Source organism: Cherax quadricarinatus, chromosome 3, assembly GCF_038502225.1.
Source record: "Cherax quadricarinatus isolate ZL_2023a chromosome 3, ASM3850222v1, whole genome shotgun sequence".
NCBI lineage: Eukaryota > Metazoa > Arthropoda > Malacostraca > Decapoda > Parastacidae > Cherax > Cherax quadricarinatus.
The window spans coordinates 12,390,823-12,458,141 of record NC_091294.1 but is presented as its reverse complement, the minus strand read 5'-3'; the positions used below and the strand labels follow the sequence as shown (position 1 = coordinate 12,458,141).

Sequence of the window (67,319 nt, the reverse complement as noted above, 5' to 3'; positions counted from 1 at the left end):
ATTATGAGAGTGTTTTGAATGTGATCAAAGGTGTTTTGAAGGTGTTCAAAGGTGTTTTGAAGGTGTTGAAGGGTGTTTTGAGTGTGTTCAAGGGTGTTTGAAGGTGTTGAAGGGTGTTTTGATTGAATTCAGCGGTGTTTTAGTAGTAATCAGTGGTGTAATTGGGAGTACTCAAATGGTGTTTTTGGAAGTGTTTCAGTGTTGATTGGAAATGTTCAAAGGTGTTTTTGAAAAGTGTTCAAGAGTGTTTTGAAGGTGTTCAAGGGTGTTTGAAGGTGTTGAAGGGTGTTTTGATTGAATTCAGCGGTGTTTTAGTAGTAATCAGTGGTGTAATTGGGAGTACTCAAATAGTGTTTTGGAAATGTTCATGGGTGTTGTGGGATGTGGGTGTTGTGGGTGTTGTTGTCGAACTAGAGATACCGAAAAAAAAATGTTATAAGTGGGTTGTTGTTGGGACTTTTTCTGATGTAGTGTGTCCCCTTATTAACTTTAATGAACTAAAAGGGTTAAAACGAGAAAAAAATGGGGGTGTGGGTGTTGTGACTTTCTGATGAAATTAGATAAAACGAGAAAAAATTGTGGGTGTTGTGGGTTGTGGGTGTTGTGGGGTGTGGGTGTTGATCTTAGTTTATGGTGATTTTGGTGGTGTTTTGAGTGTATTCAGTGGTGTTTTAGTATTCAGTGGTGTATTTGGGAGTACTCAAATGGTGTTTTTGGAAGTGTTTCAGTGTTGTTTGGAAATGTTCAAAGGTGTTCAAAGGTGTTTTGAGTGTGTTCAAATGTTGTTTTTTTTTGAAGGTGTTCAAAGGTGTTCAAAGGTGTTTTGAAGGTGTTGAAGGGTGTTTTGATTGAATTCAGCGGTGTTTTAGTAGTATTCAGTGGTGTAATTGGGAGTACTCAAATTGTGTTTTTTTTGGAAGTGTTTCAGTGTTGATTGGAAATGTTCAAAGGTGATTTTGAAGGTGTTCAAGAGTGTTTTGAAGGTGTTCAAGGGTGTTTGAAGGTGTTGAAGGGTGTTTTGATTGAATTCAGTGGTGTTTTAGTAGTAATCAGTGGTGTAATTGGGAGTACTCAAATAGTGTTTTGGAAATGTTCGTGGGTGTTGTGGGATGTGGGTGTTGTTGTCGAACTAGAGATACCGAAAAAAGATGTTATAAGTGGGTTGTTGTTGGGACTTTTTCTGATGTAGTGTGTCCCCTTATTAACTTTAATGAACTAAAAGGGTTAAAACGAGAAAAAAAATGGGGGGTGTGGGTGTTGTGACTTTCTGATGTACTGTGTCCCCTTATTAACTTTAATGAACTAAAAGGGTTAAAACGAGAAAAATTGTGGGTGTTGTGGGGTGTGTGTGTGCGTGTGTGTTAGGTGTCATAGAGTTTTTTTTTTTTTGTGAAAATCTTGGTTACAGTGATGACATTAGTTAAAACGAGTAAAATTTGTTGGTAATTGATGAGGGTAGTGTAGTCGAATTAGAGTTACCGAAAAAAGATGATATAAGTGGGTTGTGATGAAATTAGTTTAAAACGATATTCAAAGGTGTTTTGAAGGTGTTCAAGGGTGTTTATGTGAGTATTCAAATGATTATGAGAGTACTTTGGGGGTGTTCAAAGTAAAGTGTTTGAGTTAGTTTTTGTGACTTTTTTCTGATGTATTGTGTCCCCTTAATAACTTTAATGAACTAAAAGGGTAAAAACGAGAAAATGCCTAGTCTGGAGACTGAGGGGATGAGTTGTAATTTAATGAAATGTGTAAGTGCAGATAAATTAGAGATGTCAAATCTTATTTGGGAGTACTCAAATAGTGTTTTGGAAATGTTCAAAGGTGTTTTGAGTGTGTTCAAATGTTGTTTTTGAAGGTGTTCAAGGGTGTTTTGAAGGTGTTCAAGGGTGTTTTGAAGGTGTTCAAAGGTGTTTTGAGGTTATTCAAAGGTGTTTTGAGTGTGTTCAAATGATTATGAGAGTGCTTTGAAGGTGTTTTGAAGGTGTTCGAGGGTGTTTATGTGAGTATTCAAAGGTGTTTTTTGAAGGTGTACAAATGATTATGAGAGTACTTATGAAGGTGTTCAAATGATGTGCAAGAGTATTTATGAAGGTGTTCTGGGAGTATTCAGAGGTGATTTGGGGGTGTTCGAATGATGTTTTTTGGAGTATTTCAGTGTTGTTTGGAAATGTATAAAGGTATTTTTTGTGAGTATTCAAATGATTTATGAGAGTGTTTTGAAGATGTTCAAAGTAAAAGTGCGTATTTAACTTCGTAATATGTAAAATTGTGAGTAGTGAATTTAACGAAAGTGGATGTAAGCGATGTGGTGACTTTCTGATGCATGTGTCCCCTTATTAACTTTAATGAACTAAAAGGGTTAAAACGAGAAAAATTGGGGGTTATGAGTGAAAATTGTGAGGTGTTGGTTGGAGTGTGAGGGTTTGGGAGGGTGGGGAGGAGGTTACTTCGTGGGGAGTGACCAGAGATGAAAAATGTCTAGACTTGTGTTGTAAAGAAATTGTGGGTATTAGCGAAAAAAAAAATGTGAAATTATTTGGATTAACCTGGGTTAAGAGTGAAAATGTTTTCCCTATGATGTAGGTACTATATCCCCTTATTAACTTTAATGAACTAAAAGGGTCGTCATGATTCAGCCTGTGTGTGTGGGGGTCATCGCGTGACGTCACTGACCGTCGAGTAAACACATTAATGAGAGGAATACTGACGTCACACTTGTTTAGACCTGTAGTAAGAGAGAGCACCATGCCCCATAGGAGGAGTTCATTTGAATGCTTACCCCCAGAGGGGGGGGGGGAATCCAAAAAACCTTGATCCAAGGAATTGGAGAATTTCGAAACCCCCATAGGGGGGAATCCAAAAACTTGGTAATATTGAGAAATTTTTGGGATTGGGGGGTGGGGTGGAAGGAGGGACAATCCAAAAAACCTTGATCCAAGGAGATGGAGAATTTCGAAAACCCCATAGGGAGGATCCAAAAAACTTGATCTAAGGAGATGGAGTCATGGTATTATCGAGAAAATTTGGGGTGGGGGTGAAAGTGGGAGGGGCAATCAAAAAACTTGATCCAAGGAGATGGAGAATTTCGAAAACCCCATAGGGGGGAATCCAAAAACTTGGTATTATCGAGAAATTTTGGGGTGGGAGTGAAAGTGAGAGGGGTACCCAAAAATTTCATCCAAGGAGATAGAGAATTTCGAAAACCCCATAGGGGAGATCCAAAAACTTGTATTATCGAGAAATTTTTGGGGTTGGGGGGTGAAAGTGGGAGAGGGATCCGAGGAATTGGAGAATTTCGAAAACCCCATAGGGGAGATTCCAAAAACTTGATCCGAGGAATTGGAGAATTTTGAAAACCCCATAGGGGGGATCCAAAAAACTTGATCCAAGGAGATGGAGAATTTCGAAAACCCCCATAGGGGGGAATGCAAAAACTTGTAATATCGAGAAATTTTGGGATGGGGGTGAAAGTGAGAGGGGGAACCTTAAAAACTTGATCCGAGGAGATGGAGAGCACAAGAAAATGAAATTCAAAAAAAATTCGAAAAAGATCGGAAAAAAATTCGAGGCGCGGGGCGATCCGGACGCCGCTGCAGAAGGCGCAGCAGAAGGCGCGGGCGGGCGCGCGGGCGGGCGCGCGCGGGGGTCGCGAAGGGCGCGGCCGGGCGGCGGGCGGGCGCGCGGGCGTGCGCGCGGGCGGGCGCGCGGGCGGGGCGCGCGACGCGACGGCGGGGTCGCGAAGGGGGGGGGTCGTGGGCGGGGGTATTGGTTGGGGGGTCAAGGGTGAGGTAGTCTCGAGGGCGAGGTCATGGTCAAAACCGGAAGTAACACCTAGGTGTGAAAAAAGGTGACCCTCCAGCTGCTGGTCCTAGACCGGATACCTCGCTCAGTGGAAGGCCCAAACCGGAAGTCCTCGCTCTGTAGAAGGCCCAAACCGGAAGTTCCTCGCCCAGGGAAAGGCCCAACCGGAAGTTCCTCCCCCTGTAGAAAAGTATACTACTACTTATATATATTATATATATATATATATATAAATATATATATATATATATATATATATATATATATATATATATATATATATATATATATATATATATATATATATTCTTCTCTTTATAAAACTGGGATGCTTAAATGTGCGTGGATGTAGTGCGGATGACAAGAAACAGATGATTGCTGATATTATGAATGAAAAGAAGTTGGATGTCCTGTCCAGCAGGCATGCGTGAGCGTGTTTGATAGGAGTGAATGGAGACAAATGGTTTTTAATACTTGACGTGCTGTTGGAGTGTGAGCAAAGTAACATTTATGAAGGGATTCAGGGAAACCGGCAGGCCGGACTTGAGTCCTGGAGATTGGAAGTACAGTGCCTGCACTCTGAAGGAGGGGTGTTAATGTTGCAGTTTAAAAACTGTAGTGTAAAGCACCCTTCTGGCAAGACAGTGATGGAGTGAATGATGGTGAAAGTTTTTCTTTTTCGGGCCACCCTGCCTTGGTGGGAATCGGCCAGTGTGATAATAAATAAATAATAAATATATATATATATATACTATGCACTTTATTTTGCAAAATGGTACAAAGGTTACACTTATGGTTCAAGATTGTCAGCATAGTGTACAAAATACTAAAAGTTTAAGGGATACACAAAAGATACACAGGTGAGTTTGCAAACACTTAAATATCAAAATGTTCATCCAGCTCCTCAGAGCTGAAGACTCGAGACCCGGGATATAACAGGTCTTACTCTGAACTCCAGCACTGAGTTACTGGAACAGAAAACTAGTTGCCTGGGATCTCTACTTGCCTTGATGAGTCTTTTTTTTTTTAATTCCATTAGGAACATTGATGTACTCTTTCCCCATGAGCCAAGGGACTCTGAACCTCTGGGAACAAACATGTAATGATGAACAAGTTCAATGTACTTTCCAGACTTTTGGGACTCCCTGAAACTGGCAGCTGCTGTACTGGAGATGTATATCAGCCACTGTGGAAGCACAATTATAGTTCCACACCACCTGCTTGCCATCTTTCCAGATTTTCAAGACAATTCCATCTGAATGCTTAAGGCTGCCATCGGTTCTACATAATTGAGACAGCTCCCGTATTGCTATGACACCGGCTGTTGTAAAGCTTCCCCTAATGGGGCTGCGATCTTCTTCATGCCTTGATATCTTTCCCTTGGACCTACAGCAAACGAGAACATGGTACCCGAATTGCTCTGCCGATGTAATGCAGCAGATACACTTGTTTGTTTGGCGAGGATAGAGCAGCAAGGAGAAGAAAAAGACAAATACGATTAGGCTGAGGGTTGAAGCGAGTGGCTAGAAAGGAACTTGGGGGATTGCCAACAGAAAATTCCCTGCATGAGACGAGCTCTGACTTTCCCTGCATGAGACGAGCTCTGACCTTCCCTGCAGGAGACGAGCTCTGACCTTCCCTGCATGAGACGAGCTCTGACCTTCCCTGCATGAGATGAACTCTGCCCTTCCCTGCATGAGACGAGCTCTGCCCTTCCCTGCATGAGACGATCTCTGACCTTCCCTGCATGAGATGAGCTCTGACCTTCCCTGCATGAGACGATCTCTGACCTTCCCTGCATGAAACGAGCTCTGACCTTCCTTGTATGAGATGAGCTCTGACCTTCCCTGCATGAGACGAGCTCTGACCTTCCCTGCATGAGACGAGCTCTGACCTTCCCTGCATGAGATGAACTCTGCTCTTCCCTGCATGAGACGAGCTCTGCCCTTCCCTGCATGAGACGATCTCTTACCTTCCCTGCATGAGACGAGCTCTGACCTTCCCTGCATGAGACGATCTCTGACCTTCCCTGCATGAAACGAGCTCTGACCTTCCCTGCATGAGATGAGCTCTGACCTTCCCTGCATGAGACGAGCTCTGACCCTCCCTGCATGAGACGAGCTCTGACCTTCCTCGACACACTCTCTCAAGCATTGTCGAGGCTATATTCTCCATCACCAGGCTAACCCGCAGGCCACCTTCCTCACCTCACCTTCCTCACCTCACCTTCCTCACTTCACCTGCATCACCTAACCTGCCACGTATTTTCCTCCGTTATTTCCTGTTTTGTGGCTGACGAACGCTGTAGTGGAAAACTTGACGATGTTCTCAGTGACTTCCTGAAGTCTCCCAGTTCAGACTGACACTACTGAAGTCTCCCAGTTCAGACTGACACTACTGAAGTCTCCCAGCTCAAACTGACACTACTAAAGTCTCTCAGCTCAGTCTGACACTACTGAAGAATCCCAGCTCAGACTAACACTTCTGAAGTCTCCCAGCTCAGACTGACACTACTGAAGTCTCCCAGCTCAGACTGACACCACTGAAGTATCCCAGCTCAGACTAACACTTCTGAAGTCTCCCAACTCAGACTGACACTACTGAAGTCTCCCAGCTCAGACTGACACTACTGAAGTCTCCCAGCTCAGACTAACACTACTGAAGTCTCCCAGCTCAGACTGACACTACTGAAGTCTCCCAGCTCAGACTAACACTACTGAAGTCTACCAGCTCAGACTGACACTACTGAAGTATCCCAGCTTAGACTAACACTTCTGAAGTCTCCCAGCTCAGACTGACACTACTGAAGTCTCCCAGCTCAGACTGACACTACTGAAGTATCCCAGCTTAGACTAACACTTCTGAAGTCTCCCAGCTCAGACTGACACTACTGAAGTATCCCAGCTTAGACTAACACTTCTGAAGTCTCCCAGCTCAGACTGACACCACTGAAGTATCCCAGCTCAGACTGACACTACTGAAGTATCCCAGCTTAGACTAACACTTCTGAAGTCTCCCAGCTCAGACTGACACTACTGAAGTCTCCCAGCTCAGACTGACACTACTGAAGTATCCCAGCTTAGACTAACACTTCTGAAGTCTCCCAGCTCAGACTGACACTACTGAAGTCTCCCAGCTCAGACTAACACTACTGAAGTCTCCCAGCTCAGACTGACACTATTGAAGTCTCCCAGCTCAGACTGACACTACTGAAGTCTTACAGCTCAGACTGACACTACTGAAGTCTCCCAGCTCAGACTGACACTACTGAAGTATCCCAGCTCAGACTGACACTACTGAAGTCTCCCAGCTCAGACTGACACTACTGAAGTCTCCCAGCTCAGACCGACACTACTGAAGTATCTCAGCTCAGACTGACACTACTGTAGTCTCCCAGCTCAGACTGACACTACTGAAGTCTCCCAGCTCAGACTGACACTACTGAAGTCTCCCAGCTCAGACTGACACTACTGAAATCTCCCAGCTCAGACTGACACTACTGAAGTCTCCCAGCTGAGACTAACACTTCTGAAGTCTCCCAGCTCAGACTGACACTACTGAACTCTCCCAGCTCAGACCGACACTACTGAAGTCTCCCAGCTCAGACTAACACTTCTGAAGTCTCCCAGCTCAGACTGACACTACTGAAGTCTCCCAGCTCAGACTGACACTACTGAAGTCTCCCAGCTCAGACCGACATTACTGAAGTCTCCGAGCTCAGACTGACACTACTGAAGTCTCCCAGCTCAGACTGACATTACTGAAGTATCTCAGCTCAGACTGACACTACTGAAGTCTCCCAGCTCAGACTGACACTACTGAAGAATCTCAGCTCAGACTGACACTTCTGAAGTCTCCCAGCTCAGACTGACACTACTGAAGTCTCCCAGCTCAGACTGACACTACTGAAGTCTCCAAGATCAGACCGACACTACTGAAGTCTCCCAGCTCAGACTGACACTACTGAAGTCTCCCAGCTCAGACTGACACTACTGAAGTCTCCCAGCTCAGACTGACACTACTGAAGTCTCCAAGATCAGACCGACACTACTGAAGTCTCCCAGCTCAGACTGACACTACTGAAGTCTCCCAGCTCAGACTGACACTACTGAAGTATCTCAGTTCAGACTGACACTTCTGAAGTCTCCCAGCTCAGACTTACACTACTGAAGTATCCCAGCAAAGACTGACACTACTGAAGTCTACCAGCTCAGACTGACACTACTGAAGTCTCACAGCTCAGACTGACACTACTGAAGTCTCCAAGCTCAAACCGACACTACTGAAGTCTCCCAGCTCAGACTGACACAACTGAAGTCTCCCAGCTCAGACTGACACTACTGAAGTCTCCCAGCTCAGACCGACACTACTGAAGTCTCCCAGCTCAGACCGACACTACTGAAGTCTCCCAGCTCAGACTGACACTACTGAAGTCTCCCAGCTCAGGCTAACACTACTGAAGTATCTCAGCTCAGACTGACACTTCTGAAGTCTCCCAGCTCATACTGACACTACTGAAGTCTACCAGCTCAGACTGACACTACTGAAGTCTCACAGCTCAGACTGACACTACTGAAGTCTCCCAGCTCAGACTGACACTACTGAAGTCTCCCAGCTCAGACTGACACTACTGAAGTCTCCCAGCTCAGACTGATACTACTGAAGTCTCACAGCTCAGACTGACACTACTGAAGTCTCCCAGCTCAGACTGACACTACTGAAGTCTCCCAGCTCAGACTGACACTACTGAAGTCTCCCAGCTCAGACTGACATTACTGAAGTCTCCCAGCTCAGACTGACACTTCTGAAGACTCCCTGCTCAGACTTACACTACTGAAGTATCACAGCTCAAACTAACACTTCTGAAGTCTCTCAGCTCAGACTGACACTACTGAAGTATCACAGCTCAGACTGACACTTCTGAAGTCTCCCAGGTCAGACTGACACTTCTGAAGACTCCCAGCTCAGACTTACACTACTGAAGTATCCCAGCTCAAACTAACACTTCTGAAGTCTCTCAGCTCAGACTGACACTACTGAAGTCTCCCAGCTCTGACTGACACTACTGAAGTATCCCAGCTCAGGCTGACACTACTGAAGTCTCACAGCTCAGACTGACACTTGTGAAGTCTCCCAGCTCAGACTGACACTACTGAAGTCTCACAGCTCAGGCTGACACTACTGAAGTCTCACAGCTCAGACTGACACTTGTGAAGTCTCCCAGCTCAGACTGACACTACTGAAGTTTCTCAGATCAGACTGACACTACTGAAGTCTCCATCTCAGGCTGTCACTGCTCAAGTCTGTAGCTCAGGCTGTCATTGCTGACGTCTCCTAACTCAGGCTGACACTACTAAAGTCTCCAGCTCAGGCTGACACTACTGAAGTCTCCCAGCTATGGCTGCACTAGGTTTGAAGTCAATGGCTTCTCAAATATTTCAATATGTGTATTGTTAAATCTCGTCTCTGCCTCTTGGAATGTTCCACAGGAAATAAAATCTACCAAAATGAAGTCGTGTCTATTGGTACTTTATTTTCAGTTGTGGAATTTGATTTTATTCTAGGACTAATCTTGACATAATAAATATATAACCTCCTATGATAGATCATTAATGAATGGTGATCAACACCATCATCATCGGTGATGTCATCTTCACTGTCATTGCGTGTTAGGTAGGGTTCAGCGTGAACATCACAGTTCAAGGTTTCCTTAACACTAACTTATATCCGTACATGGCAGGTTCTTTGCTAAACATTTATGCTGTGGACTACACCCGTTCTTCCCACATGGACATCATATCAACTGCACAATGGAATCTGGTGGGCATGGCATTTCACAATGTGAACCATTTGTCCATCCTCTATGTTCCATCCATTATCAATGATGGAACTGTTGGTCTTAGGCTGGCATCTTGGTTCCAGATCATGATCTGGTTTTCGACTCTCTTTCCTTTAAGATATACAAGCACTTCTTGTAGATGGTAACATTTCCCAGCTCGGCTGTGTCTTAAAAGAAACACACCAGAGCTACTTGGCAAGTTTACTTATGCTGGTTCTCGGCTAATAGATTTTGCAAATGAAAGCCTCATGTTTAACCAGCACAAGTTCTGGAATTTGTTCTTGTGTTCCTGGTGATTTAATTAAAAAAAAGCGTACTAAAATGCAGGTAATGCAGAAACCTTCAAGAATCGTAGTGATAGGAATATCCTTCCAACTGAAATAACGTCTTTAGAAGTAGGCGGAAGAGGAGAGGAGGAAGTGTGGGAAACCTTCTTAGAGCAAGAATGAAAACATCTGTGTTCTGTGTAAAATTATAGACTTTGTAGCTCTTTACGTGGCATTGATGGCATAAAAATGATCTTCACGTCTGTTTCTTCTTGTGTATTGCGAAGATAATCGTAAAAACAATGTGAGACAGCTATTTTGGTATGCCACGCCACTGCAAATTCTTTATTTTGGTAATTTGTTATGCTGAAGTATTTTTGAGCTAGATGCTAGGTAACTAATTAATTACAGTGTTGGTACAGTATCCTGAAGCCTCTTGCCTTGTCAAACTTTTGTGTGAGTTTTCTTTGTATGTGTCAAATACTAAGTGCATTTCATTATACCTTTCAGTACTTCCTCATATTTATTTTGCTGGATATTTCCACTAGATCTTAGCATGTTTCAATTATTTTACTTATCCAGAGTTTGTAGCTCTGTCATGACATCAACTTATACAATAGAAAAGATCCTTTGAAGTGGAGTATATCTGTTGTTGGATTTGTTTATTTGCTGTTTGGTCTGCTGCTTTACTTTTATGCTGGAAAGTTGAAAGTGAACATAGAAAAGATTAAGGTGATGAGGGCTTCAAATGATTTAGATAAAGAAAAATTGGATATCAAATTGGGGAGGAGTATGGAAGAAGTGAATGTTTTCAGATACTTGGGAGTTGACGTGTCGGCGGATGGATTTATGAAGGATGAGGTTAATCATAGAATTGATGAGGGAAAAAAGGTGAGTGGTGCGTTGAGGTATATGTGGAGTCAAAAAACGTTATCTATGGAGGCAAAGAAGGGAATGTATGAAAGTATAGTAGTACCAACACTCTTATATGGGTGTGAAGCTTGGGTTGTGAATGCAGCAGCGAGGAGACGGTTGGAGGCAGTGGAGATGTTCTGTCTAAGGGCAATGTGTGGTGTGAATATTATGCAGAAAATTCGGAGTGTGGAAGTTAGGAGAAGGTGTGGAGTTAATAAAAGTATTAGTCAGAGAGCTGAAGAGGGGTTGTTGAGGTGGTTTGGTCATTTAGAGAGAATGGATCAAAGTAGAATGACATGGAGAGCATTTAAATCTGTAGGGGAAGGAAGGCGGGGTAGGGGTCGTCCTCGAAAAGGTTGGAAGGAAGGGGTAAGGGAGGTTTTGTGGGCGAGGGGCTTGGACTTCCAGCAGGCGTGCATGAGCGCGTTCGATAGGAGTGAATGGAGACGAATGTTATTTGGGGCCTGACGATCTGTTGGAGTGTGAGCAGGGTAATATTTAGTGAAGGGATTCAGGGAAACCGGTTATTTTTATATAGCCGGACTTGAGTCCTGGAAATGGGAAGTACAATGCCTGCACTTTATAGGAGGGGTTTGGGATATTGGCAGTTTGGAGGGATATGTTGTGTATCTTCATACGTATATACTTTTAAACTGTTGTGTTCTGGGCACCTCTGCAAAAACAGTGATTATGTGTGAGTGAGGTGAAAGTGTTGAATGATGATGAAAGTATTTTCTTTTTGGGGATTTTCTTTCATTTTGGGTCACCCTGCCTCAGTGGGAGGCGGCCGACTTGTTAAAAAAAAAAATCATTAAACGGTGGTCGTAGTAAATCAGAGAACCGTAGTGTTGTCTCACGTAAATCAGAAAATTCATAAAACCTAGTGTTGTCTTACGTAAATCTACTTGACGATGTGATCCGTCAACAAACAGTAGTCGGGGTGATAGTGATCCTTCTGTTGTTAACTCTAAATTTAGCAGTACTGTCCATATCCGACAGGATCCCGAGAATTCATGGTTCAAGATTCAGATTATTATTATTATAATCAAAAAGAAGCGCTAAGCCACAAGGGCTACACAGCTAAGATTCAGAGATGAATGTGTGTGGAAGTGATCACCGTGTGATCTTGTATACTCACTAGCGTTCACATGTATTGATACATCATGACGTGCAGTTTCTATAATTGTAAAATAAGACAATGCACGTATAGGATATATTCAGTTTTTTCCGTTCAAATACATGAAAGATCTCCACCACTGAATGTCATTCTTCAAGTCTTTAATAATTATTATCCCTGTATCTACGATTATTTATTTATTTGTTTATTTATTTATTATTATTATTATTATTATTATTATTATTATTATTATTATTATTATTATTATTATTATTATTATTATTATTATTATTATAAGATCCTTTACTTGGATCCGACCTAATTATTCATTTATACTAATAAACAGATCACTTCAGTATGAGTGTAACGTAAAACCTAACTTATTATGTAGATACACAGAAACCTATGCAGGTCTCTAGCAGCTTGGCTGGCAAAGCAACAGTATGTATCTGTTAGTTGACGGAGGTTCGAGCCTTCGCAAGTCTGAGTTGAATGACCCACAACAAACGTAATGAAGGAAACTATTAAAGTTGGTTGACTGGTCTTCAGATTTATTGTCTACAACTTTGTTAAGTCTAATATTAACTTCCCACAATTAGTCAAGAAGACTAATTGTGAAGACTAATCTCTCAAATAAGAATTAAGGTAAACTCTCAGTATTCCTTTCAGGTGATGAAGATAGTGAGGCAGGTGGAGCAGACAGTGTCATGGGTTATGAGGAAGTATGTGAGGTTCCTGGTGGTGGGAGCGCTCACCACCTGCACCATCCTCAACCTGGCTCTCCACGCAGGTGCTGGACTACAATACTACTGTCGTCAAGGTCAGTATGATTGGTGTGTGTAACTCTGTCTGTGGTTGTTGTTACATTCATCACGCGGCAATGACCTGACACATGTCATTTATATATTTACTTGTTTCCCTCCGAGAAAAAGAGAGAACTTATTCACCGTCATTCATTCAGTCATCGTCTTTCCAGAAGCTTGCTGACATACAATTCAGATGGCCTTCCGAACTGAAACATCCTCACGCCTCTTTTAGAGTGCAGACATTATAGCACTTCCAGGACTCAAATCCGGCTAATTGATTTTTACCTTGCTCACACTCCAACAGCATGTCAACTTATAAAAATCACTTGCCTCTACTTACTCCTATCTGTTGGATGTTCAAGACAGACACCCTTCCTGGGACGATCTGTAGTCCTCTTTCCTCCCACTCTAAATTTACATACCCTCCTAGTCACCCTATTTTTGACCCATCCTCTCTAAACGCGAAAACCGCCTCAGCAACCTCTTCTCAGCCTACTGAATTATACTCCTGGCAACCCCATACCTTCTAATCTTCACGCTACAAATTCTCTGCTTAATTTTCACACTTCAAATCGCTCTCAAATACATCTCCTTTAGTCTCCTCCACTATACTCTGGTACAGTTCTCATTTTGCATCTATGGATGAAGTTATTTGCCTCCACAAAAGTCTCAGTGCATCATCCACCTTTTTCCTTTGGTCAGTTCTTTGGTTCGTCTAGTTGTTTAGAGGCCCATCCACCGACAAGTCCACTCTAAATATATGAACACATTTGCTTTCTCCTTCTAACATGATATCAAGTCTTATATTGCCTAGATTGTTTGTTACTCTCATCACCTTATTCTTTCCATTCATCATTTTTTATATTCTTCTTTTACATACCCTCCCAAATTCATTCACTAACCTGTACAATTTCTCTCAGAATCTCGCAAACGAACCGTGTCAACGGCAAAGAGCAACTGTGAAAACTATCACTTTGTTCCAAATTCGTGTTCTTTTAATCCCGCACCTTTCCATAACACCTTAGCATTCACTTCTTTCACATTCCCATCTGCAAATATGTTAGCAACCATGGTGACGCCACACATTCCTTTGCTATACCTACTTTGTGTAATAATCCCCCGTCTCTCATGTACACTCTAACCTGACCCTCACGATCCATATAAAAACTCTTTACTGCTTTCATTAATCTATTGTCTGTTCTATTCACTTGCAACATCCTCCATATTTCTCTAGTATTCACCTTATATGCATTTTCTTATCCATAAATACAATAAAAAAGGTTCTATACCTTCATATCCCCTCAAGGGAGGTTCTTCGACGCTGGGGAGGGGCTCTTGATCTAGGGAATTGGATCTGTGCTCCAGTTCCCTGAATTGAGCCTGAATACCTTCCATTCCCCCCCCCCACATGCGCTGTATAATCTTACTGGTTTAGAGCTCCCCCATGATTATAATAATATACCTTCATTTAAGTACTGTTCACTTATATATTTCAATGTAAACAGTATGTCTACATATCCTAAATCCTTTTTAAATCCTCTTTGTTCTTCTTTAATTCTACTTTCCCTTCTTTTCATAATTATTTCGATAATACTTCTTCCATACACCTTATACGGTATAATCAACAGGCTTATTCCACTATAATTTTTACTCTCGCTCTTTTCCCCTTTTCGCTTATACAAGGGTAACTATTGATGCTCTCTGCCAATCCCAAGGTAATCTACCTTTCTTCATACAAATACTGAACAAAATACCCGGCAACTCAAAACAATATTCCCACTTCCTTTCAACATTTGTCTTTTCCTCCTTTCATTCTTCCCGCGGCCTCACGCACTGACCCTCCACACTCACATCTGGCTCTTCCTTTCTTCTACAAAATGTTATACCTCCCTGCCCATTGTCTGCAATCACTGCCTCTATTTCTTCATCACCAGGTTGAGTGACTGTGAAGGGCTGGAGGGCCAGGTTGGGTGACTGAGGTGGACTGGAGGACCAGGTTGAGTGACTGTGGTGGGCTGGAGGGCAAGGTTGAGTGACAGGGATGGGCTGGAGGGCCAGGTTGGGTGATTGAGGTGGGCTGGAGGGCGACATTGAGTGACTGTGATGGGCTGGAGGGCCAGGTTGAGCGACTGTGATGGGCTGGAGGGTCGGGTTGGGTGACTGTGATGGGCTGGAGGGCAAGGTTGAGTGACTGTGGTGGGCTGGAGGGCAAGGTTGAGTGACTGTGGTGGGCTGGAGGGCCAGGTTGAGTGACTGTGGTGGGCTGCAGGGCCAGGTTGAGTGACTGTGATGGGCTGGAGGGCCAGGTTGAGTGACTGTGGTGGGCAGGAGGGCCAGGTTGAATGACTGTGATGGGCTGGAGGGCCAGGTTGAGTGACTGTGGTGGGCTGGAGGACCAGGTTGAGTGACTGTGAAGGGCTGGAGGGCCAGGTTGGGTGACTGAGGTGGACTGGAGGGCCAGCTTGAGTGACAGTGATGGGCTGGAGGGACAGGTTGAGTGACTGTGAAGGGCTGGAGGGCCAGGTTGGGTGACTGAGGTGGACTGGAGGACAAGGTTGAGTGACTGTGAAGGGCTGGAGGGCCAGGTTGGGTGACTGAGGTGGACTGGAGGGCCAGCTTGAGTGACCGTGATGGGCTGGAGGGACAGGTTGAGTGACTGTGATGGGCTGGAGGGCCAGGTTGGGGGACTGAGGTGGACTGGAGGGCCAGCTTGAGTGACCGTGATGGGCTGGAGGGACAGGTTGAGTGACTGTGATGGGCTGGAGGGCCAGGTTGGGGGACTGAGGTGGACTGGAGGGCCAGGTTGAGTGACTGTGATGGGCTGGAGGGCCAGGTTGAGTGACTGTGGTGGGCTGGAGGGCCTGGTTGGGTGACTGAGGTGGACAGGAGGGCCAGGTTGAGTGACTGTGGTGGGCTGGAGGGCCAGGTTGAGTGACTGTGGTGGGCTGGAGGGCCAGGTTGAGTGACTGTGGTGGGCTGGAGGGCCAGGTTGGGGGACTGAGGTGGACTGGAGGGCCAGGTTGAGTGACTGTGGTGGGCTGGAGGGCCAGGTTGAGTGACTGTGATGGGCTGGAGGGCCAGGTTGAGTGACTGTGGTGGGCTGGAGGGCCAGGTTGAGTGACTGTGATGGGCTGGAGGGCCAGGTTGAGTGACTGTGGTGGGCTGGAGGGCCAGGTTGAGTGACTGTGGTGGGCTGGAGGGCCAGGTTGAGTGACTGTGGTGGGCTGGAGGGCCAGGTTGAGTGACTGTGGTGGGCTAGAGGGCCAGGTTGAGTGACTGTGATGGGTTGGAGGGCCAGGTTGGGTGACTGTGGTGGGCTGGAGGGCCAGGTTGAGTGACTGTGGTGGGCTGGAGGGCCAGGTTGAGTGACTGTGGTGGGCTGGAGGGCCAGGTTGAGTGACTGTGGTGGGTTGGAGGGCCAGGTTGAGTGACTGTGGTGGGCTGGAGGGCCAGGTTGAGTGACTGTGGTGGGCTGGAGGGCCAGGTTGAGTGAATGTGGTGGGCTGGAGGGCCAGGTTGAGTGAATGTGGTGGGCTGGAGGGCCAGGTTGAGTGAATGTGGTGGGCTGGAGGGCCAGGTTGAGTGAATGTGGTGGGCTGGAGGGCCAGGTTGAGTGAATGTGGTGGGCTGGAGAGCCAGGTTGAGTGAATGTGGTGGGCTGGAGGGCCAGGTTGAGTGAATGTGGTGGGCTGGAGGGCCAGGTTGAGTGAATGTGGTGGGCTGGAGAGCCAGGTTGAGTGAATGTGGTGGGCTGGAGGGCCAGGTTGAGTGACTGTGGTGGGCTGGAGGGCCAGGTTGAGTGAATGTGGTGGGCTGGAGGGCGAGGTTGAGTGACTGTGGTGGGCTGGAGGGCCAGGTTGAGTGATTGTGGTGGGCTGGAGGGCCAGGTTGAGTGAATGTGGTGGGCTGGAGGGCCAGGTTGAGTGAATGTGGTGGGCTGGAGGGCCAGGTTGAGTGAATGTGGTGGGCTGGAGGGCCAGGTTGAGTGACTGTGGTGGGCTGGAGGGCCAGGTTGAGTGAATGTGGTGGGCTGGAGGGCCAGGTTGAGTGACTGTGGTGGGCTGGAGGGCCAGGTTGAGTGACTGTGGTGGGCTGGAGGGCCAGGTTGAGTGACTGTGGTGGGCTGGAGGGCCAGGTTGAGTTACTGTGGCTGTGGAGCAATCTGTGAGAAATTATTATTATTATTATTATTTGAGTAAATCACCTGCAGGAGGTTTACAGGACATCACCTGTATTATTACCTGCAAATAATTTGGGTGAGGTAAGTGGAACTTTGTCACAGCAGGTCACTGAACTGCAACTCCTTTAATTGCCCACTTCTACACCTCTTTCACAAAAAGCTAGACCTAACATTAAATTAATAATTATAATATTATAGCCAGCTACTCTGGTAAAATTGAATTAGTGGACTGTATGAGATTAGGTTGTTGGATGCACAAAAATATAACAGTTAGTACAAAGAACTTTACATTACCACTTATCATTCAATTGTTGGAAAACACTTAATGCTGATGGAACACACCCTAACCTAACCCCTGGCAGCTAGAATTTACGATGGCCAACGCAAAAACTATTGCACATTATGGGTAGGCGCCACTTAGCTGAGGGACGCTCCTAGGAGAATTATTGTCTTCTATTTTTCTGTCTTCCACACTCAGTTCTTGAGGTCCCACAAATTTCCTGCCCCAATTCTTCAGCAGGGGACGTATCAGCAATTTCTAAACTACAAATTGAGGCCGATTCATCCCATTAGGCCTCGGATAATGCCGAATTATTAACACCAAGTAGACAAGTGTTCACTCATTAAATTAAACATGGTGTGTCTCCCGGCGTTACTCAGCAGCTCGACTACCTCCCCCCTCCCCCCTCACTCGGAATTTCTCGAAGGGTCAATACAGCATCGTATTTTATTATACACTTATTATATTATTTAAATGTTCTACGTTTGGGAAATTATGTAAAAAAATTCTACCAGATTATTGTGTTGAATTATTCAGCACTGTGAAGCGTGTACTAGACTTATGTTGTATAATCGTTGATGTTACTAAGTTGAATGATCATCAGTATCTATGTAGCCACTGGCTTCTGTCAGCCTCTCCTATGAAAATGCTTGAATATAAGATGTATATACAAAGTGCTTGTCCAACTGGTTGTTCAAGAGTTACTTTTTTTTCAACTTAAAACTTCAGCAGGTGTTATATAATTGTAATAAAATCCTTTATCTACATTAGTGTTGCACCTGTTGTTAGGTAAGACACATATGCAACAGTTAGGTATCTTTATTTCGAAACGTTTCGCCTACACAGTAGGCTTCTTCAGTCGAGTACAGAAAAGTTGATAGAAGCAGAAGATACTTGAAGACGATGTAATCAGTCCATCAAGTATCTTCTGCTTCTATCAACTTTTCTGTACTCGACTGAAGAAGCCTACTGTGTAGGCGAAACGTTTCGAAATAAAGATACCTAACTGTTGCATATGTGTCTTACCTAACAATCTGTCGGTATTTTATACCATTTTAATGTTCAGTGTTGCACCTCTTGCCTCGGAGACTCATACATTGGTTTATGTTACTGGACAACTTTCTTCCTTCAAATTTCTTGAATGGCGACCAACCACTCAATTTAATTAATTTTCGGCAAGTTTAATGATAACTCATGATGTGGAGAATTGAGAAATTTATGCAACATATGAGAATCTTTATTGAAGAAACGTGTCGCCACACAGTGGCTTCATCAGTCCAATACAAAGTAGAAATGGGTAAGGAGAGGAGGAGATTGAGGTAATCAGTCCCTCAGCCTGGAATCGATGTGTTCAGTCCATCAGTCTTGTAGGAAGTGCAGCATAGGGCCAGAGAGGTGGCTTATATACTGCAGTCAGGTGAGTCGAAGCAGAAGGCGGAATCACAGTGGGACCTTCCATCACCTATCACAAAACTAACAGAGGGAAAATTCTTAGGAATCCACCTTGATAATAGACTCAAATTTCATACACATATACAACAAATTTCTAAGAAAATTTCCAAGACTGTAGGCATACTATCGAAGATACGGTACTATGTTCCACAGTCAGCCCTCCTGGCCCTATATCACTCTCTTATTTACCCCTATCTCACCTATGGAATTTGTGCATGGGGCTCAACAACAATTAACCATCTCAGACCACTAATTACCCAACAAAAGGCTGCAGTTAGAATGATAACAAATTCTCACTACAGGCAGCACACTCCACCAATATTCAATACACTAAACCTACTCACCATACAAAACATCCATACTTATTACTGCACCTATTACATACATAGAACACTTAACTCTGATATTAACCCTCCCCTCAAACATCTCCTTGCCAACCTCAACAGAACACATGACCATAACACAAGGCACAGATCACTCTTTGATGTTCCTCGTGTCCATCTCACACTATGCAAAAACTCAATGCACATAAAAGGCCCTAAAATCTGGAATTCATTACCTGTAAATATAAAAGAAACACTACCTGTTTATAAATTCAAGTCTCTTCTCAAAGATCACTTACTCACCCAAAACCAAATAAATACTGAATAACTGAACCTTATAAATTGTATATCTTAAATGTTTCTCACAATTATATCACATAAATGTTAAACCTAAAACCGAATCTAACTTTATTATTTTTTAAATACACTACCTAACAGAATCCTTCATATGACTGAATGCAACCATATGACCTGTCTTTGTAATACTCACTTGTGCTTTATAGTAATCTGTTTACATTAATGTTTTATCACTGATTTCATCATTGCTTAGTTAATCTTAAGTTAATTTTAAGCCAGCCCGTAATGCTATGCATAGTATAAGTGGCTTTGGCATGCTGCTCTTATCTGTATTTTTTTGTACCTCTGTATGTGTGCTTAAATTGGAAATAAATAAAAATAAATAAATAAAGTGTAAGTAGGTCGTCGTCCAAAGGTTGGACAAGCGTTGAAGAATTCTTTGTACCAAAATCCCACCGGTGGCCTGGTGGCTACAGCTCCCGCTTCACACACGGAGGGCCCGGGTTCGATTCCCGGCGGGTGGAAACATTTCGACACGTTTCCTTACACCTGTTGTCCTGTTCACCTAGCAGCAAATAGGTACCTGGGTGTTAGTCGACTGGTGTGGGTCGCATCCTGGGGGACAAGATTAAGGATCCCAATGGAAATAAGTTAGACAGTCCTCGATGACGCACTGACTTTCTTGGGTTATCCTGGGTGGCTAACCCTCCGGGGTTAAAAATCCGAACGAAATCTTATCTTATCTGACAAATGTGATGAATGGTTTTGAAAACCGACAAGTTTGTATTGGACTGATGAAGCCACTGTGTGGCGAAACGTTTCTTCAATAAATATTCCCGTATGTTGCATAAGTGTCTCAATTCTTCAGCTTGTCGGTTTTAAAAACCATTCTTCACAACTTATGATGTGACTGTGACCAGGTCATGTTAGGCTTCATATACTCTGATGTGACTGTGACCCGGTCATGCTAGGCTTCAAATGCTCTGGTGTGGCTGTGACCAGGTCATGCTAGGCTGTCTTCATACCTTCTTTAACATTTGACTTTTCAAGAAAACAATATTGTGTCACTCACACAGAGTGCCTCGTCAACTTGTTGAAGTCACCACTGGCTTCACTGGACCGGGACGCTATACTCCACATCAGGAACTACTGGGTGGACGAGCCTGCCCCCCGGGGGTCATACAAGCCGGACTTTCCCATAGAGAAGCCACCGTGGGCGTCTATCGCCAACTGGAGGGAGACATACCAGTTCATCAATGATTACTTCAAACAGTATCCGGTGAGGAGAACATGTCTGTCTGTCTAGCTGGCTGGCTGTCTGACTGTCTCTCAACACAGTCACACACCACTGACTCTCTGGTCCCCCACAGCATCCAGGGACCTTCATGGAGATCGGTGCTAGTGACGGTGAGTTCGAGTCTCTGAGTCTGTACGTGGAGCAGGTGCTGGGGTTCCGCGGGGTGCTGGTGGAACCCAACCCGGAGGCTTACACCACGCTGCGCGCCCGACGCAGGTCTGCGTACTCTATCAACGCCTGCGCTAATCCATCATATGGACACACAATGGTTAGTACTACTAGTATGGTATTCAAATTCAAATTCAAATTCAAAGTTTATTCTCTATAAGGATTACAATGCTGAGTTAACAGGTGAGTTAACAGGTGAGGTAGAGATAGTTGTGGTAGTTGTGGTGGTGGGGTGCAGTTGTGGTAATCAGGTGTAGTTGGGGGGTAATTGTAGTGGTGGTCGTAGTTGTTTTGGTGGTAGTAGAAGTTGTAATGGTAGCAGCTGTTATGATAGTTGGTAGTGATACTGGTAGCTGTGGTGGTAGAGGTGGTAGCTGTTGTAGTAGTTGTGGTGGTAATAGTATTAGCTGTTATGGTGGTTGGTAGTAGTACTGGTAGCTATGGTGGTAGTTGTAATAGTAGTGGTGGTAGTTTTAGGGGTAGTAGCAGTGGATTTGGTGGTTGCTGTTGGTGGTAGTTGTGGTAATAGTAGTAGTAGTAGCGGTGGTTTTAGTGGTTGGTGGTGGCGGTGGTCGTGATGGTAGTTTTGGGGGATATCCGTAGTAGTGGTGGTAGCAGTAGTGATGATGGTAGTGGAGGTATTTGTGGTGGTAGATGTGTTGGTTATGGTGGAAGTTGTGGTAGTGGTACTTTTTTTTTTATATTTTATTTAAAAACTTTACAGCTTACTATTAAATAAAAAGATATAAAATGGGTACAGTAGGATCCTCAATCCTACACAACATACACTAACAATCCTACACAACATACACTAACAATCCTACACAACATACACTAACAGTCCTACACAACATACACTAACAATCCTACACAACATACACTAACAATCCTACACAACATACACTAACAATCCTACACAACATACACTAACAATCCTACACAACATACACTAACAATCCTACACAACATACACTAACAAGTTTTAACAACACATTGTCATTGACATGAAAGAGGTTACCCATATACACTCACAAATTTTTCCATATAACATACTACTATAATATAAACAATATAAACTATATAACTATATAAACTATATAAAATATAAACTATATAAACCTTTCAAATTTGTATAGTTAACATACTATGACTGACATATGACAAAGGTTCACAACCTTCACAGTAGATAATCAGAAGAATGACCTACATCACAATCTCAGTTAAAAAAAAAATAAAATACATGCACTTCTCAAAATTAACTCCTATACAATAAGAATTACCTAAAAACATACATACGTGCCTCACTACAATCCCTCTTTAAGCATTGAAAAAAAATGAAAATCCTAAGCCTCACTGAGCACATTATATAAAGTAAGAGACTAAACCATACTCTCCCATTACAAATTTTTAACGAGGCATTACAAATTTATGAAAGTCATTAGCGTTCCATCTCTCATCAACTGGATGAGCACATTATATAATGCTAAAATAAAGTCAGTACACTCGCTAAAAACCCCAACACTAAACACAAACAGCATAATTTAAATAACCTCTCATTGCGATACGATTATCGCACATGAAATATGCCCAATAAAGGCTATAAACGCACACTCTACAGAAGCTCAAAAGCTCTTCAAGGTCTTACACCTATAATCTTGACACCATTCACACTTAATACATGAAGAAGGTCATGACGACCCTGACACATCAAACACAGAATTCTCCATTCGTTACTACGTAATTACTTGGTATCACCTTTGTTTTCTGTGCCCACTTGCATGCTACATACACTTATGCCACACATCTACACGTTCTATACCCACATACACCTCACTCTCACCCCTCCCCAGGAGGCGACCCCGCTGTGTCCCCCTGAATTCCCCCTTCTCGTATGTAATCCCCAACCCCCCCCCCTTACTCACTCAGCCCAAGTCGTAGATTCATGAGAAACCCTAACGTTAACATTCTATACCCTTCCGAAAAATCCTTCTCCCACCTCCTCCCATACAGTTCTCTATTACGACACATCGTACGATAAACCGTTACCGCTAGTACCCGCCTCCGCACCTCACAATCCCCCCTCCCCCTCATCACCCACGATATATATATATATATATAATCCACTATTATATAATCCAAAGCTCTTATAACACTCTCATCGAACCCTCCCACATCTAGGCTTAGTGCACGCAGAACCGACACCCCTCGGCCCCCCACCCCCTGTACAACCCTACTTAACCAATACCTAACACCCTCCAGTCCCCCACAAAAGTATACTGCATGGAACGCCGTCTCATCCTCCCCACAGATTCTACACCTTCCTCCCACAATTTCCTCTCTGGTTCTTAGTACCTCCCCCGACGGTAGTATGCCATGCAGAAAACGATACGTTACCTCCCTTACCCTAGGCTTTAACTTCAACTTGCTAAACCTATACCAAATACTCTTCCATGCATACATGGGGAACAATCCCTCAACTGGTACAACAATCCTTTCTTCATGCAGCCTACACAAAACCCCTACTCGAATTTTCCTGGGTTCTCTAACCAACATCAAAGCCCTCAAAACAGTTTCACATTCCCTCGACTCCACACCACCATACAACTTACCCAACCTATCATGTATTTTTCCCAGCTGCCCTCCACTCATACCTTCGCGCAAAACCTCCTATTTAAGAAACAGATCCATCAACCCCAACCCACCCTGGCGCACAGGTAACATTACAACCTCTCTCCTCAGCCAATCGCACCTGGAACCCCACAAAAAGTTGAACACTCGTCTCGGAATTCCCACAATCGCCGTCCCTGTTAATTGGAACACGGCTGCTACGTGCCAAACCTTACTATACAATAATACATTTATAACAATCACTCGTTGTACGAGAGTCAGATGATGAGGTCGCAATGCACCCAGACGCCCCTGAATCCTTTCCATTAATCTATTCGAGTTTTCCTCTCGAGCAGCATCCAAGTCATCCTTATAGGTGATACCACAAATTTTTAAAGACATCGTTTGTTTCCTCACAACGTTACATCTCCCCCCCCCTCCACCCCATCACCCAACCCCATGATCATTGACTTCTCTCTATTTACCTGCATCCCTGTTGCATTTCCGAACTGTTGCACAACATCATCCAAAACACCCAACGCCATCCCCTCTCGAACCAGGACTGTTGTATCGTCTACATATCCTATTATTCCAGGCTACACTTTCCCGACCTCCCCCACACCTCCACTCGTGTCACATACACAACGTTCAACCATTCTATAGAAGGGGTCCTGAATGCACGCAAACAACATTTGTGACATGGGACACCCCTGCCTAAGTCCCCTACCCATTACAATCTCCTCCCCCAAGCATCCATTAATCTGTACCCTCATCTTAGCTCCATTGTACAACGTGGTTACCCAATTAACTATTTCTTCCCCATAACCCTGCCTCCTAAGTATAGCTTCCAATGCTCCCCTTTCCACCCTGTCATAGGCCCCCTGCCAGTCTAAGACCAACAACGCCGCCCTCCCTCCCCCCCCCCCTTTTGACTCCACAAAACTTCTCAGTATTCCATGACCCTCAGTCATCGACCTTCCAGGTAAACCATACTGCGTTTTCGAAACCACTCTCCCTACCACACATTTAAACCGATTACCCAAGACTTTAGCGAACAACTTATAATCAGCACATAACAGAGATATGGCACGGTACTCCTTGAGGGTGTGCTGCCCCTTACCCTTCTGGACCAACACTACAACTGCTGTTGCTTGCTTGTCCCCCATCACACCCTTCTCCTTCATCTGATTAAATAACCTACCCATGAATCCCCTTATCACCTCCCAATGTTGGAGGTAAAATTCAGCAGGGAGACCGTCTATTCCCGGTGCTTTGCCCTTCCTCATTCCCCTTAAAGCCAACTCTATTTCCTCTTCTGTTATTACCCCCCCCCCTAAAGCCTTTCTATCACTATTCCCTAAATTACACATCACATACTCACACACCTTCTCTAAATCCACATTCTCCACCTTCCCACTTGTCCAATACCCTTCATACCATTTATCCGCATACGCACACATTCCTTTCGTAGTTAGTATCTCCTGACCCATTCTATAACCCCCCCGCCATCTCATTTACCTCTAACCTCGGAATAGCTGTAACCCGCTGTCTTTGTTTTTGACGTCGCAACACACACGCCGATGGCTTGTCTCCCCAAAGCACCTCTTCTACCCCTGCCTGCACCCTTACCGCTTGAAACCTCTCAATTTGTAACTCCCTCAGTCTCTCTCCCCTTGACCTCGACAATTTCATCCATAGGATAGTTGCCCCCCACAGCCCCCTTCCCATAACAGCCCCTTAACCTATCCTCTAAATAGTTTGAAAGGCCATATTTTAAATCATTTATACGTTTGCCCACCCCCACATAATATTTCCTAATCCTTTCCTTGGCTACACAATCCCACCATTGTACTACATCTACCACTCCCTGTGCCTCCTCGCTAAGCTCCTTCCATAGGCCAGAAAATCCCACTAACCCCTCCTCATCACTCAATGCACTTACATTTAATTTCCAGTAACTCCTGTATATTTCCACAAGCGCCTCCCACCCAACCTCCACCAACACTGCTCTATGATCTGACCATGCTACTTCAACAGTTTTGAAAGATCTCACTACACCCCCGTGAGAAAGATACACTATCTAACCTCGCTGCATACCCTCTCCTAACAAATGTATGCTCTGTCTCCCACCCCCCCCCTCGAATGCGTCCCTTAACCTAATATCCCTCAATAAATCTCGTAGGGCCACCGACACATAACCTGCCCCCTTTCGGTTCCACATCAGCCCTCCTAATGACGCAGTTCCAATCACCTCCTACTATTGCCACCTCCGGTAATGCACGAAAAAAAAACACAAGGTCCTCACACACAAACTCCTGCTTCACCTGTACGTTATTCTCTGCAGGCGCATATACCATCTATGCGCAACACCCTTCCCCCTCCCCCCCTCACTTCTCTGCAAAACAAATGGGCTCGCCTCCCTGATTAATATACCCACCCCTCCTTTCAAATGGGCAGATGGCAGGGTTACCACTCGAAACCCCTCCATCTCCAACACCCTACCCTCCTTAAAATTATGCTCCTGATAGTTTTAGTGGTTGGTGGTGGCAGTGGTCGTCATGGTAGTTTTGGGGGATGTCCGTAGTAGTGGTGGTAGCAATAGTGATGATGGTAGTGGAGGTATTTGTGGTGGTAGATGTGTTGGTTATGGTGGAAGTTGTGGTAGTGGTACTAGGTGTGGTGGTATTTGTGGCAGTGGCAGTGGTGGTAGGGAGACATCATGCACACCGATGTTTCGCCCCGGTGATAACTCCTAGTACAGCATTGCACAAATTACTGGTCAGAGTGAAATAACACACAGGTATCAGTATATTATACTAAGGACACGTTTCCTCACTAATTGCTTCTTCAAGGACTAAAGAAACCATTCATGTCGTAATATTTGTGTCGTAAGATCCTCGTTAAAACATCTTTATACTGCACGAGTGTTATATCCACTCAGTATAACTTAACCAAACAGCTCACATCACAAGCCTTATGTAAATAAAACACAAGTACTGTACTGGGACATATAAAATGAAAACATTTTTTATTCACTAGGAATTTTAGACAGAGCACCCAGTGAGTGATATATTATGAACGTCCAATGCTACACTATTTTCTTGCATACATTCTCGTAGGTGCTGTAGGCGATCTTGGGTTACCATGATAAACCTTCTGTTTGATCTGTACATTGTCTGTGTTTTATCTGTACCTAGGCATACTCCAGGCATACTCCAGACATACTCCAGGTATACTCCAGGTATACTCCAGGTATACTCCAGACATACTCCAGGCATACTCCAGGTATACTCCAGGTATACTCCAGGTATACTCCAGGTACACTCCTCAGCTATTGTCGTGGGGGTTTGGTAGGAGATATGATGGTTGAAGATAAACACACTTGTGGATGGTAACACTATATTGTCAGACTGTGGTAAGGGAAGGGCCTAGCCTGCCTGCTTGCTGTATGTCTAAGCACGGAGTGAGAGCGAGGCAGAGCGTCCCACTAACTCATGCGCATCCTGTGACATCATACAGTCACTAGACCTAAGGATCTTCTATATAAACACATGTAAGGAGGATCAGCAACTATGCTAACAGCTCGGTCATGTTACGTATGTCGTCTTGACATACACTACTATGCTATAGGCTGAACAGGCAGGTGGTTCTGGGCTGATTCTATACAATAACAAATTCATATGTAACTTAGAACTAATGGATGGTATCATAATGGATGTTAACATCATGAGTTTTAACATAATGGTTGTTAACATAATGAGTTTTAACGTAATGCATTACAAATTATAAGAACAAATCATGGTATAATATAGGATGGAATTGATCGATCGATCTGTATTCATGCACTCTACAGATTCTGAGGAAGAATAAATATATTTACAAAGTGAAAGTAATTAACAGCAAACTCGGGTGCACACAGATCAGTATTGCTAAATTCTCAGAATTCGGAGGGAACGTGAACACAAAAATTTCTGACAAACTGATCAGCTAATAACAAAACACACAGTTGATAATTTCATTCATCTCGGACATCTAATTATACGGACTGTTTACATTTAAACCCAATTCTGTGAGGGTAAGGTTTACATATGCAGAATGGTTATCATCTTTGGATGGATCAAATTCTTCTGCGATGGCTAACACATGCCTTGACTGAGGACGATCTGAACGAGTATCTACAAAAGATACAGCTACGGACGATCTGAACAAGTATCTACAAAAGATACAGCTACATTCACTAGTGACTGTGGAATTACTAACTCTTCTGCTAGGAGTACTCAACTCGACTATTCGATACAGTAATTCTTGGCTCATTACAAAGTCACTAATGGGGGCTGGTGGCTTCACAGTCAGAATAAGATCTTCCTGAAGCAGGAATCGAATCACACCAGAACACAAGGGATCGGTTCTTTCTTACTGGCGGAATGAACAAACTCAGTGGAGTGGATGACTCTCCCCGGTTGAAAAAAATAGCGCTGTAACACGCAATATGAGCAAGGGAGAACGAATTTACTATCTCTCACTGCAAGCACAGGGGAAAATAAATGGACATGGTCAACAATACAGATATTCAGTCTGAGTCACACACAGTGACACGAGGTATCAACTATAAAGAAACTACACTTACAAACGTTAACAACATGTGAAAGTTACTCGAGAAAGAACTTTTTACAATGCACGGATTACTGTCAACGAGGATGGGATCACCATCTGGAACACAAGGGACAACAACACACTCAAGTGAGCACACTAGCCACAGAAATGTCTTTCTGCAACGGCTTGTGGCATCAGCAAGAGATGGCATAACTCATTGCAAGTAAAGTTATTCTCAAAGCGTCCCCTGGGAAGGAACGAGTACTTGAACAAGTCGCCATCGCAAGGATAGTAGTCTCAGCACCCAGGGTTGTCTGAGGTTCCTCTGAAACCCAAGGTAACTGTGCACTATCCTGCGTGCATGATATTGTGGCTGGAGTCCAGACAGGAGTGACAGTATTACTAGTGCCTGACCGCGCGGCTACGTTAATAAGTAATGAACGAATCTATAGGAACTTAATCTGAACTTCACATTTTGCAGCACTTTAACAAATCTCAGATACAAGCTGTGAGAACAAACACATTGTCTAGCTAGGTACTGTCTTTCAGTCAGTAAGGGAATACTGGTACTGTGGACTGATTCATATTGACTTTGACTGGCATGACACACTAAGTGAACATTCAAAAGTGACTGGGACATCTTCTCAGGGAACTTACTCAAGGACATAAGGCAAGAAAAATAAAGAGAATATATGACACAGTAAGCTTAAATGGGAAGAAATTACTTATCTATTCTGCATAAGTAAATAAAAATTGACAGGTCACACTGTAAGCAAGGAAACTCACACTCACAAAAGAAAATACTCAACTGAATAAGCAACACTTTGAAAATCAAGAGAAATTACTTTACTTAAATCAAATTTACTCAAATTTACTTTAAATTGAATTAATGGCACAGTGAGTTGTCTTTACTCTCAATGCAATAAGGAAATTCAACAATAAAATGATGAAGTTAGTTTAATATGTTTATTATGCACCCCATACCCATCCTGTGGGCGGTAGTCAAAAGATTACAGAGGTACATAATTGGTCCAGGGACTGGACTCCAAAGTTTTGATAGCTGAGCAAGTTACAGAGGTAATGAACTCACAATTTACAAAGGTAATGAACTCACAATTTACAAAGGTAATTAACTCATCAATCAAAAATGTTAAAATGGACTCAATAAAGCTTGTGCAAAATTAAAACAAACTGGGAAACAATTCACTAAAAAGAAAATAAAATGGCACACAAAGAATAAAATATTATGCACAGAAAAGAGCTTATGAAACTGCACTGAAATAAACTGTAGCAATAGTGCAAATAACAATTGCTAATCAAAAGTACTGCACAATACTACTTAAAATTTCTGCAAGAAAAATTTTAAATGGCAACACAATGTTTGCACAAGAATTATTGCAAAATGAGTCAATGATGCAATGATAAAAAAAATTACACACACAAGAAAATACAGTTTACAAGAATAAAAAAAATATATCATCAAGGAATGAACTGAGTGAACACTTTAACTCTTAATTGCAGCTTAAGCAACACTTACTGAACAAACAAAAGAATGATTTACTTTAAAAGAACTTAAAAAATTGCACTAAGAGTGAATTTGTTCAATGAAACAAAAAATAATAGATGCAAAAACACAGAACAAAAAGGTTTGAACACTTACAGTGATGCAGAACACAACACATCAATATAAACACATCAATATGAAACTTGAGGTATGAAAAATTTTGGAAAATAATTGTCTTGCTTGAACAAAACAATGGCACCATTGTCTGTGGAGATAAGACAAATTAGACACTGGTTAAATGAAAAGAATTAACATAAGAATGTTCAACACACAGAGAAAAATTAAAATGGCAAAAATGCACAAATGCTGGGAGAAAAAAATATAACAGACAACACTGAGTTGTGATGCAGGATATAAGGTAATAAATTACTAAATTACTTCACTGCAATACTGTGAACACAAGGTAATTGTGAAATGTAAACACAAGTTCTATACTGCTTATATGTTGCACACAACAAGGAAAAAACACTAAAGTACTTACTTCAAGTATATATATAAAAAAAAGAACACAACACAACAGACATAAAATAATGCATGAAAATTAACACTGAATTAAGAAGAGAAAAAATATTGCAAACAGTATATAATAAACACTGAGTCTAATCGAGTCACTGAATGTCACTAAGAAATCACTGGAAACACAATAAAGAAATGTCTCAACACTCGCAAATGTCTCTATGAAAAATATTATCACTGTAGCGACGTTGGTGAAAAATTAGGTAGATGGTGGTGAAGGGTAGAGGAGACTGGTGGCTGACTGCGTTCGCTGCTACTCCACACGTGATCGGAGAATTTGCGCTTAAATCGACGATGGACCCACACAAGAGGCTTTTAACGATGGCGCTACTGATGAAAAAACACACTCTGGCTCTTGATCCCCTATGTGGTCCTTAAAATATGGTGCTAGAACCCGTAATAAGGGTACAAAACAGTGGTAGTGAGTGAGTGAGGTGGCACGGTGAGACACCGCGTGGTGACTGGGCCTATGGGATGAACGGCGTAAGCCTCACTGGGGACACCCGCACTAGGCATGAAAATATACTAAGCCAGGCTGGCTTAAAACAAACCCACAAAATACCACAACACCACAGGGATGATAAAACACTCAGAATGGCTAGAACTTGAAGCACAAAACGATGAGGAAGACTGTATCCACGTGGCTTGCTTGAGTACTGGGTTAGTCACCTGGGTTAGTTGCTGGCTGGCTTGGCTTAACCCTTCACACAGAATGGTTTGATAACTTCTAACAATGAGCACAGCAGGGGTGGAAAGCTGGCTTGGCAGGCAAGGCTGGATGGTGTAAGGCTAGGCTGGACTGGACTTTGTCTGACTCCCCCACCACAGACTGTCGTTCTGGTTTGGCTTACTTTGCAAACTTAGGTCAACCCCTAGGGAATGATGCAAATAAGCAGATAAACACTAATACAAGGAGACTGACCAGTGAATAATGTAGAGGCTGGTAGATGCTTGGTCGGGTAGTGGCTTGAGGTAGGTCGAGCATTACCCTTCTCGGCAGGCCTAGCGTCACAGGATGGCGACCGGCTCAGTAGAAATTTATCTCCAGAAATCGCTGTAATCGTCAGAATTGCAGGCCCTCCGCTGTCGCCAATTTATCGTGGGGGTTCGGTAGGAGATATGATGGTTGAAGATAAACACACTTGTGGATGGTAACACTATATTGTCAGACTGTGGTAAGGGAAGGGCCCAGCCTGCCTGCTTGCTGTATGTCTAAGCACGGAGTGAGAGCGAGGCAGAGCGTCCCACTATCTCATGCGCATCCCGTGACGTCATACAGTCACTAGACCTAAGGATCTTCTATATAAACACATGTAAGGAGGATCAGCAACTATGCTGACACTATGGGCCGAAGCACTGCTGGTTGTGTAACACTTAAATCTACTTTTGGAAGAAATTGAGTATTCTTTTGAATGTTGGAAATATATTTGACTGATTTTCTTTCCTTCCAGAATCAATTATGGATCAGAGACACTCCCAAAAATCTCCCAGAGCTCCTGTACAGACTCCAGGGGGGCAATAATAAACTCCTTCAGTATGTCTCCATGGAGGTAAGTAGTCTCTGTAGATAGATAGAATAGAAATAGGGGGGAGGAGAGGATAGAGAGAGAGAGAGAGAGAGAGAGAGAGAGAGAGAGAGAGAGAGAGAGAGAGAGAGAGAGAGAGAGAGAGAGAGAGAGAGAGAGAGAGAGAGAGAGAGAGAGAGAGAGAGAGAGAGAGAGAGAGAGGGAGGGAGAAACAGAGAGAGAGAGGGAGAGACAGAGAGAGAGAGAGAGAGAGAAACAGAGGGAGTACATGCGAACTACAGATAGTATAAAATTTAGAAGTTCGCATCGAGGTTGTCTGCTTAGAATTTTCTACTTTATTAAGGGCTGTCGTGTATTATTATGTATTTTGTGATTTCAAGGGAGGAGTCTCATCTGAAGGCTGAGACTCCACCTGGACACTTTTATACCTATTAGTAAGACTATAATAATCCTGCCTCCACTAATTTTTTTCGTCCAAGTAATACTACTTCCTGACCACCATGTGGCTGAAGAAATACTTCCTGACATTCCTGTAACACATCTATGTCTTGAATTTTTAGCCATGCCCTCATTTACCTGTTTTCCTGTCAATCATATCAAGTCCTTAGTGCTACTGGCGATGTACTCTACAATATTCTCACCCTCATCAGGTCTTTCGCTTTGAGTGAGTTTTACAGTCTTTGTTTTACAGGTCAGTACTCAGTTCCCAGTCTTATTACCTTTTTTTCACAATTTACAAAACCTTGCATTTCTTGGAGTTAAATTCGACTAGCCACACACACTTGTCTGTCCAATATGGCAGCTGGTCGAAGTCAATTTATAACCTTTCAGACAGTGAATGATAACCTCGTCTTTTAATATCTTTGAAATTAATTGAAAAAAAAAAACACTTATTTGTGAAACGTCTTTAAAACGTAGATACTCATGTGTTGCACATGTGTCAGAATTATGACGTCTCTTACTCAGATGACCCCTAATATGACCTCTCTTACTCAGATGACCCCTAATATGACTCATCTTGCCAAGTAGAATGACCTCTTACTCAGGAGCACCGTGGGTGTCCTGGGCTCAGATGACAGAGTCCTCAGCTCACATGATAAGGGACCGCGGATCGTTCCCCAACATGAGTAAAATATTGGGCATATTTCCTTGCACCTGTTGCCCCTGTTCACCTAGCAGTAAGCACGTTGCAGAGTGTTAGTCGACTGTTGTGAGTCGCATCCTGGGGGAGAAGATTACATAACCCAATGGAAATAAGACAGACAGTCTGTCGTGACATGCAGACTTTTGCTTTATCCTGGGTGACTATCCTCCGGATTAAAAATCCGAAAAAAATCTCAAAATCTGAGCTAAATGACTTAATATGACACCGTAAGCCCAGTCAAATGACATCAGTCTTTACCCACAAGAGATTGAAAATATTATCAAACAAACAGGAGAGGAGGACATGTCTGAGCTAATAAATTTTCAGGGAATACGGGAGTAAAATCGGCCAGTCGAACTGATTTTCAAGATAGAAACGGTATAGGATAGGATCCTGCAGGAGAAACCATGGCTAAAGGAATCAACAACATACCATAGGGTGTTCCTAGACCGAGACAGAACGATAACAACTGAGAGAACACAAAAACGAGGGCAAGAATGAGAGACAAGGCTAGAGTCAGTAGAGAACAACCAGAGTCAAGTGGAGCAGAGTGAAAAAAAAACAAAAAAAAAAAACTCCCTCAGAACCCAGCAGCAAAACACATTATCCCAGCACACACCACCCACACACTCCCCGCCCCTCAATACATAGTAGAATCCCATAGCACCCTACCAGGTCCCCCCCCCCCTCAGAATAGTGTTGGAGAGGAAACTGAAGGTAACGTACACAATGCTGATGGAATAACGAATAAGTGAGATGAGTGGCACGAAAGAATCACAGAGGCATCACCAAACATCATAGCCTTCACAGAAACCAAATTCTCAGGAATGATAACAAATGCCATCTTTCCATCTGAATATCAGATCCTGAGGAAAGAGATAGGAAACAGGGAGGAAGCGGTGGAGGAGTGGCATTGCTCATCAAAAACCAATGGAATTTTGAGGAGCTGCAGAGAAGAGACAGGAGAAGCAAGAACACTTCACACCGGAAGTCCCAAGGTGGTGATTACAGTTATGTATAACCCACAGAATAGCAGGAGGCCAAGACAAGAATATGATTAGAGTAACAGAGATGGTTGACACACTGGCTGATGTGGCCAGAAGGGTCCATGTGGGCAGGGCAAAGCTGCTTGTTGTGGGTGACTTCATTCACAAAGAAATAGACTGGGAAAACCTGGAGACACATGGAGGCCTAGAACCATGTAGGGCTAAGATGTTAGAGGTGGTACTGGAAAACCTACCAGAGGGACGGGAGAGGATGAATCAACAAGACTGGACCTAATATTTACCTTGAGTAGTGCAGATATTGAGGACATCACATATGAAAGGCCCCTCGGAGCTAGTGAGCATGTGGTTCTAAGCTTCGAATACATAGTAGAGTTACAAGTGGAGAGGGAGGCAGGAAGGGTAAGACGAATGAAGCCAAACTACAAGAGAGAGGACTACACATGATGAGGAAGTTCCTACACGAGGTTCAGTGGGACAGAAAACTAGCAGGAAAATCAGTAAATAGTATGATGGAATATGTGACAACAGTATGCAAGGAAGCGGAGGAGAGGTTTGTACCCAAGCACAACAGACATAATGAGAAGGCCAGGACGAGCCCTTGGTACACCCAAAGGTGTAGAGAGGCAAAAACGAAGTGCGCCATAGAATGGAAGAAGTAATGAAGGCAAAGGACCCAGAAGAATAAGGAGAGTAGTCGAAGAGCAAGAAATGAATATGCACAGGTAAGGAGGGAGGCCCAATGACAAAATGAAAATGACATAGCAGTGAAAGCCAAGTCTGACCCGAAGCTATTGTACAGTAACATCAAGAAGAAAACAACAGTCAAAGACCAGTAAACAGGCTGCAGAAGGAGGGAGGGGAGTTTACGTGAAACGAGCTTGAAGCCTGTAAGGAGACCATCATGAGATTCTAAGAAGTATTTACAGTGGAAACGGAAAGGACTCCAGAAAGACGGAGAGGTGGGATACACCAACAAGCACTGGACACCATACATGCAACAGAAGAGGAGGTTAAGAGGCTGCTAAGCGAACTAGATATCTCAAAGGCGATTGGGCCGGATAACATCTCTCCGTGGGGCCTGAGAGAGGGAGCAGAGGCACTGTGCGTACCACTAACAAGAATCTTCAACACATCTATTGAAACAAGGCGACTACCTGAGGTATGGAAGACAACAAATGTAGTCCGAATTTTTAAGAAAAGGGGACAGGCATGTAGCATTACACTACAGACCAGTGTCACTGACATGTATGCAGAGTCATGGAGAACAGTATCAGAAGAGTGATGGACAATATAGAAAGGAATGAGCTTATCAATGACAACCAGCACGGATTCAGAGACGGGAAATCCTATCACAAACCTTTTAGACTTCTATGACAAGGTGACAGCAGTAAGACAGGAGAGAGAGAGAGAGAGAGAGAGAGAGAGAGAGAGAGAGAGAGAGAGAGAGAGAGAGAGAGAGAGAGAGAGAGAGAGAGAGAGAGAGAGAGAGAGAGAGAGAGAGAGGTGGTATTGTGCCTTATACAAGACCACAGACCTACATCCCTGCAGCTGCCTCAGAACCCTACCTCTCTCAAGGGCAGGCACCTTACATGCCCTACACACCCACCACCTCAAGCTGACCACATCATCATGAGGAGCCAATCTATCAGCATCCTGTCGGCCAACATTAGAGGTTTCATTACTAATGTTGGAGAACTCATACACAGTTTTGTGAACACTCGACGTCCCGACATGATAGCTGTTGTTGAAACATTTTTGGATGACAGGACTCCAGAAAATTTTGCAAGAATTGCTGGCTACACCTCATGGATGAGAAGAGACAGGCAAGGGCAAGGAGGAGGTGTTGCTGTGTGCTTCTCTAAAAGTGTTCATGCCCAGCACATTGATGTTACCACCCCTACACATCTTGAAATGATGTTCTTCAAGCTCTGCATAAACACTAGTACCTCTGTACTAGCATGTGCAATGTACAGACCTCAGTGGCAACATGCAGACCCCATCAACTTCCTAATGGAAAATATGGACTCCCTTCTGCTACAACACAACTGTCAACATGTCATAATTGTTGGTGACCTCAACCAGCACCTTATACAGAGGGACTTTGATGACCTTCTTGCAGTGTTTGACATGAGAAACTTTGTTGATTTCCCTACTCGCATCTCTGGCTCCTCCCTTGACCCAGTAGTGAGTGATCTGGCAGAAGGCATAGTCACTTGTCAACCCCTCGGCTATGTTGGATCGTCTGACCACAAGGCTGTTTTTACGACACTTAAGATCCCAACAGAACGAGGTGAGGAGTCCACACGCACAACCTGGCTATGGAAAAAGAGGTAATTGGCCAGCCCTTTGCTCTGAGCTCGCCACCACCGATTGGAATGCTCTTCTCCAAGGGGATGTTGACAACCAAGTGAAAGCCTTCACTGGACACATCCTGAATCTACAACAAGAACACATTCCTCACCGGCAATATGTGATGAAGCCTACAGATCAGCCTTGGTTTGGCTTTCGTTGTAGAGAGGCTGCTACTGCTAAGTACAAAGCATGGCAGAGGTATAAGAGACATCCTACCACCTATAACAGGAACTTGCACAGGCAAGCCTGTAGGCATATGGGTGACATTCAAAAGTGGGCCATTGCTAAATGGGAGGTGGACACTAAAAGAAAGCTAGCATCAGGTAGGGTAGGCTCCAAAACCTGGTGGTCCCTGGTCAAGGACAGACAAGGTTATCTGCCTGATGAACTCATTCCACCTCTAAATCGACAGAATGGGACCACCTCTACTAGTAGTCAAGAGAGGGCGGACCTCTTTGCTGAACACTTTGCTACCAAAATGCAAGTTCCTGATCCAGCAAGAGACCCTGCTTGGCTAGCTGCAAGAACTGTGTCAAAACTGTCAGTGGTGACAATAAGGCAGGAGGAGGTGCATTTCCTTCTTAAATCACTTGACCAAGAAAAGGCTGTGGGCCCAGACAAGTTGAGCCCAAGATTACTGAGAAGATGTGCAGACCAGCTAGCAGCACCTCTAACTCGCATCTTTCAGCACTGCCTAGTACAGTGTAAATGGCCCTCTATGGAAAGAGGCAAATGTAGTCCCTGTTCACAAAAAGAAGAGAAGAGCAGAAATCAGCAACTACAGACCAGTGTCACTCCTGTCAATCACTGGTAAGATCCTTGAGACACTAATCTCAAGACAAATGACAGAGTTTTTTGACTACCACTCACTACTTTGTGATCGTCAATATGGCTTCAGGAAAGGTTACTCTGCTGCTGATCTGTTGTTAAACCTCTCCACTAAGTGGCACCAGTCACTGGATGAATCCAAAGTCAGCTGTGTGGTAGCACTGGACATTGCTGGCACTTTCGACCGGGTGTGGCACCAGGGCCTCTTAGCAAAACTTCAAGCACTGGGAATTGCAGGCTCTACGCTATGTCGCCTCAGTGATTACCTTCATGGTAGATCTCTAAGTGTAGTTCTCAATGGAATGGAATCAGCAAGACATCCTATTGGGGCAAGTGTTCCACAAGGAAGAGTGCTGGGACCATTGTTATGGAATGTCTACTTCAACGACCTTCTTCATCTCATCCCAGAATCACATGCATATGCAGACTGTACACTGACATTCACTTATCCAAGAGAAGAAATGCCAGCTGCTCTAAGCTACATCAATCACCAGCTGAGAGCTATATCAGCTTGGGGAAATAGATGGCAAGTAACATTTGCACCTGAGAAAACGCATATGATGATCGTCTCTAGGCACCATGATGGTAATGCTGGTGCAGTAGTAAGGATGAATGGGAGGGTGTTGGCACCTGGAGAAGAAGTTGATATCCTTGGGGTGAAATTTGACTCCAAACTAACCATGAAGAACCATGTTGTAAATCTTGCAAACAAGGCAGCCAGAAAGCTTACCGCACTTCGCCGTATCTCGCATCTGCTTGACAGTAGGGGTTGCAAGATTCTGTACGAGGCACAAGTACGCTCACACCTTGAGTATGCTCCACTTTCTTGGTTCGCCTGCCCCCCCCCCTCTCATCTGCGACTGCTTGACAGAGTAGAGAACAGAGCAAGACGTCTCATCTCTCGCCTGGACCCATCCTGGATAGATCTGTCATTTCAGCAGAGCCTTCAACATAGGAGGGATGTGGGTGGCCTTACTGTTATGTACAAGGCCAATATTGTCAAAATACCACACATGGATCCACTTCGAGGACAGCATGAAACCAGCTTTTATGCCACAAGACGGGCAGAAAGCAGCAACTTCACTCTGGCTGTACCCTTCTCCAGAACATCACTCCATCTGAGATCATATATACCCAGGATGACTCGAGTATGGAACACATTCGTACAGCATAATGATGTCAACGAGATAAAGTCAGTTGATCAAATGAAAATGCTGGCCCACAGATGGCTCCAACTTCATCCTGTTCCCTACTTGTATGTCTCATAACAATAAAAATGCTTTCAAATGAGCTGATGTAGGTAATAGCTCTTAGCTTGCCAATAAAGTTAGGAATCCTTAACCTGTAAATAGCTTGTCAATAAAGCTAGGGATCCTTAACCTTGACAAAGCCTGTGAAAAAAAAAAAGAGAGAGAGAGAGAGAGAGAGAGAGAGAGAGAGAGAGAGAGAGAGAGAGAGAGAGAGAGAGAGAGAGAGAGAGAGAGAGAGAGAGAGGTGGGTAGATTGCATTTTCTTGGACTGTAAGAAGGCTTTTGACACAGTTCCACACAAGAGCCTAGAGCAAAAGCTGGAGGACCAGGCAGGTATAACAAGGAAGGTGCTGCAATGGATCACAGAATACCTGACAGGAAGGTATCAGCGAGTCATGATACGTGATGAGGTGTCATAATGGGCGCCTGTGATGAGCGGGGTTCTACAGGAGTCAGTCCTAGGACCGATTCTGTTTCTAGTATATGTGAATGACATGACTGAAGGAATAGACTCAGAAGTGCTCCTGTCTGAAGACGATGTGAAGTTAATGAGGAAAATTCAGTTGGAGGAAGATAAGGCAGGACTCCGGAGGGATCTGGACAGGCTGCAAGCCTGGTCCACCAGCTGGCTCATGGAGTTCAACCTCACCAAGTGCAAAGTCATGAAGATCGGCGAAGGGCAAAGAAGACTGCAGACAGAGTACAGTCTAGGGACCAAAGACTACAAACGTCACTCAAGGACAAGGATCTTGGAGTATATATAATACCGAGCATATCTCCTGAGGCACACACAACCAGATAACTGCTGCAGCAAATGGGCGGCTAGCGATCCCAAGAACATCATTCCGACATCTCAGTAAGGAGTCGATCCGGACTCTGTACACTGTGTACGTTAGGCCCATATTGTAGTATGCAGCTCCAGTTTCGAACCCTCACCTAGCCAAGCACGTCAGGAAACTAGAGAAAGTGCAGAGGTTTGCAACGAGACCAGTCCCGAGTTAAGGGGCATGTCCTACGAGAAGAGGTTAAGAGAACTTGACCTGACCACACTGGAGGACATGTGCGACATGATAACGACATATTAAATACTGACAGGAATCGACAAGGTGGACAAAGACAGGATGTTGCAGAGATGGGACACAGCAACAAGGAGTTACAATTGGAAGTTGAAGACTCAGATGAGCCATAGGGATGTTAGGAAGTATTTCTTCAGCCATAGAGTTGTCAGGAAGTAGAATAGTTTGGATAGTGAGGTACCATGTATAGCTTTAAGAAGAGGTATGATAAAGCTCACGAAGCAGGGAGAGAGTGAACCTAGTGGTGACCAGTGAAGAGGTGGGGTCAGGAGCTATGACTCGACCACTGCAACCACAATTAAGTGAGTCTCTTGCCTGGAAGGACCGTGAGCTGGGCCGGACGACCCCGGTGCAATGCTTCAATGCCGGGGCGATGGCTCTGGCTGCCCTGAAGACCAATGTCATCGACATGATGATCATCTCCACACACGGTGGAGAGATTGACATCCTTCACACCATCTCTAAGTCTGTCAGGTTCAAGGTGAGTATGATATTACAGATCCTAGGATAAGGTTGTGTCTTATTTCACACTTGTCGGTATCTGACTGTTACGACTTAATCTTCACCGTAACAATAGGGGCACAAATAACTCCATTTTTTTTGTTAGCTTTATTTTATTACCAATCATTTAGCTTCATTGGTATTTGGTTAGTGAATTAAAATAACCACAAGTAATTATAAATGAAACACTATACAGCAAGAAACCCAATCTTAAGTTCAAATTCTCATTAACAGAGTATGATAAAATAATTTCAATTAATAATCTACTCTTTTAGAAAGGTCTAGGGTAACGAAATAGTTATCTTTTATAAGTGACATGAATTACCAGACTAATGGCAAAGGCAAGACTTTGTATAAAGTTTTAGTTTAAGCTAGGAGCTTTGGGTTGAAGACCCGTACCGAGTCAGAGCTAGGAGCTGACTGACTCACTCAACTACTTCATAGTCAGACTTCAGCTCTGCCAGAAGGCGACGCGTGGCGTCAATTCTAGAACCACCAATTGGTCACTACAGTAGTGGTTACACATTCGTAATACCTAACCTAATAATAATATAATATAATATTATAGTTATAATAATCATGGGGAAAGATATAATATACAATATAATACAATGAGAGTACTTTTGATTCATACTGTACCCGATAATAATATATAGTCGAACCTGCTTTATCTAGCTAGTAATAAAGTGGTTCGCGATATATTATTACAGAACTTATTTTAACCAGGCCTTTTATTTTTGTATATAATGGAGTGAAGTAGGGGCGCGTAACACCTCCCCCCTCGTGACTGACGGTCGCCATTGGCTTGTACTCTCTGTGGTGGGTAGCATCTGTCATAGTAGCAGAGGTTGTAACAGACAGCAGTCCTACATCATCTCCAGCTTTCTCCACAACATAGATGGTCATAAAAGTACCGACTCATACTGTTAAAAATAAATGTATATTAATAAAATTTCAAGGCCTAGAGAGGGCATCAGCAATGAGATTATGTTTTCCTTTTATATGGGAAATGGTAATAGAGAAGGGTTGAATTCTCAAAGCCCAACGAAGTATTCTGGCGTTCTTCGATTTCATAGTATTTATGAAGGTCAAAGGATTGTGATCGGAGTACACCGATATCTGATGGGTAGAAGATCCTAAATATACATCAAAATTCTCTAGGCATACAACGAGAGCTAAGGCTTCTTTTTCTATAGTTGAATAATGAATTTGGTGTTTCTTTAACTTAGAAGAAAAATAAGAAACAGGTTGTAATAGGTCAGAATTTGGAGCCTTCTGTAACAATGCGGCTCCCAAAGCATATGCACTGGCATCTATTTGTAAGTGGAATGGTTTATTAAAATCAGGACTTAGTAATACTGGGGAAGAGGATAGTAATCTTTTTAAACGATTAAAAGCAATTTCACAGTCCTGAGTCCATGAAAACTTTGTTTTTGGACTTGTTAATTCAGTTAGGGGAAAAGCTACCTGTGCAAAATTCGGACAGAACCGACGGTAGTAACCGGCAACTCCTAAAAATCTTGAAACGCTTTTCCTATCCTTAGGGGTAGGAAATTCTAAGAGGGCCTTTACTTTGGCGTTCAAAGGAGCGACTTCACCTTGTCCAATCCGAAATCCTAAGTATTTAATTTTCGTCTGGCCAAACTCACACTTGGACAAATTCACTGTAAAATTATGTTTACTTAAGGCGTCAAACAAGGCTTTAAGCTGTCTAAGGTGTTGGGGCCAACTGTCGCTGTATACGACTAAGTCGTCTAAGTAAGCTTCTACTCCGTCCAATCCGCCTGTAAGTATGTTCATAATACGCTGGAACGTAGAGGCCGCGTTACAGAAGCCGAAGGGCATAACGCAATACTTGTATAGGCCACCAGGTATCGTAAAAGCCGATATCTCTTGTGCTCTCGGTGACAACGGGACTTGGTAATACCCTCTTAACAAGTCCAATTTACTGATATACTTAGCTCTGGAGACCTTGTCTATTAAGTCGTCAATTCTGGGTATTGGAAACCCATCAGGTTCTGTTACAGCATTTACCTTTCTAAAATCTGTGCACATACGGGTGGTTCCATCCAGCATGGGGGACTAGAATGCACGGGGATGCCCGAGGACTGATACTAGGTTTCATCAACCCGTGTGAGAGTAAGAAGTTCACCTTTGCCTCTAGCTCACCTTGTTTTTTGGGGCTCACTCTGTAGGGAGATTGCTTGATCGGGGTAGGTTCTCTGAGAGTAACATCGTGCACACCCAACGTACAAGGTTTTGGGACGTCATTGATTTGTTGGAGTTTTGCCTTAATCAGGGATTTTATTTCATGTCCTTTGTCCACTTCCAGATTTATCAGTAGAGAATTTAAATTCTTTAAGGCTGTCGAATTGTTCAGAAGAACTGGTTAACCTATCATTTCATCCAAACTTACTGGAACCCGTTCTTGGTTCAGAGGAGTTGTAGTAGAAACTGGTGAAACGATTCCTGAATAGGGTTTAAGTTGGTTAACATGATACGTCCGTTGTGAGTTCCTCTTCTTCGGCGTCCTTACCAAGTAGTTCACGTCACTTAGGCGCTTCACGATTTCTAAAGAACCTTCAAATTTGGGCTGTAGAGCATGTCCCTGATGAAATCGTTGAACCAGAACTTGATCTTTTGGTTCAAATGAACGAAGTTTAGTTCGACGATCGTATTCCTCCTCCATCTTACTCTGTGCTTGTCGTAAGTTTTCGGCGGCCAATTCTCTAGCTAGGCTCAGGCGTTCTTTCATTAAGGTAGGAGAGCTCCTAAAAGGCGGCGTTTCTTCCCTGGTCCAAGCTTCTTTGAGAACCTGTACTGGTCCTCTAATTTGATGCACATATATTAACTCAAATGGCGAAAACTTCAAGTTGTCTTGTTCGCTTTCTCTTAGGGCAAACAAGAGTAGTGGAATACCTTCATCCCAATCTTTGGAATACTGTAAACAATAGGACCTCATCATAATCTTCAAAGTTTGATGGAACCTTTCCACCACGCCTTGTGATTGGGGTCGATAGGCCGTCGCGTAAACCGTCTTGACTCCTAACTGAGCCAAGGCTTCATGGAAAAATTTTGAAGTAAAATTCGACCCTTAATCCGATTGAACTTCTCTTGGAAATCCAAAGTGAGAGAAGAACTTAATCAGTGCTCTCACTATTAGGCGAGCATTAATCCTCCTGAGAGGAACTGCTTCCGGGTACCTGGTGACTGTGTCCATGATAGTGAACAGGAACTGGTTGCCCTGCCGAGCCTTGGGTAGCAGGCCGACACAGTCGATCACCAGACATGAAAAGGGTTCGCCTGTTACTTGTATAGGGTTCAACGGCGCAGGTGGTGGATTATGTGCAGGTTTGCGTACTAGTTGACACATGGAACAGCTTCTTACATACCGTTCCACTTCTTCCTTCATTTTTGGCCATGTGAAGTGCTTAGCAATTTTTCTAAAAGTCTTCTTTTGTCCCAGATGTCCACCTTGAGGACTGTCATGAGCGAACTTACATGCTAAATTTCTAAACGGGGTAGGCAAGACCAGTAGATGATCACTTTTAAGAGATCCTAGTTTCTTTTTCAGTAAGTCCTTCTCCCAATAGTTCAAGCTGTCACTTTTAAGGGCTTCTTCTCCCAACACAGCAAGCTTCCTGAGGTCACTTAAGGAAGGGTCTATTCGGAGTTCTCTTACTAGATCCTCCTTCGAGAATAAATCTATTTCGGAAACCACCGACTTAGGAACTGGTATCGGTTCTGGGTGGATTGTTGGCTCGACACTTGAGCTTTCGTTGAATATGTCTCCTACTCCTACGTCGACGTCGTCCATGACTTCCTCCGATACCAGTGGAGAACGCGACTGTTTGGTCATTGCCCGGGTTACTATGCTCAGAGGAAAGAGGGTAGGTTCCGTTCGTCGGGCTTCGATGACGTAATTTTCCTCGGTTGGATTTTCCATAACTATGGGCTCTTTCCATATTCCTTCTTCCGCTAAGTCGTTCCCAATCAATAGGTCTACGTCTTTTATGGGGAAGTTAGTTGGAGACACTCCGATTGACGTCCAGCCTGTAAAAATAGGAGTTTCAACATATAACTTATACAGGGGTACTCGCTTAGTGGAGCCACCATAAGCTTCCAACAGAGCGTCGAAACCCGTATATGATCCAGCGGGGAATGATAACAGTCCTTCTCTTAATAATGTTAAGTAGGACCCCGTATCCCTAAAGGAATTTACTTGCAACAACTGGCTATCGGTAATTCCTACTTTGCTTTTGGAAAAGTAAGGACTCATAGCTCTTGACAAGTTTGACGATGATACCCATATTCTGCTTAGTCAACTAGGAGGATCTGTTCCTTTTCCTTGGGACAGAGCGTCTACTCTTGGCTCGGACTTCCTTGGATGAGTAGTAGAGGATATTATTTGTGTGGGCAATCTATAGGATGGACTCCTTCCCTGGTCCCTATCACGCTTAAAGCATTGTGATTTGAAATGTCCCAGCTTCGAACAGTACGAACATTTAATTTTTTCCCATGACCTATCTGGTCTATAGGATGGGCTCGATTGAATTTGGTGTTTTACTTCGGGTTTACTTGTTACACGGGAGTGAACGGGTTGGGTAGGTTGCTTACCGAAAGGCTTCGCAGGTTCGGGTCTCGTTGCTGGTTTGATAACCTGGCTGCTTTCAGATTGTACCAACCTCTGGGAAATCTCAAAGTTGTCTGCCAGCGCGGCAGTCTCTAACAACGTCGTTTGTGGATGGCCAACAAGATACTGGTGAACTCCCTCTGGAAAATTTGCATACAAATCTTCTAGTAACATTAATTGTGATAGATCTTTTAAAGTCGTGACCCAAGAAGCTCGACACCAACGTTCAAACGCCACTGCTTTTCCTCGGGCAAAATCTAAATAAATTTGTCCTGTTTGCCGTTTCATGGAACAAAAAGCTATTTGGTAACTAATAGGGAGCATGTCATATGCTTCTAAAATAGTTCTCTTTACTACGTCGTACTGGACATAAAACTCATATGGTAAGGAGGCGACACAAGACTGCGCCTTTCCATATAGAGACGTGTGCAAAAATGTGGCCCATTTGTCTTTGGGCCAGCCCATTGAACGTGCCTGATTCTCAAAAATTTCAAAGAATTCATCTAAGTCTGTTTCGTTAAACTTAGGTACCATCAGAGCTGCTTTATGCAAGTCAAACCCGGTTACTGTGCTCTTCACGTCTCTTTCTTCCAGAACTCCCTTCTGCTTTGTTTCAAAAAGAAACCTTTCACACCTAAATTCTTCCTTGTTTAGACGTCTTCTAGCTTCGATCTGAGAGTTTTGTAATAGTAATATGCGTTCTATTCTCTCTAGTTGTTCGGACGTGAAATTCCCAAGAGGTAATGACACTGAGGGGAATTCGGGCGTCTTCTCCGGAAGTATTTTGGGATGAGCACCAGTCCTAAAATTATCCCCGTCATTTAACTGAGGGTTCGCTCCAACCACCGATACATACTCCGGGGAAATGAACGGGGCAGAGCTTTGAGACTGGACTGAGTAGTAAGGCCTTGTAAACCCTGGTTCAACTTCATTATTTAAGGCAGTTCCCGTCCGTGGGATTTCTACTTCCTTGAACTGGGAAATAAAATTATCTTCCAAATCTAGTTCTGGCATTGCTTGGGATTTCGGAAATAATCTATCCTTAATTAGGGACCTAAGAGTCTCTGCGCTATGGTATCTATTAAAAGGTATATCTAACTGTCTAGCTATTTGCCAACACGTCTGTAATTTTAAAGTGTCAAGAGTAGCCTCTGTTAATTCATCTAATAATGACTTAATTTCTGGATCCATTTCCTTAATTCTCGCAAGGGAGCTTAATTTTAATGCAAAACAAATATGTACTTCAGGGTAAGTAGCTCCTGGACAGACAACCCATTTGTTACGACTTAATCTTCACTGTAACAATAGGGGCACAAATAACTCCATTTTTTTTTTGTTAGTTTTATTTTATTACCAATCATTTAGTTTCATTGGTATTTGGTTAGTCAATTAAAATAACCACAAGCAATTATAAATGAAATACTATACAGCAAGAAACCCAATCTTACGTTCAAATTCTCATTAACAGAGTATGATACAATAATTTCAATTAATAATCTACTAATCTCACCATTTAACTCTTTTAGAAAGGTCTAGGCTCTAGGGTAACAAAATAGTTATCTTTCATAAGTGACATGAATTACCAGACTTCAGGAAACTAATGGCAAAGGCAAAACAATAGACTTGGTATAAAGTTTTAGTTTAAGCTAGGAGCTTTGGGTTGAAGACCCATACCGAGTCAGAGCTAGGAGCTGACTGACTCACTCAACTACTTCATAGTATGACTTCAGCTCGGCCCGAAGGCAACGCGTGGCATCAATTCTAGAACCACCAATTGGTCACTACAGTAGTGGTTACACATTCGTAATACCTAACCTAATAATAATATAATATAATATTATAATTATAATAATCATGGGGAAAGATAATATAATACAATATAATACAATGAGAGTACTGTTGATGATTCATACCGTACCCGATAATAATATATAGTCGAACCTGCTTTATCTAGCTAGTAATAAAGTGGTTCGCGATATATTATTACAGAACTTATTTTAACCAGGCCTTTTATTTTTGTATATAATGGAGTGAAGTAGGGGCGCGTAACACTGACGCCATCTCATACCTATTGTAAAGTAAAAGGACACAAGTGCAACTAATGTGACATTTTATTGTGGCAACGTTTCGCTCTCCAGGAGCTTTATCAAGCCATTACAAACAGTACATGGACACATAGGGTATATGTAGGCACAGAGTGAGATGCAATACTAGAGGTAGTAGTAGTAGTAGTGACATAAGTTGTAGTAGTAGTAGTAATACAATATGGTAGAGCAATTAACTCGTACATGAGTAAAAGGATATAAAAGCTATTACTTGGGTAACATAAAAATAGGTTTCTTGCTAAGACTTCAGAGATGGTGAACCTGCATTTGTTTTGTTTAATTGTATTCGAAACAGCGATTAGTGCTGACTCGAGGCACTTGCGCCTGCGGAAGTTAGTTTCTTTGATCACTAATTGGGCGTCCCTGAATTTCATGAGATGATTGGTGGAATTTCGGTGTTGTACACAGGCGTTGTTCAAGTTATCGTTCCTACATGCGTAAATGTGTTCATTGAGGCGGGTGTCGAGGCTTCTTGCTGTTTCACCTACATAAATCTTGTCGCAGCCTCCACAGGGTATAGTGTAAACCCCTGCATTGACTGGTTCGTGGTGCTTTGATTTTGTCCTGGTCAGATCCTTTATTGAAGTGCTGGAAGCGATGGCGACTCTGGTGTTAGCTTGTGAAAGTACTTTAGAAATGTTCAGTGCAACCTGGCTGTTGGGAAGAATTATAACTTTGTTAGGATTGTTGTTGGTGCGTGGAGAATTATAATTCTTCCCAACAGCCAGGTTGCACTGAACGTCCTAAAAATTGCTCTCAAGCTTCCTGGAAAGTCTCCTTCAACTCTGCAATATAATCTGACCAGGATTCTGCTCAAGCACCATGGTTTCAAAATCAAATGCTATGGATTACCGTGCTGGGGCTGCATTCGGTCATTGTAGTGGCTGGCACCACCCTCGACACCCACCCACTAATCGCATTGCAAGCATGTGACAAGCAACTGGTGTGGCCTCCAATTCCACCAGTCATCTCATGGTCCGAGACACCAGTCAGATCAAGGCCAACTCATGAGCTATTGCCGTTCGCTGTCCATTGTTTCAGCTACAAACGAAATACTGCAGCTGCTGGACTTCTCACCATCTCTGAAAGTCTGTAGACCTGTTTTTAACATGTTGCAGTTACAATCTCTTACCGATTCTAGAAATTAAAAAGAAAAGCCAGTTTGCAAAAAAAATAAAATCTTTAATTGAAGGTAAATGAAGCAGTACAGTAGAGGAATCTTGTACAGATGCTGGTGATAATAGCTGCCATACCCACGGAAGAAGAGATGCAGGACCTGGTGAGTGTAACTGAGGACAGAGGCCTCGTGCCTGTCTTCATCAAGGAGAACGTCAACATCTTCGCTCCAAAGTTCCTCGTGGTCAAGGCAGCGAAAGCAAACAAACCTTCTTAATTAAGATTACATTGCTTTTAAAATGTAATTAAAGGTCATTAAAAAATAAAACAAATTTTTTACTCCTCCATAATGTTGCTTTTCTACGCACGTGGATCATACAGCTACTTCTCTGTATTTATCTTCCCGCTGTTAGGTAAAAAATATAAGAAACCAGGAGTACTGCAAGAGGTCTACTCACCTACACTCTGCAGGTCCTACTCACACCCACTAATTTTTACTTATCTGTTTGTCTAGACATATAGCGAGACAACACACTTTATGATTATGCAATTGTTTATTTTTTTACGTTAGGTTAGATTGGTATTTCTGGTTTATTTATTTATTTATTATTATTTGGACATGATACATAGTTGTACAAAAGAAATACAGTGGTCGAGTGTACATACCAAAAGCCACTTGTATGGAGAGCATTGTGGGCAGCTTAAAAGTAACTTAAGATTAACTAAGCAATGATATATTCAGTGGTAAAAATATAGTAAACAAATTACAACATGCAGTACAAATGAGTATTTCAAATAAGAGGCTTTATAGTTGTACAAATTTGTAGATAATGTAATTACAAAAAAAAAAATAGTTTGATAGGGTCACAGGTTATACATTTATGAGATATAATTAATCAGTATTTATTTAGTTGTGGGTAAGTAAGTGGTTTTTAAGAAGAGTCTTGAATTGATAAACAGAATTTCTTTTATATTCACAGGTAATTAATTGCAGATTTTTGTGCATTTTATGTGCATTGTGTTTTTACATAGTGTGAGATGGACACGAGGAACATCAAAGAGTGATCTGTGCCTCGTGCTGTGGTCATGTGTTCTGTTGAGGTTGGTAAGGAAAAGTTTGAGGGAAGGGTTTATATCAGAGTTTAGTGTTCTATGTATGTAGTAGGTACAATAATAAGTATGAATGTTTTGTACGGTGAGTAAGTTTAGAGTTTTGAATATTGGTGGAGTGTGCTGTCTGTAGTGGGAATTTGTTATCATTCTGACTGCAGCCTTTTGTTGGGCAATTAGTGGTCTGAGATGGTTTATTGTTGTTGAGCCCCATGCACAAATTCCATAGGTGAGATAGAGGTAAATAAGTGAGTGATATAGGGCCAGGAGGGCTGACTGTGGAACATAGTACCGTATCTTCGTTAGTATGCCTACGGTCTTGGTGATTTTCTTGGAAATGTGTTGTATATGTGTTTGAAATTTGAGTCTGTTATCGAGGTTGATTCCTAAGAATTTTCCCTCTGTGAGCTTTGTGATAGGTGATCCGTTTATCATTATGTTAAGAGGGACATCAATGGTTCTGTTTCCAAGCTGTATGAAGTAGGTTTTGTCAATGTTGAGAGTAAGTTCGTTAGTACTCATCCAGGTAGATATTTTCTGTAATTCGGTATTTACAGTATTGGCTAGCATGACTGGGCTCGGGTGAGAGAAAACGTATGTAGTGTCATCTGCAAATAGTGTGGGTTTGAGTAGTTGCGATGCATTTGGTAGGTCGTTTATGTAAATGAGAAAGAGAAGAGGGCCAAGGACACCTAACTTAAAGTATACAGAGATGTCGGCTAAGATCCATACACTAGAAAAATTACGTTGTATGCTCAATATAACCAACATGGAACAGAAACTCACAAGATTGATTGAGCTGTATATTTCGAATCCTCTTCAACAGATGTTGAAGAGGATTCAAGGATCCCAGAAGTGGGTCGATATATACGGATCAATCAGTCTTCTGAGTTTCTGTCTCCATGTTGGTTATTATTGAGCATTGATAAGTGCTCATTACACTTCATTCACTACATTGTATACTTAGAAGAATAAAAATGCACAATGCTGTGGCAGGAATAATAGATAAATAACCCGCACATAGAAGACAGAAACTTATGACGAGGCTTCAGTCCGACTTGAACCATTAACTAGTCAATGGTACAAGGCGGACCGAAAAGTCATCATAAGTTTCATTTTCCTAAGTGCGGATTATTTGTGTAACGTTACACCTAGATGATTTTTCAAGGAGAAAGAGAGACATAGCATAGAACTAGGAAGTTCACACCGAGGCTGCATGCTGAGGACTGTCTACTAAATTTATCAAGGGCTATCGTGTATTATTATATGTATTATTTGTGATTTCAAGAGTGGAGTCTCAGCCTCGGCCTCACAGAATTTACTGAAGAGTGTCTCTAAGTGAAGATGAGAGCTGCAAACTTCTATTTACCTGATGGCTCACTTTTTTACTGTGCGAGTGATTTCTGACCTCCATTACCACCTGTGATGAGCACTCTAATACCCTTCCATCGATGGAATAAGGGGCGAATAATTATGGCATCTACAGTGAACTTATATGGTGGTATAGAATAAAAGTACTAACACCGAAGTTACTAAAGTACTACTACTACTATCATTTAAAATTTATGGGGTAGCGATAAACCCGTAGAGATCATGCAGTCTTTGAGGACTGTTAATCATATTTGGTTCGATCAGTGGGAAATTTGTACTTAGGAAGTTAAGAGAAAGTGCGGGATTACCAAAACTATTATCCAGAGGGCTGAGGAGGCGTTGTTGAGGTGGTTCGGACATGTAGAGAGGGTGGAACAAAATAGAAGGACTTCCAGGGTGTATATATATGTAGTGGAGGGAAGGCGGGGTAGAGGTCGGCCTAGGAATGGTTGAAGGTAGGGGGTAAAGAAGGTTTTGTGTGCGAGGGGCTTCGACTTCCAGCAAGCATGCATGAGTGTGTTAGACAGGAGCGAATGGAGACAAATGGTTTTTAGGACTTGGTGTGCTGTTGGAGTATGAGAAAGGTAATATTTATGAAGGGATTCGGGAAAACTGGCAGGCTGGAGTTCTGGAGATGGGAAGTACAGTGTCTGCACTGTCTTGCCTCTGGCAAGACAGTGATGGAGTGAATGATGACGAAAGTTTTTCTTTTTCGGGCCACCCTGCCTTGGTGGGAAATGGCCGATGTGTTAATAAAAAAAATATTGCCTTCTTCCAACCTCAGGTAGTTGCCCAGTTTCAACGGATGTTTTGAAGATTGTTGTTAATGGCACACATGGCATCTTTGCTCCCTCTCTAAGGACCCATGGAGAGATGTCTGGTCCCAACATCTTAGCAGCGTCTTCACCTTCTCGTCGGTTGTGTATACTTCATCCAGCACTCGTTGGTATATCCTTGGTTGGTGTACCCCTTATTCTGACTTCCTGGAGTCCTGTCTGTCTCTATGGTAAATGCTTCTTTAAATCTTGTGTTGAGCTCTTCACATACTTCTTGGCTGTTTCTTGTGAGCTTCCCATCTTCCTTCTTCATCCTGATTTCCTGATCTTTGACAGTTGTTTTCCTCCTGATGTGGCTATACAACAGCTTCGGGTTAGATTATATTTTCGATGCTGTGTTATTTTTGTACTGTCGCTGGGCCTCCCTCCTTATCATATGCCAAACCTTCAACTTCTTTTCTAAAACTGTGGTCTGGGGAGAACATTGGGGTTAGGGGAGTGGGAGACCTGATGGATCTTCTGCTGTGGGGGGGGGGGATTTTGTGATGATGGGGTGGGGGGCAGTAGGTATGGTGTGTGGGTTTTGGGTTAGATTGTTTGGTTGCATTTGGATTGTCATGGTTGAGACCCTTCTGTGGGTGGTTCTGAGGGAGATTGTATTTGCTCTTCCTCATAAGTCCTGCTCATCTCTGTCTTTGCTTCCCTTTCTTCCTTGCATCATTGTACCCTCTCTTTCTATTTCTGCCTTTCTTTTTCTGTTCTGTCATGGTTGAGGTACACCCTCTGGTATGTTGGTATGTCCCATTGTCATGATTTCTCCTGCAGGATCCCCTTTTGAGCCGATTATGCTTTGAAAATCACTTTGACTGGCTATTTTTTTTTTCCTTTTCTAAACCCCCCTATTCTCAGAAAATTTGTCAACTGGGCCTTGTCATCCTCTCCTATGATCATGATACTTTCAATTGCTTTTTTCTTCTCCTGTTTTCTTGCTTCATAAGTTTCCCCTTCAGTTTCCTAGAAACCATAAACAAAAAATTGATCTCTCCCATTCATCCTCCGACTTCATTTCCCTTTGCATCCCCTGAATCGATTTAGTTGCCTCCATTGTAGCATTCCTTCCTTCAATCTCTTCTCTGTCTGATGTCTCTGTGCTCAGTGGTCTGTTGTTTTCCCTTCTCAGCTGTTCTCGGGCACTGCTGTGGTCTGCTAGGGCTTCTGCATATAGCTTAGCTCTTTCATTTTTTTCAGTCCCTTTGTTTATTCCTGGTGTGCTCCTCGCCTATTCCCAAGCTCCACGGTGGTCTGATAGGGCCTCTGTATACAGTATAACTTGTGTGTTCCCTACAATCCCTTCATCTGTGACTGATGTAGCATTTCCTCATGTCAATCCCGTTCTGCTCTTTGGTTCCATTGGACTGTTTCAGAATCTTCAGTTCCTCATCTAAACTCTGTATCTTAGCTTCTGCTGCTGTGGCTTGAAGCTCCTATTTCCTGCTCTCTGCAGCTATCCTCTACTCCATTTTCTTGCTGAGCTCTTCTAGCTTCCTACCCCACTCTTCTTCCCTTTTCGTGAGCTATGCCACCCAGTCTTCCCTCCTAGGCTCATCCACCAGTTTCCTGGTTCTCTGTCCTGCTCTTTGACGACCCATTTTTTTATCATCACAAGAACAACATATGTGTTTTTGTGTGGTCGTTTCTGATGAGTGTTCGCTAGTGAGTGCATGTACTCACTTAGTTGTACTCACCTAGTTGTGGTTGCAGGGATTGATAACAGCTCCTGGCCCTGCCTCTTTACTGGTCACTACTAGGTCACTCTTCCTGCTCTATGAGCTTTATCATACCTCTTCTTAAAGTTATGCATGGATCCTGCCTCCACTACATCACTTCCCAGACTATTCCACTTCCTGAGAACTCTGTGACTGAAGAAATACCTCCTAACATTCCTGTGATTCATCTGAGTCTTCAACTTCCAACTGTGACCCCTTGTTGCTGTGTCCCATCTCTTGAACATTCTGTCCCTGTCCACCTTGTCGATTTCTCTCAGTATTTTATGTTATTATCATATCACCCTTATCTCTCCTGTCCTCCAGTGTCGTCAGGTCAATTTCCTTTAACCTCTCCTCATAGGACATGCCCCTTAGCCCCAGGACTAGTCTTGTTGCAAACCTTTGCACTTTCTCTAGTTTCCTTATGGGCTTGGCTAGGTGTGGGTTCCACCTGGTGCTGCATACTCCAATATAGGCCTAACTTACACGGTGTACAGGGTCCTGAACAAATCCTTATTGAGTTGTCAAAATGCTGTTCCTAAGTTTGCTAGGTGCCCGTATGCTGCAGCAGTTATTTGGTTGATATGCACATCAGGAGATGTGCCCGGTGTTTTACTCACTCCAAGTTCTTTTCCTGGAGTGAGCTTTGTAGACTGTACTCTGTTTGTGGTCTTCTTTGCCCTTTCCCAGTCTTCATGACTTTGCACTTGGTGGGGTTGAACTCCAGGAGCCAGGTGCTGGACCAGGCCTGCAATCTGTCCAGATTCCTTTGTAGTTCTGCATGGTCCTCGTCCAACTGAATTCTTCTCATCAACTTAACATCATCTGCAAACAGGGACACTTCTGAGTCTATTCCTTCTGTCATATCATTCACAAATACCAAAAACAGCACTGATCCTAAGACTGACCTCTGTGAAATCCCGCTTGTCTCAGGTGCCCACTCTGACACCTCACCACGTACCTAACTCGTTGTTGTCTTCCAGACAGGTATTCCCTGATCCATTGCAGTACCTTCCCTGTAATCACTGCCTGGTCCTCCAGCTTTTGTACTTGTTTCTTGTGTGGAACTGTATGAAACATTCTTTCAGTCCATGAAAACGAAATCTATCCATCCCTCTCTCTTTCATCTTACTGCTGTCACCCTGTCATAGAATTCCAGTAGATTCGTGACATAGGATTTCCCATTCCTGAAACCATTCTAGCTGTCACTGTTAAGCCCATTCCTTTCTAGGTACTCCACCACTCTTCTCCTGATAATCTTCTCCATGATTTTGCATACTGTACATGTCAGTGACACTGGTCTGAAGTTTAATGCTTCATGTCTGTTTTCTTTTTAAAAAAAAACTAGACTATATTTGCTGTCTTCCATACCTCAGGTAGTCGCCCTGTTTTGATAGTGTTGAAGATTGTTGTTAGGGGTACACATAGTGCCACTGCTCCCTCTCTCAGGACCCATGGAGAGAGGTTATCTAGTCCCATCGCCTTTGAGGTATCTAGCTCGCTTATCAGCCTCTTCACTTCTTCCTCGGTTGTATTTGTTGTGCCCAACAGTTGACGGTGTACCCACCTCTCTGTCTTTCTGGAGTCCCTTCTGCCTCGTCTGTGAACACTTCTTTGAATCTTATGTTGAGCTCCTTACATACTTCACAGTCGTTTCTTGTGATCTCTCAACCTTCCTTCCTCAGCCTGATTACCTGATCTTTGACTGTTGATTTCCTCGTGATGTGGCTGTACAACAGCTTGGTTTTGGTTTTGGCTTCTCTACACTTTCGGGTGAAACAAGGGCTCATCCTGGCTTTCTCGTTATTTCTATTACCCTTGGCTACACACACATTGGATTACTCCTTCATGATAAAGTTGATATGTTAGCCAAGAAGAGTATCGAGAAGGAGAATGTAGAATATAACTTTGGTATAACTGTGTCTAGCATTAGGAATAATATTAGGAGAGAAGTAAATAATGAAAATGATTGTTATAGGAATGCAGTTAGAAGCCTGAGTAGATCTATAACCCACTATGATAACATGAACGTAGATAAGTATGTTTATGGAGCAACTTGCAATGTGAACAGACTGACTGATGTTGTAGTGGCCAGGCTTAGGCTTGGTTACAAGTACTTCTGGCAGTTTGGGAGACACACAGATGATGATCAAACTAAATGTAAATTATGTGATCAGGCATATGGTCACTCTCTTGAACACTATGTGCTTAATTGTCCACTTATTGAGGAATACAGAGACAGACAGTATAATAACCTATGTGACATGTCAAGATATCTTATTAATGAAAATAAGATACCAGATATACTAAGCAAATTTCCTAAATTTGCTTGTAACAGATAAGTGAACTATAGATATGTAGATATAAATCCATATGTATTCCTGTTAACCCTTTGGGGCCTAGTTCCTAGGCCTTTTGTGTATCCATATGCTCTCGCGCTACCGTCCACAGGATGGATATGGGGTGCACAATAAACTAGCCACTTCGGTGGCAAAATCTAAATCTAAATCCTTGGCTACAAATCTCTCCTCAGCTTCTTTGCATATTGTTGCCACATATTCCATCATCTCATTTACTGACTTCCCTGCCAGTGCTCTGTCACACTGAACCCCATGCAGGAAATTCTTTATGCCTGTGTAGTCCCCTCTCTTGTAGTTTATCTTCATTCATCCTGTCCTTCCTGCTTCCCTCTCCAGTCGTAGCTCTGCTATGTATTCGAAGCTCAGAACCACATGGTCACTGGCCCTGAAGGGTCTTTCATGTGATGTCCTCAATATCTGCTCTACTTAAGGTGAATACTAGGTCCAGTTTGTCCTCTCTTCTCTCTCTGGTAGTGTCCCTTACGTGTTGGTACATGAGGTTTTCCAGTACCACCTCCATTATCTTAGCCCTCCATGTTTCTGGGCCCCCATGTAGCTCCAGGTTCTCCCAGTCGATTTCCTTGTGACTGAAGTCACCCATAATCAGCAGCTTTGCCCTGCTAGCATGAACCCTTCTGGCAACTTCAGCCAGTGTGTCAACCATCACTCTATTACTCTCATCATACTCTTGCCTTGGCCTGCTGCTGTTCTGTGGTGGGTTATACATCACTGCAATTACCACCTAGGGACCTCCAGACTGAGGTGTTCCTATTATGCAGTCTCTTGCTTCTCCTCTGTCTCCTCTCTCCAGCTCATCAAAATCCCATTGGTTTTTGATAAGCAGTGCTACTCCTCCACCCCCTCTGTTCCCTCTGTCTTTCCTCAGGATCTAATATCCTGGTGGAAAGATGGTATCTGTTATCATTTCTTTGAGCTTGGTTTCCATGATAGCTATGATGTCTGGTGATGCATCTTTGACTCTTTAATGCCACTCCCAATTATTCATTATTCCATCAGCATTGGTGTACCATACCTTCAATTTTCTCCCCAACACTGTGTTCTGGGGGGTCTGTGATGGTGAGGGACCTGGCAGTGTGCTGTGAGATTCTACAGCATAGTGTGGGGTGGGGGCTGTGAGTGTGGATTGTGGTTTGTGTTGGGATAGTGTGTTTGGTTGTGGGGTTCTGGGGATGGTTTTGTGTGTGCTTGTGCTTGTTGCTCTGCCCAGCTCCGGTTGTCCTCTGCTGACTCTGTCTTTGTCTCTCTTCCCAGCCCTTTCCATTTCTGTGTCCTCTCCATCAGCTGCTGTCATTCTGTTCTTATTCTGTCTCAGTCTAGGAGCACCCTCTTGTATGATGATTCCTTTAGCCATGGTTTCTCTAGCAGGATTCTGCTCCTCGCCATTTCTGTCTTGAAAATCAATTTGACCAGCCGATTTCTCCCCCTCACGTACCCCCCAATTCTCTGAATATTTACTATCTCAGCCATGTTCTCCTTGTCTATTTCTCTGATGATATTTTCAATTTCCTGTTTTTCTTCCTGCCATCTTAAATTGTGGGTCCTCCCCTCACTCTCCTGAAGCCCATGAATAAACACTGACTTTTCCCTCTCCTCCTCCCATTGCCTTTTCCTCTGTGTCCCATTTGTACATGGCCATTGTCTCCCTTATTTTTTTTCCTTTTCCTGTATCTCTTGGTGGCATGGTCATGCCACTGCATGGGGCCTATCCCCTTCTCCACTTTCTCCCCCTTCCTTAATGTTATCCCTGCTCCCAACATCTCTCCCCCTTCATTCCTCAGCCTTGCTTGGTGGACTGAGAGGTCTTTAGCATAAGTCATGACTCCTTCCTTTCCAATGGGCTCATCGTTTAGTAGGGGTGTACCTGCTTCAGATGCTATGTCCCCTCTAGGCAATAACCCTATGGCTCACTTTGGCTTTGGCTTGTGACTCCTATTTCTTCTTCTCTGCCTCCTTCCTCTTCTCCATTTTTTGCAGAAAGCCACCTAGTTTGCTCTCCCACCTTTGTTCCATCCTCTTACATTGCTCCTCCATCCATTCTTCCTTACCAGAACTATTTCCTCTGATCCCCTGAGCCTTCGACTTCCCCTCTAAGCCATCATTTTTTATGGGTTAGGTGTTATAGTGTGTATGTGTGTGTGTGTGTGTGTGTGTGTGTGTGTGTGTGTGTGTGTGTGTGTGTGTGTGTGTAATGTTTGTATGTGTGTGTGTGTGTGTGCACATGTGCATGTGTGTGTGTGTGTGTGTGTGTGTGTGTGTGCATGTCTATGTGTGGGGGGGAGCTGTAATGGGGAGACCGGTGGGGAGGGGGGGCGCGGGGGCGACGGGGCGACGGGGCGACGGGGCGACGGGGACAGAGTGATGGAGAGGTAGAGAGAGAATGGTAAGGGATGGAGAGGGAGAGTCACCCACAGATACTCAGACAGGTTAGGTGTTGTAGTGTGCCTGAATGTTGTTTGTGTATGTGTGTGTGTGTGTGTGTGTGTGTGTGTGTGTGTGTGTGTGTGTGTCTGTGTGTCTGTGTGTGTGTCTGTGTGCGTGTCTGTGTGCGTGTCTGTGTGTGTGTGTGTGTGTATGCGTGCGCGCGCGCTCGGAGTTGGGTTACGTCCCTCAAACACGACCAAGACAGTTAAACCAGTAAACACAATTGCAGTTTTCTATATTGTTCCCAAATAAACCATAAACATAACTAGTTTTCTTTATTGTTCTCAAACTAGTAAACACAACGACACATTCTCTATTATGTTCACAAATAAAATTTACATCTACGTCTTTACTTTGTTTATTCTTTTTGAATTTTAGAGTTGCTCCGGGGGGGAGGTAATGTGGTTTAATCAGTTGAAAGTGAGGATGGCTTTAATTCCTCGGATCAAGACCCCTTCACCAGCATCAAGTTCTCCTTGAAAGGGAAATGTAACCTGAATTGCTCTGAATGTTCATGAAGTTCAGGAATATACATAAGAGTTGGAAGTATGTAATTGTCAGGGTCCCTGATCTGGAACCGGGCAGCAGGGGCGTTGACCCCCGAAGCATCCTTCAGGTATTCTCCGGGTATCCTTAGAACAAGGGTTGGTCTAGGACTCTAGGCGCTCACCTATCCAGTCACTGATCTTGCTCTGGCACTGATCATAACCACCCAACACGATTATTCGACGTGAGGTAATATAGAAGACTTAATACGGATTATTTACTTTGGAAGGTTAATAACGCCTTATAACCCAAGAAGGCCAAGCAGTGTTACTTATTTCTTGGAAATTCTTATCTTGCCTATACATCTCGCCACACCAGGGACTGAACCCGGATTCTTTTGGTTGTGAGCTCATCGACTAAACGTGGGACATAGACTTAAATACGCAAGTAGCCTACTATTACACTTTAATTCTCAAAACAGGGATTAAAGTAAACTCAGTGAACATACACAGATATACACCCCTCTCTATGAATATACACAGATATACATTTCTGTGTATGTAATATACGCAGATTCATACCCCTCGGTGTATATACACACATGCATACTTCTTTCTTTAGGCATACCTCTCGGAGTATATACACTTGGACATCTCTAGGTATACATACACTAAGGACACACACATCTTTAATAGATTTATTACTTGCACCACAACACCATAGTGTTTTATTAGTGCTAAACCAGCAAGTGGACGCCATTCAGTAGTTATTCCGAGACTTCTGATGAAAATAAGAACATCACTTTAGCTACGGTAAGTTCAATAATATCACCGTCCATTGAGCCACGACAAACGTCAAGCCACTGAAAAATAAATTGTTAAGATGGGTGAGTCATTATTAAAGTACAACCATGAAACAGTGGATCCAGGGAGTGTTAGGACAGCAGTGTTGTTGTGACTGTGGTCGAGGGAGGTGTAGCTGTGCTGCCTCTACCATCTCGCCGGTGCATATTCATCACCACAGGTTTGTATCTCTTTTTAGAAATATGTTTGGGGACTTTTTTGGGGGAGCAGGTGTTAGTACATGATATGTGCACCGAGAGATGTATATACATTGTGTAGGTTAATACCTATTTTAGGGAGATATACTTGTTGGTGTACAAGTAGATTGAAGGTACAAGACCCTTATCAAGTCTATAGGCTTTTAAAACCTAACTGTTAGCGCTATATGACTCTCACAAGTGTTGGTTGTTTATTTTGGCCTTTGCAACCTTAACGTAATACATAGGTCTAAGCCCCACGAGGACGTTCCTTGGCGCTGGTGAGGGGCTTTTGATCCTAGGAAAAGAATACTTATATATTCTCTTCCTAGGATCGAACGTGATGGCCTACCATTTCCCCTGGCGTTGTATGACCCCTACGAGTTTAGCGCGTCCCCACGAATGGTAGTAATACTATAGGCCTTAAACCTAACAGCGCGCTCTTTTCCAACTTATTTAACTGACATAATAATGTATGTATTCTTAATTAGTGGACAAAAATGGTGTCCGGGACAGTAAAGAAGACGAAGGATGTGTGCAGGCAGCTGCCCATCCAGTTACTAGCCAGACCTAATGATGCTTAACATTTTTAGCTAATTTTAAACTGGATATTGTTGCTCAGTTTTGGGCACTTCTGCATGTTGTAGGTAACGCAGTTTGCAATGATAGCACCGAAGAAAACAACGGTAGTATTAACACTGGTGACTTGTTTCTAATTTAAATTTCGTAACTTTTTCAATTTATTTTTAAGTGGGATAATTGTAATGCTTAAGTATGGGCTTCTATTTTTTTTTAATTCAGGGTTTGCGCAGTCTTGGAATCCGGGAAGGAAGGGGGGGGGGGGGATGGAGTATGTAATATTTTAATTAAACCTCTAAAAGTACACTGTATCTATATAACTAAGAATAACCAAATAGTCACACGCTGACTTACTTCTGATGAAGATTCTCCCATTATTTCACAAACCATTGTAATAACTGACATAACTTGCACAACGTAACATTGAGATTTTCCTTTGAGGGAAATACAAAGTTGACCAGAAGATTTTTGCAGTTATTGCACATAATCCAACAACTGTGTCTACACAGCTTATATCCTGGAAAAGTTTCAGCTGTGTCACACGATGTATCAGCCATAGAAGATTGATATCTTTCACAATTATATTGAGGAAAGTGCTAAATCCGTAGGAGTCTTGTAGAACCTGTAGAATGTGAGGCATTTAAATGCCTTCCATGCAACGGGGAAGTCTAGTTCCTTGAATCAAGAGCCCCTAATCAGTATAAAGTAAAAATATTGTGTAAAATTTTATACCATTTTGAAATTGAAAGTAACAAAATAGCATCTACACTCCATTAAATATATCAACGATTTTGTGTAGCAGGATATACGAATGTTGAAACTCTGAAGGCTCTCTCCACCTATCTCACACGCAAAATTTGGGAATATCTTTATTTACCACAAGTACATGTCAGCTAGGTCTGTGTATACCTTGTACATCAGTGACAGATTTTTTTTTTATTTAAGACATACATGGTACATAAAAGCAAACGACAAATTACATAGCAAAAACAATAGTGAAAAAGGAAAAATCATTACACACCTCATTACAACAATGTCTTACAATGTTACAAAATTCTTCATAGTACACGTACTTTCAAATTGATATGGCACATTTGAAAGACGCAATCTGTACATTAAACAATGACATTTCCAAGCCTTGGAGTAATAACATTATATCTGGAACACTAAATCTAATCTAACTATCCCATAGCAGGTACATCTAATTCCTGATTGTGCATCCTTCCACGGAGTGTACCCCTTACATTCTTAACACACTACCCCCCACTACCCCCCACTACCCCCACTACCCCCCCCTACCCCCCACTACCCCCCACTACCCCCCACTACCCCCCACTACCCCCCACTACCCCCCACTACCCCCCACTACCCCCCACTACCCCCCACTACCCCCCACTACCCCCCACTACCCCCCCTCCTTTTTGTGTCAAGCCACCTGACGTGTAACAATCTTTATTATTTAACTTTATATTGTGTGAATATCTTTCATTATTCCATACTAAACATGATACAATGAGTATAACTCAATATATTGAGATAATATAAAAATTAATTCTACATGATTCGTGTACAACATATCTACTAGACACCCAATCGTGTCACCTTCCATAGGAAGGGGTAAATGAATACATATGAAGCATACACTTTACAACACAAACAATAAAACACAAACCCCAATCCTATGTCGTCCATAATGTGCCATACAATATATGTCATCTCAAAGTTAACCATAACCTAAGGGCTCTATAGAGCTCCTATAAAAAAAAAAACTATGTAATGAAAACACAAGACGAGTCAAACATTTCTAAAAACAGTTCAACCATTCATAAAACCACTACTAAGATGTAATTCTTATTACATAATACATAACAGTGCATGACCTTCCTACCACACTCGATACCTCTTGTTTATATATAGGTTTTGCATTCACACAATGCACCCAGATTGTCATTTCATAACACACGTACCAAAAAAGAAATTCGACTTCAAGGGTGATGGACTGATTACATCGTCTTCACATCTCTACTGTTCCTGCCTACTTTCTGTACTCGACTGAAGAAGCCTACTGTGTAGGCGGAACGTTTCGGAATAAAGTTGCCTAACTGTTTCCTATGTGTCTTACGTACCAACCTGTCGGTATTGTATATCATTTTGATTTTCGTTTCATATATATAATATTCCATCTCACTTCGACATCTGCCGTCCTTTATCAATTACACAATTAATAATTAAAATTAAATAACTTGTATCGTCCACCACACACAACCCACTCATCACACAGTTAAAAGGCACTTATGACTCAGGACTATATTCATTCTCAACCACACACAAAACCTTTCACACTATCCTTATCGGGAAGCTAGCCCCCCGCCTCCCTTTACATTACACGTAAATCCCATAAATCCCTCGACCTAAAACTCCGATAGCCCTCAGTAAAAGCAGTCTTCCAACTCCCTCCGTAAATTTCCTTATTACGACACTTAGCTCTGTAAAATGTCGCAGCTAACGCCTTTATCCTTTCACCCACGCCCACCTCCCTCATGGCCCATGACGTATAAATAAAATCAGTGACCATATACGCCACTGCATTCTCCACCATCTTACTCACCCCACCCATATCCAAACTTAAAGCCCCCAATACCTGCAACCCCCCCCCCTACTAACCTAAACACCTTTCCAAACCAGACCCGCGCAACTTCTATGCAGTCACAAAAATATACCACATGAAAAATTGTCTCCATGCTTCCACACGCTCTAGTCACTACCCTCCCTTATCCTCCTGTTGAATAGGACAACCCAAGACTGCAAAATCCCATTTAAAAATCTAAACATTACCTCCCGGACACCCGGTTTTACGCGTCCACATTTCGCTCCACGCATGCATAGGGAATGCACCTTCCACAGCAGCCACCACTGACCTACCCTCCACTCCTTCGAGGACCCGCAATTTTATACACGACTGGTCCCTCACTGTCATTAAAACCCTCAACATGGCCTCGCCAACTATTAAATCCCTACCCCCCCACCACCGTTGCATATCCGTACGTACTCTCACAAGTCCGCCTCCCCTCCCCCCCTCCCTTGTAAAACTTCGTTTTAGGTACACGCTCATCATCTTTTTTCCCAGAGGTATTTTTTTTTATATTTTATTTAAAACTCTGGTACAAAATATATGGGTACATAATCAATATGTAACAAGATACAGGCAGTGAAACTATAATCTGCAGTGACTACACAAATTGTTAGGTAAGACACATATGCAACAGTTAGATATTTTTATTTCGAAACGTTTCGCCTACACAGTAGGCTTCTTCAGTCGAGTACAGAAAAGTTGATAGAAGCAGAAGAGACTTGAAGACGATGTAATCAGTCCATCACCCTTAAAGTTATGAGGCGGTCAGTCCCTCAGTCTGGAGAATACCGAAGAAGCACTTGTATAATAACATCAGAACTGGCTGCACTCCAATCAAACACTGCTTTTATGTACTGTGCTTCACGTGAAAAGTTGGTCTTATAATAAACGATAGTCCTACCTAGTAATGCTTACACTCCCCCCCCCCTTGAAAACATACTACTTTCACCTTAATGTACTCATTGACAAATCTCCTATACATTTATAAGAGCATTAAGGACTTCATTGATAACATGTCTAAACACAATCCAGCCATCTAAAAGGCTGACTATAATACAAGGAATGTCTGAACATGATGGCACACATCCACCATTGAAACCAATCCACACCCTAACCCTCATATACCCCATGATAACAATCAATATCATGTTATTCGTCACTCAACCTTGGTGGAGGACGGACATTGGCGGTTGAACTAGCACCTGTTGGTAGCACTGAGTGATTTTCACAAAATGGCACAGGCTATCAGGCGGAGAATCAACACTGTGTGTATTGAGGTGTTGAAAGGAACGGTTTATCAAACCAATGCTTCTGTTATGCTGCCTGCCATACTACGGGATACCTACTGCATCAACGACGACGATCTGTATGGTATTGCCTTAAATGTAGCTACAAGGATCTTTGTGAAATTTGTGACGGCTGCGACATATGACAAGATGGTGGAAAAATACCAAGACGTGTGTATGAAGGTTAATCCTGGTTTAGAAGTACGACTGAGGGACGTATCCAAGTATTATACTTGGGTAAAGTTACGGAATGTCCCATTTGAAGCGGATGAAGAAGATATAAAAGCAACATTTAATGAGTATGGTGTTATACATCAGGCATCAGTTGGAAGGTGGTCTGATGGTATGTATGCTGGACTGCGTGAGGGCTCCTTTACCCTCAAAATGTCTTTGCGCAAATCTATACCATCATGTGACAGTGACTTTAGAACACGGGTATATGTAACATATGCGGGGCAGAGACGAACCTGTAGACTGTGGAGCCTTTGATCATATGGCAGCAATGTGTCCTCGTCGATCGACACCTGAGAAATATGGAGGGGAAAGGAGTGGGGAAGGAGAGAGGTGACGACCCAGTCTACAGGGGAGCATCTTCAAGATCATAGAACATGGAGTGAAATCGTGGAGGACAATCCGGAAGAATGTGCAACATTACCGGAGGTCTCTCAGGTTGAGAATATGCGTATGGAGGATGAGGCGAGACGAGTGGAATTGGGTAGTCAGGTTACGGCTACAATAGACACTGTTATTCAAGAATTCTTGGGTAATCAGAATGAGGATGGGACACTAAGCATGGTGTCGGATGGGAAACTTATAGGTGAGGGTGGAATTCAAGAGGTGGGTAATGTGGGTAATGGGGATATGCAATCAAAGAGGATTAGTGAGGTTGTGGTTGAAGTACACAACGTAGAATGTGAAGATGAGGGAATGCACATAGTAGAGGCATCACGTAAGAGAGAGGCAGGGGCTTCTGATAGTGATGATGTCCTCACACCAGCGCAACGAACTGGTAAGAAACTATCAATGGATGTGCCAAAAAAAAGTAACGGGGGGGGGGGAAAGGGGCAGAGGAAAGGTGAGGCAAAGAAAGGACAATGTGAAAAGAATGTTCAGCAAAAACGTAAGGAAATGCAAGGATATCGGTCGATTGGTAAGCCCCCGATAGCATTTTTAAGTGTAACATTAAATGTTAATGGCGTAAGGGCTGATGTAAAGCGTAAGATATTTAGTGATTTTTTAAATAGACTTGGAATACAAGTAATATTTTTAAAAGTGCATAATTTTAGGTATGGAAGGGATTTGTTGGTAGATGGATATAAAGTTTATGCTGGGAAGCTTAAGGGAGGTGCTGTTGTTTTAATAGCTGAGACCAGTCCTTTCCAATTGTTACATTGGGAAGAAGGGGGAGATGGGAGAGTAGTGAGGGTGGATGGGACATGGGGTGGGGTACGTGTGTGTTTTGTGAGTATATACATGCCGGCGGACAGTAACAGACGTGTTAGAGGAATTTGTAAGGGACACACTAATTTATCATATGCGGGGTTTACCTGTTTATTCATTATTTGGAGGGGATTGGAATAGTGTGATACGTAGAAAAGATGTGGAGCCGAGGGGTGCAGGGTGTGTTTTGGGGGTCCTACGGGATGTTTTAGTGGGAGCAGGCTTCGCGGATGTTGTGAGGGGGGAGGGGATGGAACGTGGAGCATACTTGTGTGAGGAGAGGATATGCGGCACGACTAGATCGTATTTATGCTTCTCCCGGATTACAGGTTGCTGATACAGAAACTATAAATGTAGTGTTTTCAAATCATAGAGGAGTGGTCGTGGATGTGGGATGGGGAGGTTTACCAAAGCGTTACATGAGTTATTGGAAACTTAATGTGAGATTGTTAGATGAGCTGGAGGACGGTGATAGTTTTGTTGAGTGGTGGACTAATGGGTGGACCAAGGGGAGAAAAGGAGGTGATATACTACGATGGTGGGAGGAATATGCTAAACCAGGAATCAAAAATTTTTATATGAGGAAAGGAAAGGAGGCAAGTCAATGGAAATATGGCTTAGAGATATTTGGAAGGGCAGTTGAAACAGTGCTATGAAGGTTTTAGTGGGGTTTATCCAGTACAAGAGATTGAGGGCATCAAAGCGCAATTGATGGAAATGCAGAATGCAAGATTTGATGGTGAGAGAATGAGAGGTGGATTGAAAGATGTTTTATGGGGAGATAAGCCATCCGCCTGTGTATTGCGGCAATTAAAGACACGACAGAAGACAATGACTATGATGAAGTTGGACGTACATACGGATGTGGGAGGGTATACGATGGGACAGAGGTTAGTAACTGCAGAAAGTATGAGTGGTTATGCTGATAAGTGGTTTGATATATATATGAGAGGGGGAAACAGGAAGATAGCAGATATGAAGATTTTAGAGATGGGGATACAGAGAAACCTAGTCACCAGATAGAGCGATGATAGAAGGGCCTATAGATGAAGAGGAAGTGTGGACGGCTTTAAAAGGGATGAGTGTCGGGAAAGCACCTGGGATAGATGGAATCCCAAATGAATTTTATTTGAGCAACTGGGATGTCATGAAGGAATTCTTGGTGCAGTTGGTGAATGTAATGAAGGGTAAGGGAAGCATGAGTCTAACACAAAGGACAGGTGTAGTAGTTATGGTTCCAAAGTAGGAAGTACAGAATAGCATCCTAGATTATAGAGGTTTATCATTAATGTGTGGGGATTATAAATTGTTTGCCAGGGTGTTAGGTAATAGATTGCGTGAAGTAATTGGGAAGGTTATAGATGGGGGACAGATGGGTGTGCTAGGGCGAACAATGTTTAGTGGGCATGGGAGGATAAAGGGTTATATAGAGGAGCGTAGGATGGACGGCGGAGGTGTTCTTTCTTTGGATTGGAAGGCGGCTTATGATTGTGTAGAGAGAGAGACATTATGGATGATTATGAGGAGGATGGGTTTCGGTGAGGAAATCGTGCAGTGGGCGGAAACTTTATATAGAGGTGCAGAAATACGAGTGCAAATAAATGAAAGGGTTGGGGAGATGGTTAGTATGGGTAGGGGGCTGAGGCAGGGATGTCCCATGTCTCAGATCCTATTTGCATGTCTGCAAGACCCATTATATAGGTTGATAAATGTAGGAGTAAGTGGGGGGGGTAAGACTTAGGGGTGCTACGGGTATAGTTGGTTATGTGGATGACACGACGGTCTTAGTGGGGGGGGAGAGGAGGGGTTAAAGAATGTAAGTAGAATTGTTGAAATATTTAGTGGAGCAACAGGTATGAGTGTTAATAGTGAAAAGTCGAAATTACTGGAGGTTGGGTCATGGGTGGGAAGGAAACTGGGAAAAAAGTATGGATGGCAGGTCATAGAGCAGATAAAAATTTGTGGAGTATTGTACAGAGGGGCAACGCAGGGGGCTAGAGAGGCAAATTCTAAAAGGGTAGTGCAAAGAGTATTGCTTAGGTTAGGGGGAATAAGAACGAGTGGTTTGACTATACAACAGAGTCATTGTAGTTAATACACTCACTTATCCTAAATTGTGGCACGTGGCTGTGGTGTACCCCTTGGTGGCGGAAGACGTGCAGCAAGTGCAAAGGAAAGTTCTGAATTTTATATGGGGATATGGTTGTCATTGGCTGAGGCAAACGGTTGTAATGACACCGCTGGCAAAGGGGGGTTTAGGCTTAATTCCTTTGGGTAGCAGACTGAAGAGCATGTACGTGAAGCATTGTTATCTGAGATTGGGTGGGGAACGTGGTGTCAGAGTGAGGGATGTGATGGAAGATGAGGCGGTGGTGGGGGAAGTAGGGACTTAGAGGAGTGTATGAGTATGTTGAGATACTTATTAAAAGTAAGAAATCCGGAAAATGTAACGGCGTGTTTTGGAGAGGTTGGT

The 67,319-nt window shown here is 43.2% G+C and overlaps 1 protein-coding gene across 1 annotated transcript; it reads left to right on the top strand.

The window, feature by feature from the left end:
• Positions 1–9,534: 9,534 nt before the first annotated feature.
• LOC128684122 (uncharacterized) lies at positions 9,535–48,166 on the top strand. Its single transcript, XM_053770252.2, has 7 exons — positions 9,535–9,693; positions 12,608–12,758; positions 20,353–20,555; positions 20,647–20,841; positions 31,473–31,571; positions 39,527–39,685; positions 47,672–48,166. Exons 1-7 carry the CDS (start codon positions 9,535–9,537, stop codon positions 47,834–47,836), a joined length of 1,131 nt encoding a protein of 376 aa, XP_053626227.2. The 3' UTR covers positions 47,837–48,166.
• Positions 48,167–67,319: the final 19,153 nt, after the last annotated feature.

Bases quoted from the DNA above. Each gene is read 5' to 3' on its own strand.
- LOC128684122 (XM_053770252.2), top strand. From the start codon at position 9,535: ATGGCAGGTTCTTTGCTAAACATTTATGCTGTGGACTACACCCGTTCT. The intron at 12,759-20,352 runs GTCAGTATGATT...TCACTCACACAG, and splicing joins ACAATACTACTGTCGTCAAG to AGTGCCTCGTCAACTTGTTG. The intron at 20,556-20,646 runs GTGAGGAGAACA...GGTCCCCCACAG, and splicing joins ATTACTTCAAACAGTATCCG to CATCCAGGGACCTTCATGGA.